Source organism: Apodemus sylvaticus, chromosome 4 (assembly GCF_947179515.1).
Source record: "Apodemus sylvaticus chromosome 4, mApoSyl1.1, whole genome shotgun sequence".
Taxonomy (NCBI): Eukaryota; Metazoa; Chordata; class Mammalia; order Rodentia; family Muridae; genus Apodemus; species Apodemus sylvaticus.
The window spans coordinates 18,259,064-18,331,152 of NC_067475.1; the positions used below are offsets into that span (position 1 = coordinate 18,259,064).

General features: G+C 39.4%; 2 protein-coding genes across 2 annotated transcripts in view; both read right to left on the bottom strand.

The window, feature by feature from the left end:
- Positions 1-38,256: 38,256 nt before the first annotated feature.
- On the bottom strand, positions 38,257-46,110 carry LOC127682066 (guanylate-binding protein 1-like). Its single transcript, XM_052178484.1, has 9 exons — positions 45,921-46,110; positions 43,651-43,778; positions 42,834-42,943; positions 42,403-42,599; positions 41,321-41,563; positions 40,272-40,552; positions 39,336-39,548; positions 38,573-38,675; positions 38,257-38,366 (listed from the first exon to the last, which is right to left on the bottom strand). The coding sequence occupies exons 1-9, from the start codon at positions 46,108-46,110 to the stop codon at positions 38,257-38,259; spliced, it is 1,575 nt and encodes a 524-aa protein (XP_052034444.1).
- A 19,925-nt stretch (positions 46,111-66,035) lies between these two features.
- The window catches only part of LOC127682490 (guanylate-binding protein 1-like), a 9,028-nt gene continuing 2,974 nt past the window's right edge, over positions 66,036-72,089 (bottom strand). The window contains exons 3-10 of the mRNA XM_052178824.1: positions 72,041-72,089; positions 71,608-71,804; positions 69,690-69,938; positions 68,641-68,921; positions 67,863-68,075; positions 67,111-67,213; positions 66,704-66,897; positions 66,036-66,128 (exon numbers count right to left, since the gene is read on the bottom strand). The exon at positions 72,041-72,089 is cut by the window's right edge and continues 61 nt beyond it. Of these exons, the coding sequence (XP_052034784.1) occupies positions 66,036-66,128; positions 66,704-66,897; positions 67,111-67,213; positions 67,863-68,075; positions 68,641-68,921; positions 69,690-69,938; positions 71,608-71,804; positions 72,041-72,089 (1,379 nt within the window). The remainder of the gene's footprint in view (positions 66,129-66,703; positions 66,898-67,110; positions 67,214-67,862; positions 68,076-68,640; positions 68,922-69,689; positions 69,939-71,607; positions 71,805-72,040) is intronic.

Here is a 72,089-nt window from a genome sequence, read left to right on the forward strand (position 1 = left end):
AAACTCAGGGTTGAAATCAAATATGTAGAAAAAAAGAACTATACAAAGAATCAACCAAATCAGAAGTTTGTTCTTTGAAAAAACCAACAAGATAGGTAAGCCCTTAGCCAAACTAATGAGAGGGCACAGAGACAGTACCCAAATCAACAAAATCAGAAATGAAAAGATAAGAACAGATGCTGAGGAAAACCAAAAAAAAAAAAAAAAAAAAGAAAAAGAAAAAAGAAAAAGAAAAAAAATCATCAGATCCTACTACAAAAGCCTATACTCAACAAAAGTGGAAAATCTAGATGAAATGGACAATTTTCTAAACAGATATCAGGTAACAAAGTTAAATGAGGATCAGATAAATGATCTAAACAATCCTATAACACCTAAAGAAATAAAAGAAGTCATTAATAATACCCCCCCCCCCCAAAAAAAAACCCAGGACCAGATGGGTTCAATGCAGAATTCTATCAGACCTTAAAAGAAGATCTAATACCAATACTCTTCAAACTATTCCACAAAATAGAAACCGATAGAAAACTACACAATTTATCTTATGAAGCTAAAATTGCTCTGATATCTAAACCATGCAAAGACTCAACAAAGAAAAAGAATTTTAGACCAATTTCCCTTCTGAATATCAAAACAAATATAATCAATAGAATTCTTGCCAACCAAATCCAAGAACACATCAAAATGATCATTCACCACGATTAAGTAGGCTTCATTCCAGGGATGCAAGGATGGTTCAATATACTGAAATCCATCAATGTAATCCCTACATAAACAAACTCAAAGGAAAAAAACTACATGATCATTTCATTAGATGCCAAAAGATCATATGACAAAATCCAACATCTCTTAATGAGAAAAGTCTTGGAAATATCAGAGAGTTCAAGGCCCATACTAAAACATAGTAAAAGCAATATACAGCAAACCAATAGCCAACATCAAACTCAATGGAGAGAAACTTGAAGCAATACCACTGAAATCATGGACAAGGCTGTCCACTCTCTCCCTACCTACTCAACATAGTTCTCGAAGTCGTAGTCAGAGCAATTAGGCAACAAAAGGAAGTCAAAGGGATTCAAATTTGAAAGGAAGAAGTCAAAGTATCACTATTTGCAGATGCTATGAAAGTATACTTAAGTAACCTCAAAAAATCCACCAAAGAACCCTAAACCTGTAAACCACTTCAGCAAAGTGGCTGGATATAAAATTAACTCAAGCTAATCAATAACCTTCCTATACTCCAAGGATAAACTGGCTGAGAAATAAATTAGGGAAATGACACCTTTCACAATAGCCACAAACTATATAAAGTATCTTGGTGTGACTCTAACCAAACAAGTGAAAGATCTGTACGACAGGAACTTCAAAGTCTCTGAAGAAAGAAATTGAAGGAGATCTCAGAAGATGGAAAGATCTCCCCTGTTCATGGAGTGGCAGGGATAATATAATAAAAATGGCCATCTAGCCTAAAGCAATCTACAGAGTCAATGCAATCCCCATCAAAATTCCAACTCAGCTAGCTCTTCATAGAGTTAGAAAGATCAATTTCCAAATTTATCTGGAATAATACAAAACCCAGAATAGCAAATACTATTCTCAACAATAAAAGAACTTCTGTCGGAATCACCATCCCTCAACTCAAGTTCTACTATAGAGCAATAGTGATAAAAACTATGATTTTAGTACAGAGACAGGCAGGAAGATCAATGGAATAGAATTGAAGACCCAGAAATGAACCCACACACCTATGGTCACTTGATCTTTGACAAAGGAGCTAAAACCATCCAGTGGAAAAAAAGACAGCATTTTCCACAAATGGTGCTGGGTAAACTGGCAGTCAACATTTAGAAGAATGCAAATTAATCCATTCTTATCTTCCTGTACAAAGCTCAAGTCCAAGTGGATAAAGGACCACCACATAAAACCAGATACACTGAATCTAATAGAAGAGAAAGTGGGGAAGAACCTGGAGCACATGGGCACAAGGGAAAATGTCCTGAATAGAACACCAAGAGCTTCTGCTCTAAGGTCAAGAATTGAAAAAATGGGACCTCATAAAATTGCAAAGCTTCTGTAAGTCAATGACACTGTCATCAGGGCAAAATTGCAAACAACAGATTATGAAAAGATCTTTACCAATCCTCCATCTGATAGAGGGCTAATATGCAAGATATACAAAGAAATCAAGAAGTTAGACTCCAGAAAACTAAATAACCCTATTAAAACTGGGGTAGAGCTAAACAAAGAATTCTCAACTGAAGAATACAGGATGGCTGTAAAACGCCTAAAGACATGTTCAACATCCTTAATCATCAGGGACATGCAAATTAAAACAACCTGAAATTCTACTTCACACCAGTCAGAATGGCTAAAATCAAAAACTCAGGTATCAGCAGGTGTTGGCAAGAATGTGGAGAAAGAGGAACACTCCTCCACTGCTGGTGGGATTGCAAGCTGGTAAAACCACCCTGGAAATCATTTTGGTGGTTCCTCAGAAAATTGAACATAGCACTACTGGAGGACCCAGCTATACCGCTCCTGGACATAGACCCAGAAGATGCTCCAACATGTAATAAGGACACATGCTCCACTATGTTCATAGCATCCCTATTTATACTAGTCAGAAGCTGGAAAGAACCCAGATGTCCCTCAACAGAGGAACGGATACAGAAAGTATGGTATATTTACACAATGGAGTACTACTCAGCTATTAAAAATAATGAATTTATGAAATTCTTAGGCAAATGGGTGGAACTAGAACATATCATCCTGTGTGAGGTAACCCAATCACAAAAGAATACACATGATATGCACTTGCTGATAAGGGGATATTAGCCCCAAATCTCAGAATACCCAAGATACAACTCACAAACCACATGAAGCTCCAGAAGAAGGAAGACTAAATTTTGGATACTTTGATCCTTATTGCAGAGTGGATCAAAATACATATGGCTCACAGCCATCCAACAGACTGTGCATAAGGTCCCCAATAGAGCTGCTAGGGAAAGGACCCAAGGAGTTGAAGAGGTTTGCAGCCCTGCAGAAGGAACAATAATATGAACCATCTAGTACCCCCAGAGATTCCAGGGACTAAACCACCAACCAAAGAGTACACATGGAGGGACCCATGGCTCCAGCAACATATGTAGAAGATGACCATTTCAGACATCAATGAGAGTAGAGGCCATTGGTCCTATGAAGGCTCAATTCCCCACAATAGTGGAATGTAAGTCAGGAAGTTGGGGGTGGAGGGCAGTGAGCAGTGGGAGGGGGGATGGGATAGGGGATTTTCAGAGGGGTAATATGGAAAGGGGATACCATTTAAAATGTAAAAAACCTAGCAAATATCTAATAAAAATAGAAAGAAATACAGGAGAACACAGCTAAACATCTAGAAGCCCTTAAAGAAGAAATACTACAGTCCCTTAAAGAATTACAGGAAAAACAATCAAATAGGCAAAGGAAATGAACAAAACCATCCAGGATCTAAAAACGGAACTAGAAACAATAAAGAAATCACAAAGGGAGACAAACCTGGACATAGAAATCCTAGAAAAGAGATCAGGAGTCAAAAATGCAAGCATCACCAACAGAATACAAGATATAGAAGAAAGAATCTCAGGTGCAGAAGATATCATAGAAACTATTGACACAACAGTTAAAGAAAATATAAAATGCAAAAAAGAAACAAAATATAATTTACCTTTGGATCCAAACAATTCACATGTACATCCTGTAATTTATTATTATTATTATTATTATTATTATTATTATTATTATTATTATTTACCAGAACCAGTTCTCTCTCAGCCTAAGGTTCTTATCACCTTGTAAGGTTTGAAATACATTACTTAGCTCTTGAGTAGTTAATCTGATTATAGATCATAGTTAATATCTCCTAGAATATTTGAAAAATTAAGAGTTTGTTGTTGGAAACCAGAGATCTTGGCTCAATGCCCCCAGCTGAGCTGTTTGCACAGATTTGAGAGCAAAACATCCTGTGGATTAGCTTGATTCCTGCCTTCCCGCCTGGTGTGGCATGGACTTCGCAGGAACCTGACCTATGGCTATAATTGTTTTGTCCTGGTCCCTTACCTGGACTCTAGTATATATATGGCTGGTCTCTCAGTAAAGCTTTGGCATTCTCCTTACAGAATGACCCGTGTCGGTGTTTTCTGTTAATCCCCCAGGCCTATGCCTGATACCTGGTACCATGGCAGTGCAGGCGCTAGCAAATGGAGGTCCCACTGAGATCAGGAAAGAGAGGAGCACCTGACGGGATCATTCCAAGAAAGGCCGGCCGGCAAAGAGAGAGGAACACATTGGGAAAAATAAGGTACTGGAAAAAAGTGAAGGCAAATTGTCAGCAGACTAGAACTGCATCAGGCGAGAGGAATAGGGCATACAATAAAATAAAATAAAATAAAATAAAATAAAATAAAATAAAATAAAATAAAATAAAATAAAATAAAATAAAATAAAATAAAATAAATAAAATAAAATAAAATAAAATAAAATAAAAAAAAAAGGGTAAAAGCCAAACAAAACAAAATTGGATTTTAGAAACATGAGAGAGAAAGAGAAAGAGAGAAGGAAAATGGATTTCAAAACTCTCTTAGGGACAAGGGAAAACATGGAGACATCCTGTTTCCTCTATGGACCCTACTGGAGATATTATTAGTACTGGTTACAAGTGCTCTTTCCTCTCTATGTATTGTCTTTGGTGTACCAATTTGTCCACATGTGTCTGTCCTTGTTTCATTGTTTGAATGATTGTCCTATGTTTCATATTGAAAAAAAATGGTAAAAACTTTATTTCATGTTGAAAAGAAAAATTGGTAAAAACTTTATCTACCGGAGGGCCATCTCTTGATCCAATCTCAGTTTACACAGCAGAGACTGATTTAAGCTGCCCTGCATTTAGCTAGGAGTCAAGCACAGCTAGAGAAAAGCTGCTTTTAAAAGGGCCAGCAGCTTCTCAAGTTCTAGGGCAAGTAGGCTGATGGTTATTTCTCCTATTGGGTACAAAGTGCTTTTTCTCTTGAAATTGCAGCTAGAAAAAAGTTTTGTTTAAATTTATAAGATTAGTGTAGTTGCTTCATTTTTGTTTCTGATTGGTATTAAAGGTATAAGTATGCTTTGCATGTCTTGACTATAGAGTATTGGCTTATAAGTTATTGGGCATGATTAAAAATTATTACATTGGTAACAAAAAGTTATTTTAAAACTGGTAACTTGGGGTTGGAGTTATATTAAACAGCATGACCCAACCCAGAAAAAACAGGCCTCTAAGATACTTCTAAATCGGCATAATATTTTATGTAATTCTTATCCTAGAAATTAGACTTATAAGGGATAAGATTTAAAACAATGTCTTTTTAATGAGGTATTGTAAGTTGTACTGTCATGCATTCAAACATAGGAACTTGCAGACCAACTTTATGATTTCAAGAATGATAAAAGTTAAAAAACAGCTGTGGCTGGTATAGGCCTGTTGCCACTTTTTCACAAGCTTTGTTGTATACAGTGTTAGAAGCAAAATTTAACCACTCAAGATTGAAAATGAGAGTTCCAGGAGCAATGTGTTCAGTTAGCCAGAATAAACACAAATGCAGGATTCCCTCAGAGAAATGTGGAGATGTTAACAGGGACTGGACCCTATGCTGGGCTTCATAATCAGATTCAGTATGATCCTGCTGAATATGCTCCAATTTCATCTGCTGCCATTAGGGCTTGGGAAGCTTTACCTAATAAAGCAGCTGGGGATCAATTGTCTAAGGTAACTCAAGGGCCTTTTGAACCTCTTTAAGAGTTTGTGGATAGATTGTTACAACTTGCTGGAAAATTGGAGATGCAGATACAGCAATGCCTATAGTAAAACAATTGGCCTTTGAAAATGCAAAAAAAATATTGTAAAGAAGCTATTAGACCCCATAGAACAAAAAGTTTGAATGATTATATTAGAATCTGCAAAGAAATTGATGGTAGTTATGTCATGGGGCAGGTTATGGCAGCTGCCATGCAAAAAGTTTCCAATGGAAATAAAACTTGTTTTGGATGTGGATTACCGGGACATTTTTAAAGAGAATTTCCTAAAAATAGAGGGACTTCAGGTCCGGAATTATGTCCTCGCTGTCGCAAAGGACACCATTGGAGTAATGAGTACAGATCTAAACAAGATGCAAAAGGCCGTCCCTGCTATCCTCCGGGAAATGGGGGAAGGGGCCCGCTCCGGGGCCCTCAAACCAGAGTGTATGGAGCCATGAGTACCCCTGCCATAACCTCTACACCAATTCGTCTTGTTCCTCAATCCAACCCTTTCATGTCCAAGACCTTGTCAGAGGTATCCCAGGAAGTGCAGGATTGAACCTCTGCTCATCCACCAGAGCAGTATTGATGCCTCAAATGAATCCTCAGGCCCTAGGCACTGGAGTCTACAAACTTCTACCATCTGGAAGCCTTGGCCTTCTTTTAGGATGCAGTAGTGCCTTAAGGAAAGGAATAAGGATTTTTACTGGGAAAATTGATGGTGATTATACTGGAGAAATTAAAATTATGGTGTCTATAGAAAGAGAGGTTGTGGCTATTCCCCAAGGAGATTGAATTGCTCAGTCCTCCTACCAAAATTCCACGCTAATAATGCTATATTCAAGACTTCTAGGGGGAATCAAGCATTTGGCTCCACAGGAGCAGGTGCCTTTTGGGTATCATCCTTAGATACACGCCCTACACTTACTCTATGGATTGATGGAAAGCCTTTGAAGGGATTATTGGATACTGGAGCAGATACTATGGTAATTTCAAAAGCCTTTTGGCCAAAGAATTGGCTTCTAGATGTATCTCAATCTACTTTACAGGGTATAGGAACAGCCACTGCTCCACTTAGGAGGAGCAAGGTGTTAAAGTGGAAGGATGAGGAAGGCCATGAAGGATGGTTTCAACCCTTTATTTTAGATCATTTACCTATTAATCTTTGGGGAAGAGATGTCCTCATGAAAATGGGGGCCATAATTACCACTCAACCAATACAAAATATGTTGGATAAACAAGGTTATATTCCTGGAAAAGGCTTGGGGAAATATTTACAAGGAAAACCTTTAAGTGTGAGTGAAGAATCACTAGTACTTAAACATCCAAAAGATAAAACTGGATTGGGAAATTTATCTTAAGGGTCCCTGGTATGCCTCCTATTCTCAAACCTTTACCAATCACATGGAAGTCAAATGAACCTGTATGGATTGAACAGTTTCTCTAAGGAGAAATTGGAGGCAGCTCATCACCTCGTACAAGAACAACTTCTGGCAGGACATATTGTTCCATCTACATCCCCTTGGAATACTCCTATTTTTGTTATTAAGAAAAAATCATGCAAATGGAGGCTCTTACAAGATCTCAGGGAAATTAATAAAACCATGATCCCTATGGGTCCTACGCAACCAGTGTTGCCTTCTCCTGTTGCTATTCCTAATGATTGGCACCTGTTAGTTATAGACTTGAAAGACTGTTTTTTTTTTTTTTTTTAATAGTCCCATTGTATCCCAAGGATTGTAGGCGTTTTGATTTTAGTATTCCCTCTATTAATTTCAGAGAGCCTGCACATCGCTACCATTGGATAGTGTTGCCTCAAGGAATGACTAATAGCCCCATTATGTGTCAAGTGTATGTGGCAACAGCTCTACAACCCTTAAGGAAAATGTTTTCTCAGATGTACATCATTCATTTCATGGATGATATTCTTTTGACAGCTAGAGAGAAGATACTTCTTGAAGCTTATGCTGATCTTCAATATGACTTAAGGCAAGCTGGATTGATTATTGAGCCTGAAAAGGTGCAAAAGGAATATCCATATTAATATTTAGGCCATGAACTCTTACAAAAAGGAATTCGTCCACAAAAATTGAAAATTAGATTGAATACCTTAACATTGAATGATTTCCAGAAATTATTAGGTGATATAAATTGGTTACGGCATCACTGAGGCTTAGTACAGGGCAGGTAAAGTCCCCTTTTGATATACTAAAGGAGGATGCTTTACTCAACTCTCCTAGGAAATAAAGGAAGCTAGGGAATGCTTAGAATTAGTGCAAAGAGCCCTTGAGGGAGCTCATCTAAATTATATAGATTATTCTAAAAAAATATTGTTTTTGGCTTTTGCCTCTAATCACTCTCCCACGGGTGATTTTTGGCAGGAGGGACCCATATTATGGGTACATTTGCAAGCTTCACCTTCCAAAATTGTATTGTCTTATCCATAGGCAGTGGTGTCCTTACTGTTTAAGGCATATAAAATAAGTTTGCAAACATTTAGCAAGGAACCTGATGTTATGATTACTCCTTATAATAAGGTACAGCTTCAAATATTATCACAAGGTTTTGCTGACTGGGCCTTAATTAGACGTGTTACCACTTGTTATTTTGATGATCATTATCCAGATAATAAGTTGTGTCAATTTTTAAAAACTCATCCAGTAGTCTTTCCAAAGATTGTTTCCTCTTACCCTTTGGATTGTGCTTACTGATGGATCATCCAATGGGAGAACTGCTGCTATTTTTGGGAATGAAGTGAAAGTTATAAAAATTCCTAATTGTTATGCACAATTAGCAGAATTAAAGGCTGTCCAATTAGCCTTGAGTTTACTCCCTAATAAATCATGTAATATTTATACAGATTAGTATGTATGTTTCCCAAATTATAGAACCATTAGAAACTGCAGCTTATGTGTCACCTGTTCCCTCTATTTATTCTTGCCTTTTGGAGGTAAAGGCTCTTCTATGGCAGTGCAAACAACCAGTATTTGTGGACCACATATGAGGCCATTCATTGTTACCTGGTCCCCTGGCACAGGGCAATCGTAAAGCTGATTTTTATATTCAATCTCCATTGGCTGCATTGAATTTGGCCACCAACTATGATAAAGCCTGGAATATGCATAATAAGTTTCATCTTAATGCAAATTCTTTGAAGTTTCACTGTGATCTTACTAGAGAACAAGCTGTGCAAATTGTTACTCAGTGCCCTCATTGTGCTCAATTCATTTCACCCCCCAATTTGGGAGTGAATCCCAGACGTCTTAAAGCAAAGGATATTTGGCAAATGGATGTGACTCATGTCCCATCTTTTGGGAAACTACAATTTGTTCATGTATCTATAGATACCTTTTCTGGTATGATTTTTGCATCTGCACATAGTGGTGAAAAGGTAAAAGATGTAAAATATCATTGTTTACAAGCTTTTGCTTGCATGGGAGTCCCAAATCAGTTAAAAACTAATAATGGTCCAGCATATACCAGCAGATCCTTTGAAAAATTTTGTGCGGACTTTCATATTATTCATAAAACAGGGATTCCATATAATCCACAAGGGCAAGCTATAGTGGAGAGAGCTAATCTTACTTTAAAAAAATTATCTTAAAAAATAAAGGGGGAATTTGCCTCTCCATATGCTAGATTGTTCTTTGTTCTTTATACTTTAAATTTTTAATTAATAGAGATAAGCTTTCTGCTGCAGACAGACATTGGAAAGGTGTGAAGAAGTCAGAGGGTTTAGTAAAATGTAAAGAGTTATCTTCAGGAGTTTGGAGAGGTCCTGGTCCAGTGTTGGTTTGTAATTTTCCTAAAGATGAAGAAAGTCCTATCTGGGTTCCTGAGCACTGTGTACGTTCTGTCATTATGAACACTGGTACAGATAGAAACTCACTGGAGCTTTGTGGAAAATCCACCAGTTCTGATGCCAGTGGGGATAAGAAGTACTGTGTGACCAGTTGTGTACTCTACTAAAAGGACTACAGAGAAAGTTGCAGCTAAATTAAAAATAGAACAGAGTAATATTACCTTACATCTTATGTTAGAGAATAGTTTATGCTAGATAGAACTTCATTTCTTGACTCCTGTCTTGTGCTTTGCAATGATTCCTTGAATACTAAACCATATGTTTTAGTCACATTCTTCTGTAGTTTGAAAAGTCTCTAATGAACAGAAAGAAGACAAGAAGAAATTGAATTGTTCTAGCAGATTGTGTGTATTGACAAACTACTGAGAGTATGAAGATGCTGCTGTGGTTGAAGAGTTCCTGGAATTGTGCCTATGCCTCTAAATAATGAAGGGAGATTCCTTGTCACCTTTTATTATCATCAGAGAGACTTTGACATTATTGCCACCCCTGATTAAAAAAGTTCTGGGTCCATGGCACTGAGGTTTTTGGCTTGTGAAGCTGCCACATTGGTATTGTTCCTTCTAAACCATATGTGCAAAAAACAAAACCAGTCCAGAGCAGTAACTGAACAAGTGCTTATGTCTTTGGCACAGGATATACATCTGCTCAAATTTGGCTCAGCCTGTATCGAGAATAGTTAGTCTATGACGGGCAACTCCTTTGCAGTCCACGCTAACCTAAGACAGGGGCTCTGGGACTGGCAGAGATTCCCTGAGATGGGTAATTGGAGTTGGATGGAAGGTGTCCTAAGACAGATGCTATTCATTCTTAAAAAATAAAAAGGGGGGAGCTGTTGGGAACCAGACAGCTCAATGCCCCCAGCTGAGCTGTTTGCACAGGTTTCTTGAGAGCAAAACATTCAGTGGCTTAGCTTGATTCCTGCCTTCCCACCCTGTGTGGTATGGACTTCCCAAGTGCCTGACCTATGGCTATAATCGTTTTTTCCTGTTCCCTTCCCTGGCCTCTACTATATATATTGCTGGTCTCTCAGTAAAGCTTTGGCATTCTCATTACACAATGTAACATGTCTATGTTTCTATAAAACTATCATATATCTATATAATATTATTATTATAGATAATTGATAGAATCTCCTCCTTGTATTTTTTAAAGAGCTGTTTGAAATCCCCAAACAAGGCAAAATTACCTTTACTTTATCAAATATTGTTTCTAAGTTATCTGCATATGAGTCAGTCAGTAAGATATCATTCATATAATGGTAATTTATAGCTTGAGGAAACTATTTACAAAGTATTTCTAGTAACTGTTTAGAAAATATTGGCAAAGGTATGACTGTTTAACATTCCTGTGGTAACACTTTCCAATGGCATTTATTTATTGGATAACTATTATAAGTAGGTACTAAGAGAGCAACCTTTTCTTTATCATGGTCATACATGGATGCTTGTGAAAAAGCAATCTTTTAAATCAATTAGTATCAAATGCCATGGCATAGGTAATAAAGAATGCAATGGGATTCTATATTCTAAAGAACTTATTGGGTGAATCATCTTATTTATGGCTCTCTATTTTATTTGTCATCTTCCATTTTCCTGATTTCTTTTTTACAACAAACCAAGGGGAATTCCACGGGTTTATGGATACTTCAATGTGTTAAGCATTTACCTTCTCCTGTACCAGGTGTTTTAAAACCTTTAATGTTTCTTTTGTCACAGACCATTGATGCACCCAAACAAGTTTGTCAGTTAACCATTTTTTTATTGGATATATTTTTTATTTACATTTCAAATGATTTCCCCTTTTCTGGCCCCCCACTCCCCAAAAGTCACATAAGCCCCCTTTTCTCCCCCTGTTCTCCCATCCACCCCTTCCCACTTCCCTGTTCTGGTTTTGCCCTATACTGCTACACTGAGTCTTTCCAGAACCAGGGGCCACTCCACCATTCTTCTTGTACCTCATTTGATGTGTGAATTATGTTTTGGGTATTCCAATTTTCTAGGATAATATCCACTTATTAGTGAGTGTATATGATGATTGATCTTTTGAGACTGGGTTACCTCACTTAGTATGATGTTCTCCAGCTCCATCCATTTGTCTAAGAATTTCATGAATTCATTGTTTCTATTGGTTGAATAGTACTCCATTGTGTATATATATACCACATTTTTTGCATCCATTTTTCTGTTGAGGGATATCTGGGTTCTTTCCAACTTCTGGCTATTATAAATAAATAGGGCTGCTATGAACATAGTGGAGCATGTATCCTTATTACCTGCTGGGGAATCCTCTGGGTATATGCCCAGGAGTGCTATAGCAGGATCCTCCAGAAGTCATGTGCCCAATTTTCTGAGGAACTGCCAGACTGATTTCCAGAGTGGTTGTACAAATTTGCAACCCCACCAGCAGTGGAGGAGTGTTCTTTCTCCACAGCCTCGCCAACACCTGCTGTCTCCTGAATTTTTAATCTTAGCCATTCTGACTGGTGTAAGGTGAAATCTCAGGGTTGTTTTGATTTGCATTTCCCTAATGACTAATGAAGTTGAGCATTTTTTAAGATGCTTCTCATCCATTCGAAGTTCTTCAGGTGAAAATTCTTTGTTTAGCTCTGTACCCCATTTTTTAATAGGGTTATTTGGTTTTCTGGGGTCTAACTTCTTCAGTTCTTTGTGTATATTGAATATTAGCCCTCTATCTGATGTAGGGTTGGTAAAGATCTTTTCCCAATTTGTTGGTTGCCGATTAGTCCTTTTGATGGTGTCCTTTGCTTTACAGAAACTTTGTAATTTTATGAGGTCCCATTTGCCAATTCTTGATCTTAGAGCATACACTATTGGTATTCTGTTCAGGAACTTTCCCCCTGTACCGATGTCCTCAAGGGTCTTCCCCAGTTTCTTTTCCATTAGATTCAGAGTATCTGGCTTTATGTGGAGGTCCTTGATCCATTTGGAGTTGAGCTTAGTACAAGGAGATGAGGATGGATCAATTCGCATTCTTCTGCATGCTGACCTCCTGTTGAACCAGCACCATTTGTTGAAAAGGCTATCTTTTTTCCATTGGATGTTTTCAGCTCCTTTGTTGAGGATCAAGTGGCCATAGGTGTGTGGGTTCATTTCTGGATCTTCAATCCTATTCCATTGATCTGCCTGCCTGTCACTGTACCAATACCTTGCAGTTTTTAACACTATTGCTCTGTAATATTGCTTGAGGTCAGGGATAATGATTCCCCCAGAATTTCTTTTGTTGTTGAGAATAGTTTTAGCTATCTTGAGATAAGACCTCAAAAAAAAAAAAAAAAAAAAGGAAAAATCTCCCATGCTCATGGATCGGCAGGATTAATATAGTTAAAATGGTCCATTAACCATTTTAAAGGTAGGGTGGTTGGTATCTTTGAAAGATCAACACTTGTCATGTTCTGCCAATGTACAACCTGAAAATTCTGTGACTGTTCTTTTGTTATTCCAGATGAATTTGAGAATTGCTCTTTCTAACTCTTATGAAGAACTGAGTTGGGATTTTGATGGGTATTGCATTGAATCTGTATATTGCTTTTGGCAAAATGGTCAACTCAAGCAAATCAGTAGCCTTCCTATACTAAAAGGATAAGCAGGCTAAGAAAGAAATGAGGGAAATGACACCCTTCACAATAGCCACAAACAGTATAAAGTACCTTGGGGTGACTCTTACCAAACAAGTGAAAGATCTGTATGACAAGAACTTCAAGAAGGAAATGGAAGAAGACCTCAAAAAGTGGAAAAGTCTCCCATGCTCATGGATTGGCAGGATTAATATAGTTAAAATGGTCAGTTACCATTTTAAAGGTAGGGTGGTTGGTATCTTTGAAAGATCAACACTTGTCATGTCCTGCCAATGTACAACCTGAAAATTCTGTGACTGTTCTTAATAATACATTGTAGGCATAATATTATTGTGCACTATAGAAAAATTATCCTTGTATTATTGAAACGTTGCTTTTCTGTGCCCCCATATCTGGTTGCAATCCATATTCTAAGAATCGCCTGTTTCAATGTTGTGAAAACATTGCTACCCAATTATTTCATAATTGGTCAATAAAGGTAGCTGGTCCGTCAATGACTGAGCATGGAAGAGAAAAGGCTGCAATTCTTCCCAATTTAGGGAGGAGCAGGAGACAGAGAAAGTAGAGTACATTTGCCATGGGGACAGAGTCTATGAGAAAAAACCCTGGATACCAGAAAGCCAGATAAGTATTAATATGCATGTATCATAGGGATCTTGATTCCCAAGGTAGGAAGATTATTTTAGAAGATTAAAAAGGAGTAATGCTGTTCAATTGTTGTATCCTTAAACTTTGTTAAATAAATATAACAGTTCATTTTCAATTATTTGGGAGCTAACCGGTTAAGAGGAAAATAGAAACACATCTACAAAAACGACACTAAAGATACCTTTTTTCCCCTTAGAATCATTCTTTATTTTATGCCTTATTTTATGGTTATGGTTATGAGATTGGGAATGTTAATCTGTGTTTCCCATTACTGCAACAAATCACATCTTCATAAACTCATGGCTATATCACTCACGAATAATTTAATTTTCCTACTTGTCCTACTGGCCCTTTACATTTGCTCTACCTTGCACTTTGTTTTACTTGAGATAAAGTTTCATTCTTCTAGAAACTGAATATGTACCATCTGAAAAGATTGATTGTTTCAATATTTTGGTGAAATTATTGTTATACCTTCTCTGGTTCCTACTATATTTTCAATTTTAATTTATATTTATGTATATTTTTACATCTGCTCTGATGTCTACTAAATATTCTATTTCAATGCAATTTATGTATGTTTTTAGCTTTGGTATCTGATCATTTATAGCACTTTGCCAAAATACTTGTGGTTTTGGTCTCTCCTTAAATTTTGTTCTACTTACTGAACCTTTTATGTCTTTGATTATATGAAGATCAGTGTTGTTTTTAAGAATAGGCATTAATCTTTTAATCACTCTTTGACTGAGCTTTTCTGATGATGACAGGGGTTGATAGAAAAAATTTTGATATAGGGGTCTACAAAAGGCCTCTTAGGGCTTTTACCAATGACCAAGAGTTACCTTACCTGTCCCTTGTTAATTTTGCAATCATTAGTCCAATGCCAGCCTTGGTCACACCTGCACACTCCAGAAGCCTGGGACCTTCATTTTGGATTATCTCTAGAAAATAGATCAGTTTTTAAATAATGTCTTGCCTACAATCCCCTTTCAAATGACCTTGCTTACAACAGTGAAAATATCTGCCATTTTTATTTTACTTGAGACTTTTAGAAACTACTTCTTTCAGAGTAGCATCATAAACATGAGATCTAATATACGCTGTATTTCTAATCCATTTATCCATTGGAGCTGATCTTGTTGTTAAAGGTATTATCACTCTCTTGAATTCTGAATTAGCATGTTCAAAATCCAAAGATTTGGTTAATATTTTAATGATTTCTATATCAGATAATATTCTAATACAGTTGAAGTTAATCTTTGCAAAAATTCAGTGTAGGCTTCTTTGGCGCCTTGAATAATTTTAGTAAATGACTCAAACTTCTTTTTTGATTCAACTTTATCTCAAGCATTGAAGGGACCTACATGACAAAGTGCCAAATTATAATAATTAATTTCAAGCTTCCTTGTTACCTCAGCAACAGATCTTAGGAAATATTACTTTTGGATAGAATATTGTTATTCTATGGTCTTAGCTTCTTCTTTTCGCCATGTTTGCCATTGTAACTGAGGCCAGCTTTCAATATTTCTATTGAAATATTGAAATATTTCAAGTCTTAGGGGATAATTCTGTTCTGCATAATTTATTATTTGCTTCACATAGGGTAAATACATACCAAAAGAAACAATTACTTTTTAAAATCTCCTCAAATCTAACATGTCTGTAGGATTCCATTTAATTTGTTTATGACCTTGGGGGTGCCTATTGTCTGTGGGTAGGTCTTATATAGTTATTTATATAACTGGATAAACTAAGGTTAGTTTTCTAACAACTCAAGGCTGCTTCTCTTCAGTTTCATTATGCAGTGGCATGGGAGGTTCTTGTCTAAATAAATTCCTGTCTGTCAAAGTATTTTTCTTATTTTAATTTATAAATCTTCCTAAGGCTTATCTAAATTTCTCTGTGCTTGAATATTTTTCTTATTTTCATTGATGTCTTTCTAAGGCTTATATCTTATCAATCCACTATTTATATATTTCTTGTATCACTAAAACTTTTTTCTTTGAGCAAATTGGCTATTAAGGATGAAATATGAAATACTAAAATGATAATAATCATAATTGATATTGAACCAATTTCAGTTATGTCGTTTAGCTTTCAAATTTCTGCTTCTATTTTCAAGCCATTTAAAGTAACACTGTACAGTCTCCTAGTGCCTTGTACTGTGTGGTATTTCCGCCCCATCCTTAACTCTCTCCTTGAGTATTTTCCAGGTGACTTACTTATGGCTTCACAGATTGTCTGCAGCTAGAGTAGTTTCTGTCTGTGGGGTTGTGCCACAAGTTGGGGTGAGAAATGTTGTTTTTAAAACAAAATCCTAATCATTCAATTTTTCTAAATGTAGATTCAGGGTCCAGATGCTGGGGTGAATGCTTACTAGCTCAGAGAGGCAAAGAAAGCACCCAGTTGACCTTCCTTCTCAACTGATGCCCCAGAAGTAAAGAGTCTATTCTCCTTCTCCTCACTGTCTTAAACACCCTTCCATCTGAATATCCCTCCTTTCTACTTCCTGTGCTTCTCTATATTCATCCTCCTGACTTGCTCTCACTCTATGTTTTTTCCTTCTGCTCATTCATTGTCAATTGGTTGCTAGCTTTGCCTCTTCACCTATGGTTGATTTTATTTAATCTTGTTTTCAATAAACAGAAAGCTCTTGAATTAAAGGTATATTCTAGGGCTACATGACCTGTTAGAAACAGGATGTAGTGGTTTGAATGTGCTTGGCCCAGGGTTTGGCCTTTTTGGAGGAATTGTGCCACTGTGTAGGCTGGTTTTGAGGGTTCCTAGTGCTCAAGTGTGGAAGAGTCATTTTTTTCCTGTCTGCTTTCAGATAAAGATGTAAAACTCTCAGTTCCTCCAGTACTATGTCTGCTTGGATATTGCCATGTTTCCTGCCATGATGATAATGAACTGAACCTATGAAACTGTAAGCCAGCCCCAATGAAATGTTTTCTTTTTTAAGAGCTGTCTTGGTCATGGTGTGAAGTAGAAATTTTTTGTTTCTATGGGGACTCAGTTGTGTCATGTGATCTTTTTTCTGGAAACTGTCTGAGAGAATGTTTTTGCTGAAGCAGACACATGGGAGGATGTTTTGCTGAGAACAGTCACATTGTGTATTTTTTCAAAGAAGGGCATGTGGTGTTCTCCTAGTGTAGACTTTTGAGAGAACATGTGATATTTGGAAAGGATATAAAGACAGCCCAACAGTGGATGAGACAGTATGGACTTGGTTCACCTTGCCATTCTTTCTGGTCATCACTTGTCATGACTTTATAGACAGAAATGCACCAAAGTGGTATTCTGTCAGACGCCGACCAATTGGCAGAGACTCCTGGTTTCTTCTGACTTGAACTGCTAGTGCTGGTTCATGAATAGTGTTTGCAAGTGGATTGAGCTGACACTGCTGATATATGTAAACTGAACTGCTGATATCCTGACAATGCAGATTGGATTTGCTCCAAAGAACTATTTGTAAACAGGCCTACATCCTCCTTTGCCATATTAACCTTTATACTACTTCTGGTGGGTAGTAGGCTAAAAGGGAGGTTAACATATTTAAGAATTCTTATTAAAATAGATTTTTTAAAAAATATAAGCTTTCAATGACGTCTCTTCATAGCAATAAAACTGTAACTAAGACATAGATTTTTCCAGTAAATATCACAATCTTAAGGTGTACCGTATGCTAAAACATCCTGTAACATTAATTAGATGAATCAAAAGGGACTTTTTGTTAGGGCCTAGGAATTGCCTAGGTGAATTGTAAAGGACCAGATAAAATTTTAAGGCCTAGGTAACCGTTACCTGGCCAGGCTGTCATTTTGTGCAGTTAATGATGTCATAAGAAAACTTTCCTACATGTTGTTACTGCTGTTACTATGAAACTTTTTCATGCTCAAATTGATTGCATATTCTGTTATATTCTGTACTCTTGGAAACCAATCACAATATGTTACTTAGAACTGTTCTGTGTTCAGATCCAAGCAACAATAAGCTTGGATCTAAACCAACCACCCAGATGCACTTCCTGTACCTATGTATGAACATGATATGTGATCTTATAAGCTGCCTCTAGGATGGACTCCAACATAAAAGAGACACTTGGACCTATTTAGAATAAGACTTCCATTTTGAGTAATGTTTGAGTAAGTTTATGTTCCCAAGATTATTTGGAGAATGGACATCCTACTTGGCATAAAGAGACATGTAACTGGGCAACTGACATTGTCTTACTTAGAGTTTCATTTGCTGTGACGAGACACCATGACCAAGGCAATTCTTAAAAAGGACATTTAATTGTCCCTGGCTTATAGTTTTGGAGGTTCAGTCCATTATCATGATGGTGGGAAGCATGACAGTATCTAGGCAGGTATGGCACTGGAGGAGATGAGAGTTTTACCTTTTCTTCCTATAGCAAACAGGAGATCAAATCTCTCAGACAGGTAGAAGGAAGGTCTCAAAACCAACCCCCAGAGTGATGCACTTCCTCCTCCAAGGCTACACTTACTTCAACAAGGACACACCTCCTAATAGTGCCACTCCCTGCATGTTCAAACCATTACAGACATTCTGGTTGGCAAGTAAGGAAATGAATGCTAGATAAGTCCCATCCTAGTTGACAAGCTAGGACATGAATGTAAGTCAAATCCCCTCCCACAGTTGAATACCCAAACTAGTGGTAGCAAGATAAATGTACAATGAAGACATGTTCCTAAGGAAATCCTCCACCTAAATCCAGATTGGTGGCATAATTTGGCAGAAATGTTTGTAGATCTCAGGCTTTAAAAGCCCTGTAGGATGTCAATTTAATGTCATGGTTCTGTTCCCGAATCTGGACCATGGCCCCAATTAATTAGTCTTGGGGTATATGCTCAATAAACTATCCATGTCTGATTGAGATTAATGCTTTTGTGGTTTGTGAGACAACTCCTGGTCCACAATATCCAAACAAACCACTCAAACACTGATTTCAGTCAAACACAGCTTAATTATTGAATGCACAACCCAAGACTGATCAATCAAAGATACAGTATAGACTTGGAAGCTGAACTGTAAACCCTAGTTTTCATCCTGAAATCCACTAATATCTGTGTTAAATTATTCCATCAATCAGGATTTAGAGATAGGGCATTTCCTTGGGAACATATATTTGTTATACCTTTATCCTGTTCTCATTGGTTGGGGTATTCGACTGTGATGGGGGACTTGCTTTGCCTGACATTGATATCTTAACTTGCCAACCAGGATGTACATGTCTCTTTCTGGCAAGTAGTATGTCAATTCCCAGGGAGGTCTTAGGAACTTAAAATTATTTGGCCCCAACTGAAAATGGAAATCTTATTCCAAATGGCTTCTCTTCTGTTGGGGCAGATGTCTCTCTTTATGTTGGGGTCCATCACAGGGGTAGCTTATTATGCACAGGTTTAGGAAGTGCTTCTGGGGCACTGGTTCATGTCTAAGCTTATTGTGGCTAATTATACAAAGTAATTCTAAATGATTTTTTAAAATTGTTGTCCTGTGATTGGTTTCAAAGAACACCAAAACACAGACTATAAGAAAATATGCAATCAACTAGGCCATGAGAAAATTTCCTTATAACAGCACATGAGAAAGTTGCTTTGTAACACTAGTAATAGCACAAAATGACTGACTAGACAAGCAACAGTCACGTATGGCTTAACACTTTTGATTTCTAAACTTTAATACTTTGATTGCTAGACCTTAGTAGTCATTCTCAGAGGGAAGAAGTGATCAAATAAGGTAATAGATCTTGGGGCTAGTTTTAGGAATCCAATCTTAAGGTTTTTAGAAAGGCAGAGGGAATGAGGGAAAAGGGCAAGGCATGCCTGAGCTATGTTTGCTATGGTTGGGCCTGCCAGAGTCCTTTCAAGTATATTCTGAGATTTGTGCATGAGTTGTTCTGCCAATTTCTGTTCTTAAATTAATTTTCAACTTAGAGATCCTGTATGTGTTGTTAGATTCTTAATATTTCACTTTTTTTCTAGTTATTGTTTTGTAAATTTTGCTTTCTGGTTGTTCATTGCTTAGAAACAGAAGTAGCTGACATTTGCATTTTGTTGCTTGAGATGGTCAGGTATGTGTATAGGTGTGTGTGTGTGTGTGTGTATGTGTGTGTGTGTGTAAAATGTGTGATGTATGTGTTTCCTGTGAGCATGTGTATATGTGCATATTAAGGCAGAGCTCAACACTAAGTATCTATTTCTTGATTGCTAGCCTCCTTATTTTTTGAGACAGACTTTCTTACTGAATCTGGATTCACAGATTCGATTAGACTTTCTGGACAGCAAGCCATAAGACCATCTCTACTCCAATTTCCCTAGTGTTTTTGTTACAGATGTGTGTTTCCTTGCCCCACTTGTATGTGGGTATTGGGTACCCAAACTAGTGTCCTTATGCTTTCATGACAGGCACTTTACAAACTTAATCATCTCCTCAGTCCTGTGATTGTCCATACCATCAACTTGACAGAATCCAGAATCTCTAGAGATACAAGCATCTGGATATGGTATTTTCTAGATTAAGTTAGTTGATGTGTTTAAACACTCCCTGAGTGTGTGTCTTAGTTAGGGTTATACTGGTGTGAAGATATACCATTACTATCACAACTCTTATAAAGGAAGACATCTAATTGGGGCTAGCTTAGAGTTTCAGAAGTTTAGACCATTATCATCATGATGGGGAAACATGGCAGCATGTGGACAGACATGGTCATGGATATAGAGCTGAAAGATCTACATCTTAATCCAAAAGCATCAAAGAGAAACTGTGAGCCACACTGGGCATATATTGAGCACAGTAGACTTCAAAGCCTGCCTCCACCACTGCTGAGAACCAGCCTTGGTGAGGGCAGAGCCTGGAGAAGGGCAGATGCAGGTGCAGTGAAGATAAGGAAGACTCAGACACTGGCCATCATTTGTTTCATGGGAGATGGGGCAGAGAGGAGGCACATTTCAGTATGGCTTCTTGTATTATGACAACTTGTGTCTCTTACAGTTTCTTCTTTATTTATAAGGAAGAAAACCATTTCCTCAGAAATTCATTCATTAATTATACAGCCTTTAAAATTACATTTTCTCCTAAATCTTTCTCGATTACATAAGAAAGAAAAACAAAGCAAGCAAACAGAAATTTTATGAGAACTAAAAATTAACATTATGGTAAAATCAATTTTCTTTAAACTCAATATCTTCTTCCTTAGGATTGGTCCGGTATAGCCTTGTGGTTAGAAAATTTCTAGACAGAATGACTGTTTGAATTTGATTTAGTTTTAGTTTGCCATAAGATTAAGAGATCAAAAGTTATTTTCTGAGAAACCCTGTCTCAAAAAAACAAAAAACAAAAAACAAAAAAAGTTATTTTCTATTACCTGTTATATCAAATATGGCCTGCTACAAAGTTCAATATTTAATTGAACTTATTTAATTATTTAATTATTCCTTTCCTTCCTTTATATTTAGCATAATACCATTGTTCTTTTTCTTTGATTCTTAAAGTAATGTGCAACCCTTTGCTTAAGCAAAGGCAGTTTATCATAAAAGTTCTGGTCTGACAAGTCTGTTCAGGAAATCTGCAGTTCACTGAGCCAAGAAGCCTTCCTCTGTGTCTCTGTCATGAACCCTTATTCCAATACAATTCCTATCTTTATTACAATTCTGTAAGGAGTAGAACATCAGGATTCTTAAACCTGCTTACTTTTGTGTTCAGGAAGGTATCAAGACCTGTCATTAACTGTATGATGATTTCTTCCTTTTCATAGAAGTTTCTTGTTTCTAAAACTAAACATAAAAACCTAGCAGTTTGATTAGTTTGTCTGCTTCAAGAATTTTCCTACATTTTTAGTTAATATTTTTCTCAAATCCTCTACCTCACTCTTACTAAAAATATTTATTAGTGATCTAAATGTCTGTGCAAGTAATAAATTCTTAAGACTCTGTTCTTTCCCAGAGTGCTTCCACTAATTTCATTTTTTTATTTATTTTTATTTATTTATTGATATATTTATTTGCATTTCAAATGATTTCCCCTTTTCTGGACCCCCACTCCCCGAAAGTCCCATCAGTCCCCTTCCCTTCCCCTGTTTTCCCACCCAACCCTTCCCACTTCCCTGTTCTGATTTTGCTCTATACTGCTTCACTGAGTCTTTTCAGAACAAGGGGCCACTCCTCCGTTCTTCTTGTACTTCATTTGATGTGTGGATTATGTTTTGGGTATTCCAGTTTTCTAGGTTAATATCCAATTATTAGTGAGTGCATACCATGATTCATCTTTTGAGTCTGGGTTATCTCACTTAGTATGATATTCTCCAGCTCCATCCATTTGCCTAAGAATTTCATGAATTCATTGTTTCTAATGGCTGAATAGTACTCCATTGTGTATATATACCACATTTTTTGCATCCACTCTTCTGTTGAGGGATATCTGGGTTCTTTCCAACTTCTGGCAATTATAAATAGGGCTGCTATGAACATAGTGGAACATGCATCCTTATTACATGCTGGGGAATCTTTTGGGTATATGCCCAGGAGTGGTATAGCAGGATCTTCTAGAAGTGAGGTGCCCAGTTTTCGGAGGAACCGCCAGACTGATTTCCAGAGTGGTTGTACCAATTTGCAACCCCACCAGCAGTGGAGGAGTGTTTCTCTTTCTCCACATCCTCGCCAACACCTGCTGTCTCCTGAATTTTTAATCTTAGCCATTCTGACTGGTGTAAGGTGAAATCTCAGGGTTGTTTTGTTTTGCATTTCCCTAATGACTAATGAAGTTGAGCATTTTTTAAGGTGTTTCTCTGCCATCCAAAGTTCTTCACGTGAGAATTCTTTGTTTAACTCTGTACCCCATTTTTAATAGGGTTGTTTGGTTTTCTGGAGTCTAACTTCTTCAGTTCTTTATATATATTGGATATTAGCCCTCTATCTGATGTTGGATTGGTGAAGATCTTTTCCCATTTTGTTGGTTGCCGATTTGTCCTTTTGATTGTGTCCTTTGCCGTACAGAAACTTTGTAATTTTATGAGTTCCCATTTGTCAATTCTTGATCTTAGAGCATATGCTATTGGTGTTCTGTTCAGAAACTTTCTCCCTGTACCGATGTCCTCAAGGGTCTTTCCCAGTTTCTTTTCTATTAGTTTCAGTGTCTGGCTTTATGTGGAGGTCCTTGATCCATTTGGATTTGAGCTTAGTACAAGGAGACAAGGATGGATCAATTGGCATTCTTCTGCATGCTGACCTCCAGTTGAACCAGCACCATTTGTTGAAAAGGCTATCTTTTTTCCATTGGATGTTTTCTGCCTCTTTGTGGAGAATCAAGTGGCCATAGGTGTGTGGGTTCATTTCTGGATCTTCAATCTTGTTCCATTGATCTGCCTGCCTGTCACTGTGCCAATACCATGCAGTTTTTAACATTATTGCTCTGTAGTATTGCTTGAGGTCAGGGATACTGATTCCCCCAGAATTTCTTTTGTTGCTGAGAATAGTTTTAGCTATCCTGGGTTTTTTGTTATTCCAGATGAATTTGAGAATTGCTCTTTCTAACTCTGTGAAGAATTCAGTTGGGATTTTGATGGGTATTGCATTGAATCTGTATATTGCTTTTGGCAAAATGGCCATTTTAACTATATTGATCCTGCTGATCCATGAGCATGGGAGGTTTTCCCATTTTTGAGGTCTTCTTCCATTTCCTTCTTCAGAGTCTTGAAGTTCTTGTCATACAGATCTTTCACATATTTGGTAAGAGTCACCTCAAGGTACTTTATACTGTTTGTGGCTATTGTGAAGGGGTTCATTTCCCTAATTTCTTTTTCAGCCTGCTTATCCTTTGAGTATAGGAAGGCCACTGATTTGCTTGAGTTGATTTTATAACCTGCTACTTTGCTGAAGTTGTTTATCAGCTGTAGGAGTTCTCTAGTGGAGTTTTTTGGGTCACTTAGGTAGACTATCATGTCATCTGCAAATAATGAAAGTTTGACTTCTTCCTTTCCAATTTGTATCCCTTTGACCTCCTTATGTTGTCGAATTGCCCGAGCTAGTACCTCAAGTACAATATTGAAAAGATAAGGAGAAAGGGGGCAGCCCTGTCTAGTCCCTGATTTTAGTGGGATTGCTTCAAGTTTCTCTCCATTTAGTTTGATGCTCGCTACCGGTTTGCTGTATATTGCTTTAACGATGTTTAGGTATGGGCCTTGACTTCCTGTTCTTTCCAAGACTTTAAGCATGAAAGGATGCTGAATTTTGTCAAATGCTTTTTCAGCATCCAATGAAATGACCTTGTGATTTTTTTCTTTGAGTTTGTTTATGTAGTGGATTGCATTGATGGATTTCCGTATATTGAACCAACCCTGCATTCCTGGGATAAAACCTACTTGATCATGGTGGATGATCGTTTTGATGTGTTCTTGTATTCGGTTGGCAAGAATTTTATTGAGTATTTTTGCATTGATGTTCATAAGGGAGATTGGTCTGAAGTTTTCTTTCTTTGTTGGATCTTTGTGTGGTTTTGGTATCAGCGTAATTGTGGCTTCGTAGAAGGAATTGGGTAGTGTTCCTTCTGTTTCTATTTTGTGGAATAGTTTGAAGAGTATTGGTGTTAACTCTTCTTTGAAGGTCTGATAGAATTCTGCACTGAAACCATCTGGTCCTGTCCTTTTTTTGGTTGGAAGACTTTCTATGACCCCTTCTATTTCTTTAGGGTTTATGGGACTTTTAGATGATCTATTTGGTCCTGATTTAATTTTGGTATTTGATATCTGCCTAGGAAATTGTCCATTTCCTCCAGATTCTCCAGTTGTGTTGAGTATAGGCTTTTGTAGTAGGATCTGATGATTTTTTGAATTTCCTCACTTTCTGTTGTAATATCTCCCTTTTCGTTTCTAATTTTGTTAATTTGGATACTTTCTCTGTGCCCTTTGGTCAGTCTGGCTAAGAGTTTATCTATCTTGTTGATTTTCTCAAAGAATCAGCTCCTGGACTCGTTGATTCTTTGTACGGTTCTTCTTGTTTCCACTTGATTGATTTCTGCCCTGAGTTTGATGATTTTCTGTCTTCTACTCCTCTTGGGTGAAATAGCTTCTTTTTGTTCCCGGGCTTTCAGGTATGTCATTAAGCTGCTGGTATATGCTTTCTCCATTTTCTTTTTGGAGGCACTCAGGGCTATGAGTTTTCCTCTTAGCACTGCTTTCATTGTGTCCCAAAGATTTGGGTATGTTGTGCCTTCATTTTCATTAAATTCTAAAAAGTCTCTGATTTCTTTCTTTATTTCTTCTTTGGCCAAGGTGTCATTGAGTAGAGTATTGTTCAGCCTCCATGTGTATGTGGGCTTTCTGTTGTTTTTGTTGCTATTGAAAACCACTCTTACACCATAGTGATCTAATAGGAGTTATGGGATTAGTTCGATCTTCTTGTATTTGTTGAGGTCTGTCTTGTGACCAATTATATGGTTGATTTTGGAGAAGGTACCATGAGGTGCTGAGAAAAAGGTATATTCTTTTGCTTTAGGATGAAATGTTCTATAAATATCAGTCAAATCCATTTGGTCCAAAGCTTCAATTAGTTTTACCGTGTCCCTGTTTAGTTTCTGTTTTCCTGATCGGTCTATTGAGGAGAGTGGAGTGTTGAAGTCCCCCACAATTATTGTGTTAGGAGCAATGTGTGCTTTGAGCTTTAGTAAAGTTTCTTTTACGAATGAGGATGCCCTTGCATTTGGAGCATAGATGTTCCGAATTGAAAGTTCTTCTTGGTGGATTTTTCCTTTGACCTGCAAGAAGTGTCCCTCAGTGTCTCTTTTGATGACTTTAAGTTGAAAGTCAATTTTATCTGATATTAGAATGGCTACTCCGGCTCGTTTCCCGAGACCATTGGCTTGTAAAATTGTCTTCCAGCCTTTTACTCTAAGGTAGTTTTTGCCTTTGACACTGTGGTGTGTTTCCTGTATGCAGCAAAATGTGGGGTCCTGTTTACTTATCCAGTCTGCTAGTCTATGTCTTTTTATTGGGGAATTGAGTCCATTGATGTTAAGAGTTATTAAGGAATAGAGATTATTACTTCCTGTCATTTTTGATGTTATTTTTATATTTGAGTGATTATCTTCTTTTGGGTTTGATGAAGGAAGGTTACTATCTTACTTTTTCCAGGGTGTAGTTTCCCTCCTTGTATTGGAGTTTTTCTCCTATTATTCTTTGTAGAGCTGGGTTTGTGGAAAGATATTGTGTAAATTTGGTTTTGTCATGGAATGTCTGGGTTTCTCCATCTATTGTGATTGAGAGTTTTGCTGGGTATAGTAGTCTTGGCTGACATTTGTGTTCTCTTAGAGTCTGCATGAGATCTGCCCAGGATCTTCTAGCTTCCATGGTCTCTGGTGAGAAGTCTGGTGTGATTCTGATAGGTCTTCCTTTATATGTTACTTGGCCTTTTTCTCTTACTGCCTTTAATATTCTTTCTTTGTTTGGGCATTTGGGGTTTTAATTATTATGTGGTGAGAGTTCTTTCTGCTCAGATCCAGTCTGTTTGGAGTTCTGTAGGCTTCTTGTATATTCATAGGCATCTCTCTCTTTAAGTTGGGAAAGTTTTCTTCCATAATTTTGTTAAAGATATTTGCTGGCTCTTCCTATTGTAAATCTTCACGCTCATCTATACCTATAATCCTTAGGTTTGGTCTTCTCATTGTATCCTGTATTTCCTGGATGTTCTGGGATACAAGCTTTTTGCATTTTGCATTTCTTTGACTGTTGAGTCAATGGTTTCTATGGTATCTTCGGCATCTGAAATACTTTCTTCCATCTCTTGTGTTCTGTTGTTTATATTTGCATCTATGTCCCCTGACTTCTTCTCAAGGTTTTCCATATCCAAAGTTATCTCCCTTTGTGATTTCTTAGTTGTTTCTACTTCTGTTTTTAGATCCAGGATGGTTTTGCTCAGTTCCATCATTTGTTTGTTTGTGTTTTCCTGTAATTTTTTAAGAGATTTTTTTGTTTCCTCTTTCATGACTTCTGCCTCTTGACTCAAGTTCTCCTGCATTTCTTTAAGGTTTTTTTTTTTTCCTTTCTTCTTTATTGGCTTCTATCTCTTGAGCCTTATTCTCCTGCATTTCTTTAAGTGATTTTTCTGTTTCCATTATACAGGTTTCTAGCTTATTCATGTTCCCCTGTATTTCTTTAAGAGATTCATTTATGTCCTATTTGTGTTCTTCTAGCAGCATCATGATCAGTGATTTTAAATCCAAATCTTGTTTCTCTGGTGTGTTGGTATAACCAGGATTTGCTGATGTTGGAGAGTTTGGTTCAGATGCTGCCATATTGCCTAGATTTCTGTTAGTAGCGTTCCTGTGTTTGCCCTTTGCCATCTTGTTCTCTGGAGTTAGTTGGTCTTGTCCCTGGCTGGTGTTTGGGCCTCCTGAGGGGCTCTGGGGCTATTACTGCAACACTATATGGCTGGGTTACCCCTGTAGCTGATTGCTGATGTGCTGTCTTCCTCTTGGGTGTCCTTGCAGCTCTAGTGTGCTTTGCCCCAGATTGTGTCTGTGAACCAGATGGAGCCTCTTTGCACCTTCAGTGAATGCTGATGGTGTATGCTGCCGGGACCTTTTCTGCGTGCTGATCACTCTGCTGGGCAGCCGATCCCCCAACTGGGCTGGTGCACACAAGGCTAGCCTGGCCACCCAGGCCCTGGATCCAGGCAAAAGCCTAGGAGGCCAAGGTCCTAGCAAAGTTCCCCTCGGGCTATGACTGCCAGTTGGGTCCGCCAGGTGACCAGGATGGCGAGCATGTGTGCTCGTGCTCCCTTAAAGCACTGGGAGAGTCTGCTGGGCTAACAACCTCCTGGGCGGGTTGACACACAGATGGCCCACCAAGCCGCCCAGTTTTTGGGGCCAGTGCAGGGCCTGTTGGGTCCTAGACCCCCGCTTTGTTAGCCTCAGGCTATGCCTGTTAGCCGGCTCTGCCTGCCAGAGCTCTCTGGCGTCCTGTAAGCAAAATGGCGGTGCGTGCCGGCCCAGGCAAAAAAAACCTCCTGGCTGGGTTGGAACCCCGATGGCCCCCCGAACAGCCCAGGGCCTGGGTGCAGGCCAACGCCCGTCGGGCTCAGACCCCCGCGATGTTGGCCTTGGGTTATGTTTGTGTACCTCAGTCTGTCTGATCTCTCTGGAGTCTGAAACCAAGATGGAACTCTGCCTCTCCTGACTGGTGGGAGGCAGAGTTCTGATGTGGCTTCCGTGCTGTCAAAAGCACTGCAAATCCGCAGCTGCTTGCAGCCCGGCTGGCCAGTGAAGGTCAGTGGTCATGGGCACAGGGCCTAACTGGACCCTGTGTCGCCTTGGTTCCACTGCTGATGGCCCTTCAGCTGTACCAGCCACTGCTGTACTACCGCCACTGCCGCCGCAAGTCGACCACTAATTTCATTTTTGTTTACACCAGCTTTTTGTTATCCTATTTCTAGCTTTTGAAGAAACACTTTTTTCTTTTACATATTCAAACTGCATGTATTTACTTATCTTATTATTATTTTATTTATTCATAATCCAGTGATCTCCTCCCCCCTTCCTGGTCCCTGCCATAGTTCCTCATTTGATTCCTCCTCCCTCCCTGTCTCCATGAGGATGCTCCCCCTTGACCAGGGCACCCTACTCCCCAGGGCCTCAAATCTCTTGAGGGTCAGGTGGGTGTCTTCTTGGAGAGAGACATTTAACTGTGAGAAATATGACTGTAGCAAAAAATGATGTAGCAAATTTCTACCAAGGACAGTGAAGGGTCAGTCCAGGTCATCTAAGCACTGGAACTTTGTCACGCAGCACCTTCAGGATGCTTGTAGTCAGTCACACTCTCAACAATGTTTAAAAGTTCAAATTGCAAAGTCTTGAGAGACCAAATTTTTGGGGTTCAGATTCTATCTTAGAAAACCTGACCTTAGTTTAAAGTCAAGTAAACTAACAGGCTAATATCTAGATTCTGGCTTCAGTTTTCAAGTTACCCCCAAACAAAATCTGAGCCTATCTCCAGTTTCTAGGCTACTCCCAACATGACCTGCATCTCCAAGTTATTATCTCCTAAGGATCTAACATTTAGCACCAGTTTCTAGGTGCAACAAATCTGCACCTCCAGGTTACAAGCCTACCCCCTGCCCAACAACCACCAATTAGAAGGCAAGCAGAAGTTAAGTTTATGGCTTGGCTCCCGGCACCAGCCAATTATGCTAAAGGTCTCAGTAGATGCTTGTCAGGCTGGAAACATGCACCCCTCACCTGTGCTTTCTATAAAACTTTGTCTCCATGAAAGTTCAGAACATTTTCTCCACTGGACTCATCCCATGGGTCTGCGGTGAGTTAAGCCCAAGCTCAAACTTCAATAAAGACCCTGGTATGATTGCATCAGATTGGCTAATCATTGGTCTGTCAGGGTTCATGAACACTTCCTTGGTACTACGGTCTCCTCTGAGATTCATGCAATCTCTTAAATGTAACCCCCTATAAAATTAAAAAAAATTATTTCATACTTCCAACATTCAGTGGCACAGCATATACATTATCAATCCAAAACAGAGGAAAGGGAGCATATTGAGGAAATTGTGGACCAAAGCAAGACCAAAAACCAGTTGGCCAAACTCCAAACTCTGCATCTCGATGTTTGATGTCAAAGCATGCTTCAGCTCTCCAAACCCTTTCAATTTTGTTGACTGCAGCCTACTTCTTTGTCTTGAGCTGCGTTGTATGGTGGTTTGAATAGATATTTTCCTCATTGACTCATGTGCTGGAATACTTGGCCATAAGGTGTGGCATTATTAAGAGGTATGGCTTTGTTGGAGTAGATATGGCTTTGTTGGAAGAGGTGTATCACTGTGGAGGTAGGCTTTGAGGTGTCCTATGCTCGCTCTATCTAAGCCCAATGTGGTACATAATCTCCTGCTGTATACAGATCAAAATGCAGAAATCTTAGCTGCTTCTCCAGCATCAAGTCTGCCGGCATTCTCCTGTTTCCCACCATGATGGTGATAATGGACTAAACCTCTGAAACTTTAATTTAGCCCCAAAAGTTTTTCTTGATAAGAGTTGCCATGGGTGTAATATCTCTCGTAGGAATAAACCCCTAACTAAGACAGATGTTTCTACCAGAAACTGAGTTTTTGCTCTGGTAGGCCTGATCATAGTTTTAATTTGAAGAATGTGAAAATTGAAACTTTGGATTAGAAAAGAAGTTGAAAGCTTTAGTGGAGCTTGATGAGACACCCTAGAAGGAACATGGAAGGCAGTGGTGCTGAGGATGATTTGAAATATGGCGGCCTGCTTCAATAGCTTTCAGGGGAGAAAAATTTTAGTATGTGACATAGAAACTTTTCTTGTCATATTTTTGCTAAGAAGGTGGCTGTTTTTTGCCCTTATCCCAAATATTTGCTGAAGGCTAAAGCAAATAGTTCTGAGTTAACTGCACTGATCAAGGAAATATCAAAACAGCTGAGTATGGACTGTGGAAACTTTCTGTCCTGTGTTTATTAGTATTGTCTCTTATGAAGAGTGTTTTGATGAAAAGGAACAAGCTGAGCAAGGAGAAATAGAAAGTGTATCGTTAAAAGAGAAAAAGGGCACCAGGAAGTAGAATGGACCTAAATCCCGTGTTCAATGAGATAATCACATTAAAGATATTAAGCTGAATAAAGGGAGTAGTGGCCTTGAGAAGATTCCACCCAGATAAACATCTATCTTGTGAAAAGGACTTAAAGAACACTCTAGATCCAGATGGGTTGTACATGCTTTTTATCCAAGCACACAGAAGACAGAGGCAGGCAGATATCCAGGTTTAAGATCAGCCTGGTCTAGAGTAGGTTACAGGACAGAGAGGAAGGAGAAGGAGAGCCAATTTTAGGCAGTGAAGGAAACCACTGAAAACAGAAAGCTGGTGTTGATATAATAGGGTAAGGGGGTCATGCTTCAGCCCAAGCAAGCAGAAGAACTTGGCACCTTCAGTAACATGGTTCTGGCTTTAGAGTCAAAGATACAAGAAAGAGGTTATGTAATCTCCCTCCAAGACTAAGGATAGTCAGTGAGGTCCTGTGTGTGGCAGAGATGTCCCTGCTTGGATCCCCAAACAGGCCACTGTGTGAAGCTGTGAAGGTACAGCCTGTATTACCTTTGAAACTACAAGATGTTAGAGACATCAGAGGCATGGGATACTGGCCAAGGATAGCTGCTTATAGGGAATGCAGCCAGGCCAAGAGAAAGAATTGTGTTGCAGTCAGCAAAGTTGGTGAACATGCAGTTTGAGTTTATGCAGCTGGTATTCAGTCTTTCTTTGGTCCAGTGTTTTCTCACTATATGCCATTCTCTATGCTTCAGAAGAGTAATATATATCCTGTGTCATTATATGTTGGAAGTATGTGATCTGTATTTTTATTTTATAAGGCATTAAAGAGTCTGCTTGAGTCTCATGAGAGACTTTGAACTTTGCACTTTTAAACATTGTTGAGACTATGATAGACAATTTGAGACTTTTGTATTTCGACTAAATGTATTTTGCACTATGTTATGGCTCCAAGTCACTTGGGGCCAGAGTGTGGATTGTGATTTGAATAGGAGTGTTCCCCACAGCCTCATGTGTTCCAATGTTTGGCCACAGGGAATGGCATTAGTAGGAGGTGTGGTCTTGCTGGAGAAAATGTGTCACTATTGGGAAGGGCTTGAGATCTAATATGCTCAAGATATGCCCAGTGGGATATACAGTCTCCTGCTGCCTGAAGATCAAGATGTAGACCTCTCAGCTGCTTCTCTAGCACCACATCTGCCTGCATGCCGCCATGTTTCTCAACGTGAGTATAATGGACTAAATCTCTAAAAGTGTAAGATAGTCCCAACATTTTCCTTTATAAGAGTTGCTGTGTGTCTTTCAAAGCAATAAGACTCTAAGATAGGCTGGTTCTGCTCTCTGGATGAAGATTTGTTTGGTATACCATGGCTTTAGCAGCTCTAACATCTTGAGGTCTCCAAAGTAATACAGGTTTCACCTTCCCAGCTTCACAGCATAGGCCTTCTCCATGCAGGGACACCTATGCCACACATTTGTTCTCAAGGCCTTTCCTTAGTCTCAGAGAGAGATTGTATAACCCCTTTATTGTATTGTTCACTCTACAGCCAGAAGCATGTGGCTGGAGCTACCAAGTTCCCCTGCTTGTTGGGGCTGGAGCATGGCCCTCTTGTTCAATTATATTCTTTTTGTTTGTTATAATTTTTATTTTTGTTTTTTTATTATATTCAGCACAATATATACTTTTATACCAATCATAAAAATGATGGGCAAGCTATTAAATGAACATAAAAAGATAAAGTATTTTTGTTTGTTTGTTTCTTTCTTTTGTTTTGTTTTTTAATAGTTCTTAAAAATCTTGGCTCTTACTGTGGTACAATCTCAAAATAAGAACAACTTTTAGATATTGTTCTTTGTAATAAGGTTCATTGTAATTAGACTGTACTTCAATGCTACTCACATCCCCAAAGGATTTTACCTCCTTAGTAGCTAAGAATTTACAGTTCTGCTGCACCAAGGAATGAATTGTAGGCGCAATTATTTGGATACAGATTTCCTGGTATGGTCAAAGCTATTTGACTTGAGTGATAATCATCATTCTCAGACCAAAGATAAACCATTTATATTCATTTAAGAAATGGTGTATGTGTTAAGATGATCTATCCATGAAGTCATTCATTAACTGATTCAATGAACAATGGTTCTACTTGGAGGGTGGCACAGACATTATGTGAGGGTAAGACTCTGGTACATTGGCTGTGATGACTTTGAAAAACATTCATCTCAGAAAAAGAGTAACTTATATGTAATTTTCTTCAAAATTGATACAATAATTATAAATATCAAGCAAAACATTCAGTCTTACTCCTTATTTTCTCTTACAAGCCCCCTCCAAAATTAATTATAAGCTCTTGTGAAAACCATAGTATAGTATAAAAACATCAAATACACAATCCTACTTATTGAGGAGGCTAACATAGAAGCATGATTTCAAGACCATTATATGATACACAGGAAGACACTGTCACATACAGACAAGCAGAAAGCGTATATGGATTGAACAATATTGGACATATTCCTCCAAATACCAAATTAGAGAGACCACTGGGTAACAACCAACAAATTTCTAATTCTTCATATTTTTGAATTTCAATTGATTAGGATATTTTGGTAATATTAATATTAAGGAAAAGTGATTTTTGTTGTTAGAGGTAGACTTATGTTTCTGTGGGTTTGTTGTAAGATGACTTACTTGATTTTTCTCAGCTGTAGTTTCCCTCCTTGTGTTGACATTTTCCATCTATTATACTCTGTAGGGCTGGATTTGTGGGAGGAAATTGTGTGAATTTGGTTTTGTCATGGAATATCTTGTTTTTTCTGTCTATGGTAATTGAGAGTTTTGCTGGTATAGTAGCCTGGGCTGGCATTTGGGTTCTCTTAGGGTCTGTATGAGGTCTTTCCAGGATCTTCTAGGTTTCATAGTCTCTGGTGAAATGTTTGTTATAATTCTGATGTGCCTGCCTTTGTATGTTACTTGACCTTTTTCCCTTATTGGTTTTACTATTCTTTCTTTGTTTAGTGCATTTGGTGTTTTGATTATTATGTGACAGGAGAAATTTCTTTTCTGGTCCAGTCTATTGGGAGTTTTGTAAGCTTCTTGTATGTTCATGGGCATCTCTTTCTTTAGGTTAGGGAAGTTTTCTTCTATAATTTTGTTGAAAATATTAATTGCAATGTTGGGAATCTTTGCACTCTTCTATACATATTATCCTAAGGTTTAATCTTCTCATTGTGTCCTGAATTTCCTGGATGTTTGGGTTAGGAACTTTTTGCATTTTTGTATTTTCTTTGACTTACACCTATGGCCACTTGATCCTTGACAAAGGGACCTGAAAACATCCAGTGGAGAAAAGATAGCCTTTTCAACAAATGGTGACCTCATAAAATTACAAAGTTTCTGTAAGGCAAAGGACACCATTAAAAGGCCAAATTGGCAACCAACAAATTGGGAAAAGATCTTCACCAACCCTACATCCGATAGAGGGGTAATATCCAATATATACAAAGATCTCAAGAATTACATCCCATAAAACCAAATAACCCTATTAAAATTGGGGTACAGAGTTAAACAAAGAATTTTTCACCGGAAGAACTCCGGATGGCTGAGAAGCATCTTAAAAAATGCTCAACATCATTAGTCATTTGGGAAATGCAAATCAAAACAACCCTGAGATTTTACCTCACACCAGTCAGAATGGCTAAGGTTAAAAACTCAGGAGACTGGAGGTGTTGTCGAGGATGTAGAGAAAGAGGAACACTCCTCCACTGCTGGTGGGGTTGCAAATTGGTACAACTACTCTGGAAATCAGTGTGGCAATTCTTCAGAAAAGTGGGCATGTCACTTCTGGAGAATCCTGCTATATCACTCCTGGGCATATACCCTGAGGATTCCCCAGCATGTAATAAGGGTACAGGCTCCACTATGTTCATAGCAACCCTATTTATAATATCCAGAAGCTGGAAAGAACCCGGGTATCCCTCAACAGAGGAATGGATACAAAAAATGTGGTATATACACATAATGGAGTACTATTTAGCCATTAGAAACAATGAATTCATGAACTTCTTAGACAAATGGATGGAGCTGGAGAACATCATACTAAGGGAGGTAACCCAGTCTCAACAGATAAATCATGGTATGCACTCAGTAACATGTGAATATTAGCCTAGAAAATTGGAATACCCAAGACATAATCCACACATCAAATGATGTTCAAGAAGAACGAAGGAGTGGCCCCTGGTTCTGGTAGCAGTATAGGGCAATACCAGAACAGGGAAGTGTGAAGGGGTGGATGGGGGGATAGGGAGAGGGAAGAGGGCTTATGGGACTTTTGAGGAGTGGGGGTCCAGAAAAGGGGAAATCATTTGAAATGTAAATAAAAAATATATTAAATAAATATTAAAAAAAGAAACTTCAAACTCTTTGAAGGTTTACTGTAAACTATTAGTGACTATGTATTCTGATTAGGAAGTTTGATGGCATCTGTAAATTGATCCTTTGTATCTATTACATGAGAAACATTGTACCTGATTGATTTTGCATTTCCTTGTACCTAATGGTTATAATTGTGCCTGCTTCACTGGATACATCTTTTGAAATGGTAATACCATCTCTTCGCGTATAAAATTCCTTCCTTTAGAACTCCCAAATACATTCAGATTTAATCACCTCTCTGGGTGTGGTTGTTTCTGTCTGTCATCTCAGCCAAACCTGTGCCTTTTCCTGAGATCCAAAAGTTTCCCCCTCAGATCTGAAAGCTGCCGGCTGGGATGGTCCGTGACATAATTGTTCAGGATTTTTATGTAGCGGTTTGTGGAACTCAGCACTTTGTTTTGTATTCTTAAGCTCTGTGTGTAGTGAATATGTTTTTGCTCCACTATTTATTCTTTGGATAAATTTGGCCTGATACAAGTAAGTTATTCCAAGTACATTCCTGGATTTTGTTGGCTAATATCTTATCATGGAGTTTTGCATTTGAGCTCATGAAGGATCTCTGGGTTTCTCTGATTTGTAATTTTTTTTGGACCAATTTTAATATCAAGATGATGCCATTCTTATAGAATGAATTCTCTTGTTTATCATTTTTTCTTTACATATACAGTAAGAGAACACTTTCTGGATCTGGAGAATCAGCTTTTGGTTTTTTTCTAACTTCTAAAGAGCTTGTAATTCAAGTGAACTCTTTATCAAACAAGAGTTTGATAGCTAATAATGTTAAAATTGAACTCGACAAGATCTGGGATTACTGAGGCCACAGCACTGAGGCATACTCCTGAGGAAGTTTCTAGATTGTTAGTTTAGGTAGGTGCAATGGCATACACCAATTGTGGACAGTTTCAAGCTGAAGTTCCTTGCTGAATAGAAAGGATAAATTGACTGGGCTGCTAACACTCCTCTCTCTCCATCTCCTCACTGAGAATGTAATATAACCAAGTTCCTTGCCCTTCTGCCACCTTAATATTCCATGCCATGATAAACCCTTCCTTCCTCAAGTTGCTTTGGCTGGTATCTTGATGCAACAGCCATAGAAGTAATGAAACCCTGAGTGTAGTGCTGAGTGCTTTCCTTGAGAAGCTTGCTGATTTATCTGAACTGTCACTGTCACTGTCATTCACACTCACATGTCAGAATGCTTATTTTAAAAATGGTCTTCATTTATCAGAAATTGATTCTCTATTTTCATTGCATATTTTCATTATACATGGTGCTGTGTTGTAAAAGGATATCTTTATAAGCACGTCTTATATCTTTAGTACACCCCCTTTAGTACACCTACTTTTCTCCTCATACCTCTCTTCATTTAGTCCCTTTCATTTCATTAAATAGTTGCACTATGAATTTTTATTATATGTACATATATAATTTTATGTGTCTATATGCAGCTAGAAGCTATATATTAAAGAAAACAAATACTTGCACTTCTGAGAATGATTTAATTTGCTCAATATGATTATCTGTTGTCTTCCAATATACACCATGATTCTGTTCTCAATTGCTCTCCACCTTGTTTTGAGAAAGGGTCTTCAGAGAAACCAGATCATATCTGTTGCCTAGGCTGGCTGGCTAGTCAGCCCATGAATCCTGCTGTCTATCCTTACTCCACCTTCAGGGCTAGGGTTACAGGTGTAAAACACAATGTGTGTTTAGTTATGTGAATGCAAGGATCTGAATTTAGGTCCTAATGATTGCAAAGCATCTTACACACTGAACACCCTGCTCCCTAAAAGTTCTCAGTCCTTTTAAAAGATGTGAACCACTTGCCTCCTCCTTTGGCAGTTGGAATATAGTTTATGTATGACTATAACCATATGAGTATATATATATATATATATATATATATATATATATATATATATATACATACTCAAAAGTACTAAGACTTGGTCAAAATATGGGAACAAGAGCTTTTATTCTGCTTAGGGAAAAAAATCAAAAGGATTTCAAATACGAAAGATTAGTGTGAGTTTATAGTTCCAGATAAATCACTAAAGTATTTTTGATATCTAACAGACTACCTGTCTTCCTTTAAACTCCATCTTTCAAGTTACTGCCCTACACTGTGCTTAAACATCAGGTTACTATGAAAGCCAGTGTCTACTGTTAAATTTGGAAACGTCCCATTACAATTTTAATCTGTGTGAACTGAAACAATTCCATTCCCAGCCCATCTGTCTGTGACTTGGCTCATTGTCATGCTGACGGTTCTCCCATCTTCTTGTGGATATTATGTATTGGGACCCTAAGTCTCCATGCAGTCAATCCTACAACTTTACATTGTAGAAAATGATGCTGGCTACTCCTGTCCTTCAGTCCTTCCACACTCTAGGATAACTTGGTTTCTAATCATGTACCAAGATTTAAGAAAGAACTCAGGGTCCATTGTCTCCTGGATACAATTATTTGGAAAAGTGACTTTTTTTTCTGAGCAGTTTGTTGGTCTCTCTACTATGGTGGAGACTCAGTGATGCCCTCTGTACACAATCTTAAGGAAGATAGACATGATTTCAACAATCACATTTTCTGTCTTTCCTGACTTTTAGTTTTCTGATGCAAGAACCAATTATTATCAACTAGGGTGCTTCTTGTTCCCAATTCTACATGCTGTTCAGGTATGCTTTGAGTGGCAGGACAGAGCTGTTTATCCAGCCTTTAGCTTATGACACATTTGCGATTGATTTCCTCCTGGAGATTCTTGTTCTGTTCTTGAAGTCTTTCACACTCCTGCTTTATTTTCTTCTCTTCCTAAAAAGTGACAAGAGGAGAAAATTAACAGTTTCACTGAGTCAATCCCTGTGTTCTATGCAGGTTCCATACGAGTTAGTTTTTATTATTTAATTTCTTAACATTTCCTCTAACCCTAATTTTTATTATAATTATAATCGGCCTTTTTTTAATGAGTAAATTATAGTGATTAGGGGTCAATTTAGCTAAGAATCTGTTCCATTGGGGGACTAAATCAACTGTCTAATTTAGTTCCAAGCTGTGTAGTTTAGTTCTAATTTAGTGGCTCGCAAACACCTATAACTCTAGCTCCAGGACATCTGACTCCTTCTTTGGGCCTTTATAGATACTACATGCATACAAACAAACCACAGACACACACACACACACACACACACACACACACACACACACACAATTTTTTAATAACAAGAACATAGAAGGTGCTGCAACTGTAATACCTGAATTTTCTGCTCCATGGCTCTCCTCTGCTCCTCCCTCAGCTCCTTTTCTCGGTTCATCTTCTCAGTCAACTCTTTTGTTTACTCCTCATGCTTCTGCTTTATCTCTGTAATCGCCTGCTCATTCTTATTTCTCATTTCCTCCAGCAGTTTTGAGGTATTCTCTTTAGCTTCGGCTTTCACGCGCTCCACTGTGAAGGAAAAGAAAACAGAAGGTTAATTGCTGTTCCTCTAAGACTTCACTGTTCCTGCTGACTTCATTGTGACACCCAGGCCTGATGCCAGGCAGTAAGATGCAGCTTTGTTCTTTTAGTTCTAGTTTAGGGTCCCCGGATTACAGGTTTTTGAAACTTTTAATATATTTTGAGGACATATTTTCCTTTAACTTCTGTCTCACCTTCTGTTGTCTTTTCTTTTTCTGTCAGACTCTGGTCTATCTGTAGAATTGCAGCTTCTATATCCTCCTTTGACTTCAGGAATTTCCTCAGAGCTTCTTCAGCCTTTGAGTACAGGGAACATAAAATTAACAGTAAGAATGACTGTAAGCTTTTGTACCTTCCTTCCTACTGAACTTCCCTCCAGTGACATCAAATACAGAAGCAAACCCACAGTCTAGGCTGGATCTCAGTAAGGAATGTTTGTTATTGGAGGCCTCTGTTAGAAATTAAAGGTTATCTTTTTAGACTAAGGGTTCTAATTTTGGAGTTAATGGTGCTGTGGTCATAGATGTGTAAGTCTGATGAAGACAAAATCCCTCATGGAGAACAAAGACATCAGAGGGAATGAGGAGGAAGGAAGTGTGGGGCTGGGAGAGATGACGGGTGCAGAGACATGGCACCATAATATTTAAAGATAATGTGAAGCCCAAACTGATGAATTATAAGTTTTATTTAAGGGGTTGTCATTGAGTACTTTGAAACATAAAGAGTATAGCCAAAACAGTGGGTGGCAGTCACACTGGTGGCTAAGGTGGTCAGTTTGAGCTCAATTGTTTGTTAAGTGAGTGCACTGTCTCTGATGGGTGAGCAGGGAATATCCAATAGAACAACTTTCAGGTATGGGATACACAAACAGCATACGCCTGGAGTTCCGCAGTGATGCTTGGGGACACTGCACTCTGATTGTAAGCAATTTCCCAGGACATACATAAGCTTGGTTACCTGCACCCCCTTCCCAGTTTGCTCATAGAACTTTTTTTTCAATTCCTCTATCTTCTGGAGAAAAAGTCTGTAACCCATTGGTTTGTAATAAAGACCCTGTTTCACATCTTCATATAGTGGGCTGAAAATATCCTGAAGCAGAGCTGAACAGCGATCTGAGGACTTCTCTTGATTCTTCGTAATGAATTCCCGTTGCTTTCTTTCTAATTCCATCTTAGATAAAATACATATAAAGAAAAAAGTAATAAGAATAAGGAAGCCAGAGTTTAGACTTTTGGGGAGCATTCCTTAAAAGTAAAACAAACACAAAACACTAAACAATCCCAAAACAAAGCACAGAAAAGTATATGAACGCTGACTATAACTAGATAAATCTCTTCCTCTGACACCAGATTTTAAGGACATCATACTTGCTCCTTGACAGTGAAGTTTACAGCAGACATTTACACCTTTAGATGTTAAACTAGTTTTTCAGACTGGGCTAAAGATGACACAAGGAGTAAACATTGGTCAATATTAATTTGTTATTGGTTTGAATATCACATTAGTCTGCTGACAAGGGTGTGCAATGTGATCAGGTCCACTAGTTCTCTGTTATTTATTCATCAAAAGGGGATATCAGGCAGGTGGAGAAGACCAGACTGAAGCTAAGAATACCTGAAGCCTGCTTCCTTTGCCCAGCACTGGCCTATAGTGGATCTAATAAAGTGTGTTGAGGCATTGAAAAAAAAAAGGGGGGATATCACTAGCTTATTCACAACAGGAAAAAATTTCAAATTTTTTCAATTTTTTTGAGTGTATTGCAGTCAATTTTTATTTATTGTGATCATTAGTAGATATCTGTTACTACTTAGAAATCTAGTCCCAGTTGCCTAAACACAAACACCCATTTGACTTTTCAAAATGTAACCTCAGGAAACTTGAGAAAAAAAATACCTCTAATTTTGTTCGGAACACTTGCTTAACATCTTTATAGGAATTTTCCATGAAGATCTTGATGGCCTCTCTCTCACAGGTCCTGTGCAGGTCCAGCAGCTCCTGGAGCGTCTCTGTGGGCAGCTGCACCCTCTGGCTCATCTGCTGGTCATAGTGGTCAATGGCCTTTTGCAGTGCAGCTGAGTTCTCTGTTTCTGCCAAAACCAGGACAGCATTCTCCACGCAGGGGAGAGACCCATTGATGATGGAGTTCACATATATTGTCACCAAACTGCTCAGTCCTACAATCAGGAAGCAGGTAACAGTATTTGCTATAGATGGATGGAGACAAGTCTATTCTGTGAAAGTCTAGATATGTCAGTCATTGATGCCATAAAGCATCAGTGTCCTTAGCATCATTTAGAAAAATGACAAATGGAAGCATCCCAGCCTCTGTCTCACACTGTTGAAATTAGACATTCCTCTTAGCAAGATCCTCTCATGAGGTGTCTGCAACCCCAAATGCTAAGAATGCTGGATGGAGATCACATGGGCCTGTGTCTATGGAATGTTTGCATCCATTTCAACATAAGTACCATGAGAACAGGCTCCATGCCTCCATCATGGCTGTCTGTGTCACCAACGCTGTCCATAGTAAGTATTTCATTCCCATTTGGGAACAAAACATGGTCACAAACTCTCTGTCAGGTTGATAAGAATAAATAACACCACCAAGAGAGCATTCTGTGTGCGGTAACTTGACAATGACCAGCTCCATGTGCACTTCATTAACCTTCCTTTAAAATTTAAGAGCCATACTTGTTTAGTGACTATCTTATTGGTCTAATTAGGTACAGTGTGCCCAGGTAAGTTGAAAGGTTTTTCAACTTTCTTTTATCTTTTTTTAACAAGAAAATCTGATAGACAAATTGATTATAAATGATGGTATCACCTACAGTTTAGCATTACATTGGTGATAGATTAATGCTTCTTCACAGCTGAAGTAGGTCATTGCTGTCTCCTAATACTATGTCCTATACAGTGAGAAGACAGACTGTGAAAGGACTCACGTGGTCCATTGACCTTGAGGCCTCCTGAAATCATTTTCACCTTGGAAGACCTGAACACATAGGAACAGAACTCTGCCACTTGTTCCACGAAGTCAGAGTCCAGGTCTTGATCCTGCATCGATTCCAGCTGCCCAAGCTTCTTCCCTGGTGCTGGGCGCTCAAATACAAAGCATTTCCTCCTTGGGAAGAATTTATGGATACAGATCCGAGGCAGATTGAATTCTTTTTCTTTTTGGCCAGTACCTAGATGGATTGAAAACAGGATTTTCAGCCAGGATATGTGAGCTGGGTATATGTTTTAAATTTCATCATATGAACATTTGAAATGCTGAAACCCTCAAAACTTAGGCAAGAGGATTGTAAGTTGAGGCCAGACTGGATCATATAGTGAGATCCTTAGAACACAAAACAAGAAGACAGAATGGGAACATGTTGGGGTTGGGTGGTATTTTCTGCTTTAAGAATTTTCCCTTTTTTGTAAAAGGCATTATCAATGCTGTGTTAGTCTTATCAGGATAGGTGGTTTGTAAAGATTCAACCCACTTACAGTAGGTGGACTATTCACACAGACCACAAGCAAACCTATGAGTACAGCATCATTTGATTTCCATAGTCTACTGGCAACCTGTAATGTCTGGGGTCCACACTGACAACCCATCATGTCTGGGGGTCACACTATTCCAACAGTTGTATGATGTAACACTTCATTCTAGTTTTTCTCAAATATAGCTTCATTCTGAAGCAGAATAGTCAAATTAATCTCTGTAAAGAAAACTGTGAAAGACAAATAAGAGAAAATGCTTAATTCAATTTGCCAAATCATACATTAAACACTAATTTCTACGTGTAGTCAGCTAGAAGGAATAAGTACTCTAGGTATGAGAAAATTGTAGATGGAAGCTGAACTCTTAGTTTTTTCTTTTCTTTTCTTTTCTTTTCTTTTCTTTTCTTTTCTTTTCTTTTCTTTTCTTTTCTTTCTTTTCTTTCCTTTCCTTTCCTTTTCTTTCTCTTCTCTTCTCTTTTCTTCTCTTCTCTTCTTTTCTTTCTTTTTTATCCTCATTTACCAGTTGTAAGTTTCTTACCTTGGAGAGGCCTCAGGGAATTCTCTAGGTATTCGTCTGCTGAGAGAGCTTGTCCATTTATTTTCAGCTCAAGAGAGAAGTCTCTCAGAGTCCACACAAAATCTGGAAAGAGGCTCACATATTCATCTGAGTCATCCAAATCATGAGGGTCTGGGGAGCATCTTGTTCTGATTCTGTTTGTCAGCTCTGTCACATAGCTGATCAACTAATTAAGCAAAGCCACTGAAACAACTGCAGAACCAACCAAAGCTCCAGATTCCCCATGCCCCAATAATTCCATATCTTCCCAAACCTGGATAAAAGCTTCATTTACCTCATCTCTCTAACTTTATTATGAATACTTACTGCTACATATATATGTTACTATCATTTTATATTGAATTAAGAAAAATCTAGATCATGAAGGTAGTTCTGAACCTCAGAAAGGATACTGCAGCTGGTCCATAGCCTGCTGGTTAATGGCTCCCATGCTGTTATAGACAAAGGTACTGCTTAGTAGTATAGCCAGTGCAAAGATCCAGCAGTCATTCTGGTTGTCACCCTGGAAGTCACCACACATATAGGTTGAGAGTATGTCTTGTTCTTATGTCATGTTCCAAATCAGCAGTAGTAAAGGATGCACACTTCATGGGAGGGCATATTAGTCTTAAAAATTGTAACCTTGCAACCTATGCAAGGCACAAAACCAAACAACAGAAACAACAATAAACCTGCAGAGGCTGTCCAGAGCACTTGCAGGGGTTATATTCTCTTAGGTTGTGGATTCATTTGTGATGATTCACATGAGGGCTGGTTATCATTTTTTGTGTGTATTTTAATACTGCAGATTACCATTTTGCTGTTATACAATCCAGTCTTGTGACAACTTTTCTCTTTTTTGTTGGCTAAATATGATCATATGTCATGTAAGTATGAATAAATAGGAGGTAATGATGATGTTATAATTCTTATTGAAAAACTACAAGGCTTACAGCCTGAGTTCAATTCCCAGAACCCACATAGTGGAAAAGAGAACCAATCTACATGTAACCTCCACATGTACACTGTTGCTCATGCAACATGACACTTGTGATGAACTCACCCACACACTTACATGTGCATATCCATGCACACGCAGGTGTGTGCACATATATATATATATATACACATATACAGAAAAATAATAATAACAGATTTAAAAACATCATAGACAACAGCATAGAGTATTCAGAGACTAAGGCCGGATTACAAATTGAACCCCATTCTTACTTTCTCCACGTCTCCCAGGCCTTCCGTGTCAAGCAGAACTAGGGTATGGTCAGGTTTCTGTGGATGAGGCACACACCACATCCAGATGCCCTTGGTTTGAGACTGCACAGTGGAGCCCAGGGAGAAGCCTGCAAAGCAGAGAGGAATTAGACACTATCAGGGCTTCCAGAAAATGGTAATAAAGTTAGCATAATGGAAGTGGAAAGTGGTTAAGTGTGCTTGCTGGTCTTGGAGAAGAACACAGTTCAGTTCTCAGCATCTACAGAGCAGCTGACAGCTGTAGAATTCAAGTTTCAGGGAGCCTAATGCTACTGTCTAACAGCATTGAGTACCAGGCATATTTTTAGTATAAGACAGAATATTTACACATGTAAATTTAAAACAAACAAATCTTTCTTGAAAAAAAAATCAACACAAGAAAGTTAGGAAAATTAGCTGAAACTAAAACTAGTACTGATTTCACACTCACAGATATAACATATACTCATTTTCTGATATGTAGAATACAAAAGCCACAAGGCCTCCAGGCTTGCACTACTGTTCCAAAATGAATGCACAGCAAGGTCAGTCTTTCACAAGGAGCCCCTGAACTTGATGTGTGTGAGGCTGTGATGGTAAAGCAGATGTAAGTATGGATACTCTAGGTTGTTAGAGATGCTAGGACAGAGGGATGCCCACTGAGGAAAACTGGAATCAGTGAGTGCACCTGAGTCTAGAGAGATCTTTGTCCCTTTAAAGAGCAGGATTCTAGAGGCAGGGTCTGCAAGATGAGAGTATATAGAGAAGACCACCACATATCCTGTACACTATACATTGGGCTACAGTTCTTGGGGTTTTCCCTGCTGGGGTTCAGTCTTGTCATGGAGTGTTCTTCCCTTCCCATCCTCCTGAACACTGGAAATGGGAATGTTTATTCTGTGATGTCGCATATCACATGTTTTTTTGAGTCTGAGAAAAGACTTTGGGCTTTTTTTTTTACACTAATATAACTATAAAACTATAGGGACTTTTGAAGATGGAGCCATTGTATTTATGGTCCTGGATTAGAATACTATGGATTGCATATAAAATATTCACCACAGGACCATGTATTTGAACCTTGGTCCCCAGTTAGTGCCACTGTTTTGGGTGAGATGGATGTATTAGGAGGCAGGATTTGCCTGGTAGTGGGAAGGCCTTGGAATGTTAATACTAGGCTTGGTTGTGGCCCTGTGCTGTCTGCTTTCTGGTCCGCCATGATAAAAATATCCACACATTCCTACCAGTACACATTGAGCCACAAAGCCCTTTCTCCCCTGCTGTGGTGGACTGTTATCTCCAGAACTGTGAGCAGAGTAAACCCTTCTTCCTTACATTGCTTCTGTCAGGCATTTGATCAGTGGTGAGACTAACACTACCTGAAAGCCGAGGCTCAGAGAGGTGTCTATAGCCATCTTCATGTCAGCATCGTTCAGAGTACTCAATGGTTGTGTCCACAGGTGAATGGATAAGACAATGTTAAGGATACCTGACCACTGGGCCCTGAAAAGGGAAGACTGTTTTGCTGTCCTGTTCCCACAGTGACAAGGCTTGGAGGTTTCATGCTAAGTGAGAGAACACATAATGAAAATACCCATATTTTGTGTGAGTCCACATATGTGACACTGCTAGGACAGAGCCATAGACACAGCATGGGGAATAACTAATGGATGGGATGGACAACGGGCTAGTACTAGAGATGGATTGGGAGATACACGGTGTATTAGCTTATTTAATGCCACAGATCTGGATACTTAAATTATAAGGATGACTCTTACATAATTTATGATAATAGAAAAGTTAACATGTCCTATGGATATACTTTTAAGCATTAAAAACCCATTGTTCCTACATGAATATTTTATCAATGCCTTTAAGCTAATTAACATGTAAATTAAATTATCCTTATTATTCCCATTCTGCATCCAGAGAAGCAACTCTTTTTGGTTTTAGAAGGGAAACTAGGAGCCAGATGTGATGATGCAGACATAAGCAGCACTGAGGGAGCTGAGACAGGAGGATCAGGGGCTTGGGCTCAGCCTGATTACATACTGAGCTAGATAACTGCTTGGTCTATGTAGCATGTCCTTGCCTCAAAAATGACAGCAAACAGAAAGAGCAGCCCTGGCAACAACACAAAGGATCACAAGGGACAGCAGTGAGTGGAAGATTAAATTCTTCACACTCTCATTCAGGAAGCAGACAACATGTGCGTGCCTGGAGTACAGCACAGCTTTGTTGGTGACACTCACCTGTGTTCTTCCCTGCCAGCTTGTTCATCAGGTAGGATTTGCCTGTGCGGTAGAGGCCCACAATGGCCACCACCACCACTGGCTGCTGGATAGCAGACAGGATGCTCAGGGCTTCCTGGTTGGCTCTCAGTTGCCCTTCCACATTCTCAATGAGGCAGACAGGGCCTGGCATGTTGTTCTTTGAGGCCATGGCGAGGGTCTGTCCCCTGTGTATAGATGGAGAGATAAGATGTACTAGAAATGATCCTTTTCACTCAGAAGGTAGAGTTATGAAACTCTGAATCAATAGCACATTGTTGTTTACATCAGAGACATAGCTGAGAGAGAACATTATTGTTTTATAATCTTATAAAATATATGTCAATATTTTTCTTTATAATGTAACAGTGACATTTTATTTCTCTCATGATGGAAATATTCCCTAAGATATTCAGCATTGGTTACTTTTTATATTGAAGATTTTATGATAGATAGTAAATTTGAGAACAAAGTACATCTTAGAGAGATTAATTTATGATTCAGCTTCATATAATCAGTTGCATATTCATTTATTAAAATTAAAATGAATAAAGAGATTCAGGAACTAATGTTTGACATAAACTTTTGTGACAATTTCTAGAGATTTAAAATATATTCATTCTACCTTCCTAAGTTGTTATTCTTATGTCATGGGCACAAGTATAATTTTTCTTGCCATTCCAGATAAAATACCAACATGAAACTACATAAAGTAATTTTTGCACAATTTATGACTATATGTGCCAGTGACACTTCCAGGGACACGGTGTCATAAGAGCAGCTCCTTGGAGCTTCAGCAGCTAATCAACAGAGTTCAAATCCCGAGAGCATCTTCATTCCCCAATAAAAACACTTAAAAAACACTTTAATAAAAACACTTGAAGTAAGCAACTATGATGTAAACAGCAAGAGATCAGGGCTCTGGTGCAGACTGCTGGAAAGGATGATTGATATTATTTCCTTCTCTGCCACATTGACCCCAGTAGAACCTGTGTGACAAGTTCCACAGACTGAGGCATTAGAATTCAAAAGAAGGAGATCTCCTGGAACCAGTTGTGGAACTCTGCCAGAGAAACCATATTCATATTGAGCCTGTAGTTCTCATGGCAATTTTTCTATTTTGTTCTCTTTCATTCCTTTTCTTACCTACAGGTTCCTGGTAGCCCAGACCATAATCTTAAGCAAGAATAATGGGTACAAAACCACCCCTTGAGACGGGTCACTAACATGACCTTATCTCCAGGGAAACCAACGCTTTACTTTTCAAATCATTTACAAAATTATGATAGATAAAAACTTTCCCAACAATAAAATTTCATATGGCTACATATATGTCATCAGAGGTGGGTTTTAGTATATGGTAAAGAAAGCCTTAATTAGAAAGAATTAAAATAGCTTAAATTTATGCGTTGAAAATTAAGTAAAAAAATCAGGCATTAGATGTTAAGTAATAATTAACCATAGGGACTGGAAAGCTCAGCAGTTAAGAGCACTGACCATAAAGATTTATTAACCTGTTCTTGGGAATATGCCACTATTGGACAACCGCCCAATTGAACATATTCTTTTAGAATTGTTAGATTTTGATGATGGCGTTACCTGTTCTGTTTGTGATTCACTGAATATGTAGTTTCAGAGTAACAATGCTTAGATGATTTTTGTATTTTACTGTACCAAATGATTCTTGTTTGTTTTACTGGACATGGTTTCTAAGAGTTGTGTCATATTTGGTTTAATGTATAAAATCCCCTGCTTGAGAGCTGCAAAATATACTCAGATTCAAACTGCCTCTGTATTTATTTCTGTTTGTCACTGCCGAATCCTTACCCACCTGGACTTTGAGGACCCTCATCCCAGGGACCCCTATACCCAGCTGGGGTGGTCCACGGCACTTCTCTTCTCCCTTTGGTGTTCTGTTTTGTTTTCCCTTTGATAGAGAAGACAGAGGAGAAACGCAGAGAGGAGGAAGAGAGACACTAGGAGTGTGAGGGATAGGAGATGACCAGGAAGAACAAACTCATTAAACAAGACTATGGTGAGTAAGAATGGAGCCTGAACCCAGATTCTGCTTTCTAGAAGGCAGGAACAATTGCCTGAGAACCTGGAGTTGGGGGCCTAGATAAGCGGACTTTGTCATTAGTTTTGTCTGCAGGGGATTTTATAGAGAAAGTCTGTCACTACAGTGTTTGAGTCCTGCAGGGTAAAGTCAAGTAGTAAGTGGGCAGAAGGAAGGAGCCAATCTTGTGACTGAAGGAGGAAATTCACTTGGCAGCCAGGCTCAGATGTGTGGTGGTAACTACCCTGTTCTTCCTTCTTCACTCTGGGATTCAGCTGTGAACTGAGGCTCCCAGAAAAATAGCCACAACTGTGTCAATGAACCTACAAGGGAAGTGATCAGAATTTGTGTGTTTGTGGAGAGCTGCAATGTTGCAAAATCTGGTGTCAAGTTTTTCTGGCTGTCCTTAGCTGGCTTCATATCTATTTCTTCTATCAGAAGGCCTGTAGCAAATTCCCACATGTTACCTACCCCACGTACTGCCCCATGATGCCACCTATGTCTTTTGAAAGTACCTTGATCCCTGACTTTTTCTTTCTTTCTGTTGCTACAGAAATGTCAAGAAACCTGTCTAGTTGGGACATGGTAAGCTGAGTTCCTGGGCCATCGGTCACTCATTCTCAGCTCTACAGCAGACCTTAGCTATTATTTCCTGTTTGTTTCCAGATCAACACAGTGTTTCTTTGCGTTGTCCTTCACAGAGGCAGGGCTGTTAACCCTGCATCTCATTCTGTTTGCCCTCAAGGACAGCCCCCTCAGGAGGAGCAGGGCTGAGTCAGTTCAGCTCCATCCCTGACCATAGTCATTTAACTGTGCCCATCAGCAGAGACAGTGTGATCACAGAGAAAGACCATCCCAGCACATTTCTCATCCCTGGTTAAGACATACATCTCCTGTTCACTAAGTCAAAGCAAGTGCAACAGTGATCTTTGGCTGCCTTGTCACCACCACCCAGGGGCCCATCAGGGGCTGTGTTCTAACCTGTGCCAGGTAGCCATTTTTTCTAGTCACTGCAGCAGTTCTAAAAAGAATGAATTAACCTTCAAGGATATCATCTCATTCCCATCCAGGCTTCTGGCCCCATGTTTCCAGGATTGATTTCACCAGTACCAGCAAAACTCGGGGCCCCTTCCTCATGCTCTTGCTGCTCAGTGACCATGGACGTGATCAGCAACATGCCTTATATTTCCTCCTGCAATCCCGTGAGACTTTTAGATTTCCATAAGAGAGAAAATATTGAAAAGCACTGCAATTTCCACACAATGTGAAGCACACTTCTTATACTTAGCATTCAGGGTTCAGAGGCAAACAGTTCTGAGGTTTAAGGCCAATTTGTCTACAGGATAAGTTCCAAGACAGTCAGGGTTACCAGAAAATCATTGTATTGACAAAGTATAAATGGAAACAAAGAAAGGAAGGAAGGAAGGAAGGAAGGAAGGAAGGAAGGAAGGAAGGAAAGCATGTAAACATTTGAAGTGTGTGGAAAGACTGAGAAATTGAAAAGACTTTGAGCATGAAGGTGAATCAACAATGGAGCAAAGACTTCAGATAGCTATGACAGTGGCATGTTTTGTCAGAATTTCCCAAGCACAGCCTTCCATATGTATTGCAAAGAGATTAAAACCCATTTGGTGTTTAAAAACATATCTATGTCATATAGAATAGATATACAATTTTTCAGGTTTGGAGCTGTTTAAAAAAGCATAGATCTGGAAAATAGGTATGATCTTCTTAAAGTCTGCTTTCTGAAAATAACGTTAACAGGCCTCCAGAACTTAGCACAACTGACTCCATAATGGAATTGCCATTCAGGCCAAAATACATCAGGGAGACAGGATCACTAGCCAAATTGAAAAAAAAAAAAAAGACCTAATACATCCAAGTTCAAAGCTCTGTGAAAGCTACTAAATGTGCTACACTTCCTTTCTGGCTTCTATATTTCTGTTTCTGCCTTAGTGCTCTTGTTAAGTGAAGTATGATAAACCAGAACATGAATTTTGTGTTTACAAGTTCACTCTGAGACAGGCTTAAACTACACTGGGATCCTGAACATCAAGTGTACTCTGCTAATAAAGACTTCCTATTGCCTTAAACCCATGTCTAAGCTGTCTTCTCTGATGGGTACCAAACAGCATTTCAACATGTCACATTTTTGCCCTGTTTGTCAGTCAGTTCTGTTACCCTGTATACCTGTTTCCCTGAATTGACCAATGGCTGTCTTTTGTGTGAGACTTCAGGGACTAAGACCTATAGACCCACCTGATGGGGACCATAATCTCTTTGGCTCTTCCACAATACCCAGAGAAACAAAAAAGCAAAACACCCAGAGCCCCACTCTGATTATTCTAATTTTTATTACTGATTCTACTGATTCCCTGATTCTACTTGTCCCTTGTAGAGAGCCTTATTAAGGTGCCATGCCACCTGGCAAGAATTTGACATTGACTAATGTGAATTCCCTCTCCCAGCCTTTCAGCAGGAACTCCTGTGTTAGCCATAAACCCCTCCACCTAGGGGAAATGCTCAGACCAAGGTGAAGCCTATTGTTCTTCAAGGAGCTGCAGTTTCCTGAGAAACACTAGCCACCTGGGGAACAACTGAACCTGTTCTTTCTGCTGAGAAGCTTCCAGCCTTTCAGGGAAGGGTGTTCCCCTGTCTATATATTTGGAGTGCATCATTAAACTTTGAGACCTTGAACAGCAATGTTTTCTTGGTCTTCATCTCTTTTTGCCGGCTTCCAATACATCCCCAGCTTCCCTTCCAGGTAACCCATTTGATGTAACTGCAGGCACTTACTTTCCCCTGTGAAGTCAGAGAGGAGGTAAGCCTCCTACCCAGGGCACCCTGCCACAAAATTGGAATGCACACCAGGAGGTAAAAATAGTCCCCAGGATCCCTGCCTACTCTAAGCAACCCCAGGTTAAAAAGGGAGGGAGGGGACTCACACCTTCCTCTTTCATAACTTTTGTGTTTGTTTGTTTTTCAACCAATGATATTCCTATTTGGAAAATTAAAAATTCACTGCTCACTGGGGGACAAAGGAAAAGTGCCTGGGACTGATCAAGGGTAGAGTTGCCTGACATTGTGGCCTGGACAGGAAGTGTTTTCCTGTCTGTATAACACTGACCAAAACAAATGGAAACCCCTTCATTAGGTTCTTGTAGCAGAATTAAATACAGCTGTCACCCAGTAGGCTTCATATATTTGAAGAGAAGTAATAAAAATTAGATTAATAAAGGCAAAAACGAGGTCCAAGTTGCTGGATGGAGCCCAAAAGTTGTTGAACAACAGAGATCTGATCTGGACAGGAAAGACACTGACTCCTGTGCTGGTGAGGTGAAGACACAATTAGCCATCAACCCTGGAAACACAGATGGGAAGTGCAATGCTCAAGGCGTGGTATGGAGACAAAGGCACCATGGTACCCTGCCAGTTACCCTGTGCCCCATCTTCCTTCCTGGGGAGAACACTGAGGGCACTGATTCTCATGGGTCTGATTCCTCCAGAGAATCCCATGTGTACACTGCCTTGGACAGGAAAGATGATGTACTCTGTATTCTCCTACTGCATAGGTGAGTCAATCCATCTTTGCTTTAAGTGGATTCAGAGGGAGATTACCATGGACAACTTACAAGAACCAGATTGCACCAAAGAGTGAACAATTTCTCTGACCCTATTTGCTGAGATTCCAAATGCTGCCCTCTTGCCCTCCCTGGAAATCTGATGATTTCCAGGAAATTAGATTATAAATGCACACCAAGGGATTACCACAGGAGTTGCAGTCCTTGGGCTGCAGAATAGCAGGTAAGAGCTGTTGGTATCAGAAGCTTCCTATCTTGCCTACCAGTTAAGAGGGGCAAAAGGAGTCAGTCTCAGAGCAGGGTTGCAGCCACCCTTCCCACACCAATTTGGAAGACTAAGAGACAGGTTTGATAGTACTTGATGTAGCTAGGCATTGCTGCTTCTGGATAGCAGTGTTTTCAGGACAAAGGAAGAAGCTTTACTAAACACCTAATCTGTCCTGAGACCAAAGAAAAGACATTTCATGCTATAAGTTCTGAGTTCAGCTCCAGCTCTAGCACTTCCAGATGTTTCAAAGCAGTTTTATCCTATTGTCTATGAAACAAAAAACATGACAAAATGGTGTTTTAATCCAAATTTTGGTCCATGGAAATGACCTGTGACATATATATCTAAATGAGTAGAGAGTGTAGTCACAAGTAGTCTACCTTTTAAGAACTGTGGCATGTACTGTGAGTCTATTGTGAACCAAAGAAAGAAAAATTAAAGGAATGAAACAAGGAAAGAAAACAAAGAAAACACAACAAAACCAAAAAACAAAATAACAACAAAACAACCTCTCCCCATTCACTGAACAGGACCTAATACTCACAGCACTCCCGGACTGAGGTGAAGCTCTTCTCCAGGGAACACCAGAATGCTAGATGTCTAATGCCTCTCTTATAGTCTTCTAAGATAGTATATAAGATAGACCTAACACCCAGTCTATTTATTGGCTCTGTGAACCTGTCTCAGATCCTACTCTATGACCACACCCCAGTCCAGTTTAAGAAACACACCCCCTTCCATTATGCTATTTACTGATCTCATGCCAACTTACTGGTGTTCAAGTATGATTGTCCAAAGTTGAAATGTGAATCCAGGTTTGTGAGAGCTATAGCAGTTTTAACCCAAATCATTTGAGCCCAAGCCAGGTCTCTCAGCTCAAAGGGATGAACTGATCAATCTGCCCCAGGTGCTCATATGGGGAAAAGGAAAGTGCAGCAGCAGATTCTGGACACTGCCTATGCTCTCAGGACATCTCAGAACCACTCATGCCCATGGCATGAGCGATAAAGAAACAGGGCTTCTCACCACTGGGGAAAGAGCTATTAAACAGAGATCACCTTGTCTCCCCCAGAGGCTTTCCAGCGTCCCCTACAAATTGCTAGCCTTCACTGCCAAGAACTTCAGAAAGAAACTCTTCTGAGGCAAGAGTTAACCAGGCTGCTGACCTGGATGCCTGAAAAAGGGCCCCATTACCAGTGGGGCCTATTGATGTGTTGAGGATGATCATTGACATAGCATTGCCTGAGAAAGATTCCATGGCACAACCAAGAAGAAATAGATGATGTAAAAGAACAAATGGACACGTCAAGTGCTCAGTTTGATGTAGAGAGAATGAACCTTCTCCTAGAAACAGTTGGCAGCATTCGGCTAACTGACCTTTGCCAGGCTATTCATCTGGGGTTCATAAAACTTTCTGGTTGCTCACATCAAGGTATGTTATACCTAGACTGAACAGCCTGACTCAGGATGTCTCACTCTTGATTTGGACTTCCCCCAGTAAAAGTGTGTGGCAATGGCCTGGCTTTTATAACCATAACCTCACAATTAATACCTAACAGTTTAGACATAAATTAATTAAATACTTAATTGTGCTTGTAAACCTCAAAGGACTCCACAGGTATGAACATAGTAGGACGTTAAAAGAAACTCCAACAAATGTTCATTTGAGTACAGCAAAAGATGGGTAGACCTCCTTCATTTGTTTTGTTTTGGGTATTCTGTACCCCTTTACCCCTTATGAGATTATGTTTAGGAGATCACCTCCACTGCTTCCCAGGCTCAGAGAAGAGCAGTGGGTAGAGAACTCTCTAAAAATTTCATTCTCAAGTAGCTATAGGCCCTCCAGGTTTCCATGAAGGCTAACTTTTGGACTATGGAAGATACCCAGATGACTTTAAAGTCCACCAGAAATCTCTCCTTATTGTAGCCCGGTGATACTTTCCGGGTCAAGCAGGGATCCAAATAGGCACTGGAGTGAACTGGAAAGGAATGCATTGGTAATTCACTCCAACCCTCCTGCTGGGAAGTAAGCCGACAGTACACTATGGATCCACCACATCCAGATCAATAGAGCAGAGACCAGGGATGGTGACTGACAAAGACTGTTTCCAGGCTATGGACTATAGCATGGAATCTTCCATCAGGTACCAGGCTCCTCCATGGTTTACTGTTCCACCTCCTCATGAACCTTTTGCTTGGAATGACAGAGATGGGGATGGTCTAGCTAATGTGACAGAGATGGGGATGGTCCAGCTAATGTGACAGAGATGGGAATGGTCCAGTGTGACCACAGACCAGCAACCTATGTTCCCCCTGACTGTGATCACTGTTGCTCACTTTAAGTGTCTGACCGTCCTTACTGAAAAAGGAAATGATGTGGGAAGTCAGCTATGGGGATAAAAATTCAGACTCTGCAATTCAGTGCATGGTGGGCCACTTAGTTGTTAAGGGCAAGGGAGTTTCCACTGCAAAATTTGGGGATGTGAAATAGAGGCTTTCTAAAAATACATGGATGAATTTGCAGAAAGAAATCCCTCTACCAAAAAATGCATAATAGGAAACATAACCAAATGGCCACAAAATTAAAATTTTTGAAAATTCTGGAAGAAAGAATCTGGCCTTGGGAAAACCAGAGAAATCAAACTCAATGCCACAAGATGGACCTTGGGGTAGATTTTATCATTCACAGCCAGAACTCGGCCAGCATGGCTGGTTATGTTTAGATACCTGGATCTCATTCTACACACAGATAGGAAGTAAGCAGACTGTCAGTCAGCCCATTGACTGACAAAACTCTGGCAGCCCAAATTAACATTAGAAATGTTAATGACTTAGCCACTTGCCCTTATTCTGATGCCTGCTGTTCTCCTTTAGAGGTTAATTCATCTGGATTAACCTTTAGAGGTTAATTCATCTGGATAAAAGCAATACTATGGAGCCCTCAAGAATGGTTGGTGGTAATGTGCTAATGCTTTGACTAAATGTTTCTCTTCTGATACTTCCCAAACTAAGAAGGCAGGCGAATCAGGCTCTTACAAAGGACCAGAGTTTGGAACTCAGCAACCATGGAGAGCAATTCTAAACTGTTTGCAACTCTAGTTCTAGGGAATCTGAAATTCCCTTCTTTCTTTTGCAGGTACCTGCATATAGACACTAACACACGAGCAAATAAAATAAAATCTGGAACAAAAAACACAGGCAACACTTTCAGGCTAGATTTACTTTTCTACAAAGTGCAGAAAATAACACATATAGAAGAAACACCTAACAAAACCTACAGTGATTGAGCACACGTGCCATTTAACAGGCATTAACCAAATGTGGGCTTTGTTGAGGTTTGAAGTTAGCGACTTTAATGTGTGCTTCCTGAGGACCCCTCACCAGCTTACAATTAAGAAAGTTAACACCCAGCACACAAGGTATAGGAAGGAAGGAAATTTTCACTGTAATTTAAGACCATGTTTGAGAAAGGAGTAAAGCCCTGTTGAAGGCCATATATGCTCATCCCCTAAGCCTGGGCCACTTGAATCATCTGCATACACAATTCCAGGAGACTTTACAGCACAGGGTAACTGGGCTGCAGTTCTAGTTTCCCAGCTGGTGTGAGGCTTTACTCTGTAATGGGTTTTTTTTTCCTCTCCTGTGTCCCAATAATCTCTTAGTGTTTCTGTCCAGCTAGATGTTCAAACAGGCCTCAAACTCATATTCCTCTGGTTTTGGGTGCTACCATCTCTGCCATGAGTTTCTGGACATCCAGGCTGTTTCCCTGTCTTCTTTCACTTTCAGTCTTGTGTTCCCACCAAGCCTGCTCAGTCAGTCAACAGGTTCTCCAGGGCAGGAGTGAGGATTAAAAATAAAAAAGTAAGTCTTCTTTGAAGGTCTGATAGAATTCTGCACTGAAACCATCTGGTCCTGTACTCTTTTTGGTTGGAAGGCTATCTATGACCCCTTCTATTTCTTTAGGGGTTATGGGTCTGTTTAGATGGTCTATTTGATCCTTGTTTAATTTTGGTAATTGGTATCTGTCTAAGAAAATGTCCATTTCCTCCAGATTCTCCAGTTGTGTTGAGTACAGGTTTTTGTAGTAGGATCTGATGATTTTTTGAATTTCCTCGGTTTCTGTTGTAATATCTCCGTTTTCATTGCTAATTTTGTTAATTTGGATACTTTTTCTGTGCCCTTTGGTTAGTCTGGCTAAGGGTTTATCTATCTTGTTGATTTTTTCAAAGAACCAGCTTTTGGTTTTGTTGATTCTTTGTATGGTTCTCTTGGTTTCTACTTGATTGATTTCAGCCCTGAGTTTGATGATTTCCTGTCTTCTTCTCCTCCTGGGTGAATTAGCTTCTTTTTGATCCAGGGCTTTCAATTGTTGCATTAATCTTCTAGGGTTTGCTCTCTCGAATTTCTTTTTGCAGGCACTCAAAGCTATGAGTTTTCCTCTTAGCACTGCTTTCATTGTGTCCCATCGATTTGTGTATGTTGTGCCTTCATTTTCATTAAATTCTAAGAAATCTTTGAATTCTTTCTTTATTTCTTCCTTGACCAAGGTATCATTGAGTAGAGTATTGTTCAGTTTCCATGTGTATGTGGACTTTCTGTTGTTTTTATTGTTATTAAAGACCACTTTTACTCCATAGTGATCTGATAGGAGGCATGGGATTATTTCAATCTTCTTATATTTGTTGAGTTCTGTCTTGTAACCAACTATATGATCTATTTTGGAGAAGGTACCATGAGGTGCTGAGAAAAAGGTATACTCTTTTGCTTTGGGATAAAAGTTCTATATATATCTGTTAAATCCAATTAGTCCAAAAGCTTCAATTAGTTTCACTGTCTCCATGTTTAGTTTCTGTTTTCCTGATCGGTCCATTGGTGAGAGTGGAGTGTTGAAGTCACCCACAATTATTGTGTTAGGTGCAATGTGTGCTTTGAGCTTTAGTAAAGTTTCTTTTATGAATGAGGGCGCCCTTGTATTTGGGGCATAGATGTTCAGGATTGAGAGTTCTTCTTGTTAGATTTTTCCTTTGACCAGCAAGAAGTGACCTTCCATGTCTTTTTTGATGACATTAGGTTGAAAGTCAATTTTATCTGATATTAGAATGGCAACTCCGGCTTGTTTCCTGGGACCATTTGCTTGTAGAATTGTCTTCCATCCTTTTACTCTAAGGTAGTTTTTGTCTTTGACACTGAGGTGTGTTTCCTGTATGCAGCAAAATGTAGGGTCCTATTTACATATCCAGTCTGTTAGTCTATGTCTTTTTATTGGGGAATTGAGTCCATTGATGTTAAGATATATTAAGGAGTAGTGGTTATTGCTTCCTATCATTTTTGATTTTAATTTTATACATGTGTGGTTATCTTCTTTGGGTTTGATGAAAGAAGCTTAATATCTTGCTTTTTCCAGAGTATAGTTTCCCTTGTTGTAATGGTGTTTTTCCCCTATTATCCTTTGTAGGGCTGGGTTTGTGGAAAGATACTGTGTAAATTTGGTTTTGTCATGGAATATCTTGGTTTCTCCATCTATAGTAATTGAGAGTTTCACTGGGTACAGTAGTCTTGGCTGGCATTTGTGTTCTCTTAGAGTCTGCATGACCTCCACCCAGGATCTTCTAGCTTTCATGGTCTCTGGTGAGAAATCTGGTGTAATTTTGATAGATCTTCCTTTATATGTTACTTGCCCTTTTTCTCTTACTGCCCTAAGTATTCTTTCTTTGTTTAGTACATTTGGGGTTTTGATTATTATGTGACAGGAGGTATTTCTGTTCTGGTCCAGTCTGTTTGGAGTTCTGTAGGCTTCTTGTATATTCATAGGCATCTCTCTCTCTTTAGGTTAGGGAAGTTTTCTTCCATAATTTTGTTGAAGATATTTGCTGGCCCTTTAAGTTGTAAATCTTCACTCTCATCAATGCCTATAATCCTTAGATTTGGCTTTTTCTTTGTTTCCTGGATTTCCTGGATGTTTTGGGTTACAAGCTTTTTGCATTTTGCATTTTCTTTAACTGTTGAGTCCATGGTTTCTATTGTATCTTCGCTATCTGAGATTCTTTCTTCTATCTCTTGTATTCTGTTGTTGATATTTGCGTCTATGGTCCCTGATTTCTTCCCAAGGTTTTCTATCTCCAAAGTTGTCTCCCTTTGTGCTTTCTTAGTTGTTTCTACTTCTGTTTTTAGATCCTGGAAGTTTTTGCTCAGTTCCGTCATTTGCTTGTGTTTTCCTCTAATTTTTTAAGAGATTTTTGTGTTTCCTCTTTCATGACTTCTGCCTGTTGATCAAAGTTCTCCTGTATTTCTTTAAGTGATTTTTAAGTGATTTTTGTGTTTCCTCCTTATTGGCTTTTGTATTTTCCTGAATTTCTTTCAATGATTTTTGTGTTTCCCTTGTAAGGGCTTCTAATTTTTGATCCATTTTCTCCTGAATTTCTTTAAGTATATCCTTCATGTGTTCCTGTACCAGCATCCTGACCAGTGATTTTAAATCCAAATCTTGTTTTTCTGGTGTGTTGGGGTATCCAGGACTTGCTATTGTTGGAGAATTGGCTTCAGATGCTGCCATAATGCCTTTGTTTCTGTTAGTAACGTTCCTACCTTTGCCTTTAGCCATCTAGTTCTCCCAGGTGTTAGATGGTCTTATTGTCACTGGCTGGTGCTTCAACCTACTCTGGATCTTTAAGGTTATTTCTGCAACACTGAATGACTGGGTTTCCTCTGGCACAGATTACTGATATGTTGCCTCTTTTGTACCTTTGGAGCCCTGCTCAGTCTTGCCTCAAGCAATGTTATACTTAGGTTGTCAAGGTCAACCAGGTGTTCTCTGTCTGCTCTATTATAGAGCAAAGATGGTGTGGTGGGGGTCACTCCCTCTGTTGACTCTCTCATAGGACACAGGTCCCTCGACAGACTGGCTTGCAGATGAACCTATGTGCTCAGTTCCTGAGTGCAGGCAGACCCCTGGAGATTTGCACCCCCAGAGATCTAAAGCTCAGGGTGATCCAGTACCTAGTGATGCTTTTCTGTCCTGGCAGGCAGCGAATATGGCCACAGGGAATCTCTTCCTCTGCTGCTCTCTGGGCATGACACAGGTCCCAAGCCTGGCAGGCTGGCAGACAAACCTCCTATGTGCTCAGTTCTTTGGTGCAGGCAGACCCCTGGCGGTTTGCACCACCAGAGATCTAAACCTCAGGATGATACAGTACCTAGTGACCCTTTTCTGTCCCAGCAGGCAGCCCATTGCAATTCTTAAAAGGGGGTTTGGTGCTCAGTGAATTGACTTCAAAGACCGGATTATCAGCCAGGCTGTAGGAATCCTCCTGAAGAGAGAAAAGGAAGATGTCAGGGCAAACTGCTACTTGAAAACTATGGGCCCATCTTAAATAGCTAGGAAGTAAGAGAGTATAGCAAATTGCCAGGTGAGATTTTCTGCTTCTAAATTTACAGAGAGTTCCGTTATTTCCAGGAGACATTTCTTTTTTTGCCTCTGTCTGTAAAATATCATTTTTTACAGACTTTACTGGGCCACTGTGGCACATTATACATACATTAGGTTTATAAGTGGTATATAATTTTATTTTTGATTTACTTTTTAATTGTTTTATATATATGGGTGTTTTGCCTGCAGGTTTGTTGGTATGCCACACTCTTAATTTCTAATCAAATTAAAATAGTCCCCATATTGAAGATTATGACAATGAGCCTTTTAGAAAGGCTCTGTTTTGCAGTTCCACTTTTTGCGATGGAAATTCTCTTGCTCTTAACAACAATTAGGAAGCCTAGCCAAATGTCAATGCACAGAATGGTAAAACCCACATTTTTTTTTTATCTCAAAAGATAAATTACTGTAACTTTCCTTTTTCCATTACAACCAAAGATCTTTAAAAAGGAAGTATCAGTGAATGAAGGTGAAGATGAATATGGGTTGCTGGTCTGTTGTCATATTAGCTAAATCTATTGCTAGTATCTGTCTTCCTCTATTCCTAAGCTCTGGAGTTGGGCAACAACCCTGTACTCATACCAGTTATAAGACTCAGGAAATGGAATGGCAGGAAGTAGGAGAGCCTGGAGAACAATGGAATCTTAATGTTCATGGGTCCATAGTTTTGAGACAGTTAATTTGGCAGCCACCTGTATGGCTTTTGCTCTCCTGACCTGGTGTGGTACATTCCATGATATAATATGAGCTGCCTTTACAGCTGTAGGAATGGGGAGAATCACCTTGTAGGACCCTGAGGAAGTTGATTCCAGTGCTGTTTTGGCTACTTGCTTGACTCATATAGTATCATCAGGTTCTAATAAGGGTAAACTGCTGATGCATTGGAAGGTCAGCTAGGTATCAATGACAGCACAACAAATAGCCTTTAGGAAAATTGGGGGACTGTAGTGACTTGAGCATTGAATGGTTAGAGAGTTCCACCAACTGCTGGTCTCTGAGCCTGGGGAGCATTGGGGGAGATCTTCCAAACATAATCCCATATTGAGTAAGTCCCTCCTTGTAATAAAATATAGCAGGCCTAAAACCAAACAAATTAAGGAGGTCTATCCACCCTTTGCTTGACTTCAATGAACATTTTGTTAGTTTCTTTAGATGTCCTTTTTATTTTATCTACCTGTCAAGAACTCTGAGGTCCACATGTACAATGAGGTTTTTAATCTATGCCCAAAGTTTGAGATATTGAGAGATTTTGATTATGAAATCCAGGCCTTAGTTGTACCCTATTGTTGTGGTGGGGGAGACAATAAGAAGCTCTGCTCTTTGGAGGAGCTTTTTAAGCTACAATTTGAGCAGTTTCAGTCCTGGTGCAGAATGCTTCGACCATCCTGGGAAAGGACTGTATAAAAACTAGTAGAAATGGCAGGCCAGAGGTGAGTAAAATAAGTATTTACAGTATTTACAATGGTATGGGCCTCTTTTTGAGATTCCTTCCTAGAAAAGAGCTCTGTGTTTTGAATTTACTTGAGCACAACCCTGGCATCTTGCTGAGACATCCTGTGTCAGGCTGTTCAGTCTGAGTAACATACCTTTGTCTGAGCAATTCGGAAAGTTTTATGAACCCCGGATGAATAGCCTGGCAAAGGTCAGTTAGCAAAGTGCTGCGAACTGTTTCTGGGGGAAGGATCTTTCCTTCTGCATCAAACTGAGGGTTTGAGATGTCATTTTTTTTTCTCTTTCATCTTCTATTTCTTCTTGGTAGTGTCATGGAATCTCTCTCAGGCAATGCTATGTGAATGATCATCCTCAACATGTCAATAGGCCACACTGGTCTTAGGCCCTTAGTCAGGCAGCCAGGTCAGCAGCCTGGTTGACTCTTGCTTCAGGGGAGTTTCTCTCTGATGTTCTTGGCAGAGAAGGCTAGCAATTTGTAGGGGAAGCCAATAGCTTCTGGGGGAGACAAGGTGATCTCTGTTTAACGTCCCTTTCCCCAGTGGCAAGAAGCCCTGTTTCTCTATTGCTTATGCCTTGTGCATACATGGTCCTAAGAGCATAGGCAGTGTCCAGAATCTGCTGCTGCACTTTCCTTTTCCCCATCTGAGAGCCTGGGGCAGATTCATCAGTTCAGCCTTTTGAGTTGAGAGACCTGGCTTGGGCTCAAATGGTTTTGGTTAAAGTGCCTTCTACAGCTCTCACAAGCCTGGTTTCATCTTTCAACTTTGGGCAGTTCTGCTTGAGCACCAGCAAACTGGCATCAGGTAAGAAGATAGAAGGATTGAGGGCACTGTGATTCTTAAACTGGACTTGGGAGTCTAGCCAGGCAACAGTCACCTATGTGTTAACACTTTTGATTTCTTGACTTTAATACTTTGATTGCTAGACCTTAGTAGTCATTCTTGGAGGGAGGAAGTGGCCAAATAAGGTAATAGACCTTGGGGCTAGCTTTAGAAATCCAATCTAAGGTTTTTAGAAAGGCAGAGGGAATGAGGGTAAAAGGGCTCAAGGCCTCACCGAGCCATGTTTGCTATGTTTGGGCCTGCCAGAGTTCCTTCAAGTATATTCAAGTATAAGACATTTGTGCATGAGTTCTGCCAATTTCTGTTCTTAGATTGGTTTTCAACCTATCTATCCTGTATATCCTGTATATGTTGTTAGATTCTAAATGTTTCACATTTTTCCAGTTATTGTTTTGTAAATTTTGCTTTCTGGTTGTTCATTGCTTCTATACAGAAATAGTTGACATTTGCATTTTGGTTATTGCAAACAAATAATGATCAGAACTATCACAATATTCAGGCCCTGATACCAATTTCTGTCTTAGTTAGGGTTTTACTGAGGTGAACAGACACCATGGTCACCACAACTCTTACAGAGGAAGACATTTAATTGGTATTGGCTTACAGTTTCAGAGTTTGAGTCCATTATTGTCATAGGGATCATGCAGGCAGACATAGTGCTGGAGATTACAATGAGTGTTCTACATTTTGATCCACAGTTAGCAAGGACAGACTGTGTATCACACTAGGCATATTTTGAACAAAGAAGACCCCAAAGCCTTCCTGTACAGGGCCATCTTTTCTCCAATAATGTCACTGGCACTCCAGCAAAGTTGCACTTCCTAATAGTGCTACTCACTGTGGCCAAGCATTTAAACATGTAGTTTATGATGGGGAGCTGTTCCTACTCAAACCATCAGTGTGTTCAGCACCATCCACAGGCTGGGGTACCAAGTTGCAGAAGAAGCAAAAGCTAACTGAGTACCAGCATTCATCTCTCTGTGCTTCTTGAGTGTAGACACAGCACAACATAACCAGCTGTATTTGTAAACTTTTCCTAACAATCATTAGAAACTGAACTACTAATGAGAGCCAAAGTAAACAACTCACCCATCTATCTTTCTCCTTACAGACTTTCACTATGCAACTTTGTCTCGTCTAGAAATTGCTATGTAGACCACACTGTCTTCAGACTCAGAGATCTACATGCCTTTGCATTCCAAGTGCTGGGATTAAAGTTTTTTGCCAATGTGCTCAGCTAAGCCTTTCTTTTAAAAAGTTGCTTCTGTTAAGTATTTTGCTGCAGCAACAAGAAAAACACATATAGACCTTGTGTTTTATGGCCTTAGGAAACTCACTGATTAGTTGTAAGAATAGTTTTGTAGATTCCCTTGGATTTTCACATAGGATCATATTGTCTGAAAACAAAGATATTTTCATTTTATCTTTTCTGATCCATATACCTTTTGGGATCTTTTCTTGTGATATAGAAGTAAGAGATCCAGTGTCATGTTGAGTATCAGTGGTGAGAATGGCACCCCTGGGATTTTTTTCCTAGGTCAGAGGTGAAAATATTTAGTTTCTCAGTAAGTGTGATTCTGTGTGGGCTTTTTTATAGCTGCCCTTTATTGCCTCACACAGTTGACATCTGGTTGGGTGTGGTGGTGCATACCTACAATCCCACCATTATAGTCAAAGCATTGGTGAAAATTTTTTTTTAATTTTTTTTATTCGATATAATTTATTTACATTTCAAATGATTTCCCCTTTTCTAGCCCCCCCCCTCCCCGAAAGTCCCGTAAGCCCCCTTCTCTTCCCCTGTCCTCCCTCCCACCCCTTCCCAGTTCCCCGTTCTGGTTTTGCCGAATACTGTTTCACTGAGTCTTTCCAGAACCAGGGACCGCTCCTCCTTTCTTCTTGTATCTCATTTGATGTGTGGATTATGTTTTGGGTATTCCAGTTTTCTAGGTTAATAGCCACTTATTAGTGAGTGCATACCATGATTCACCTTTTGAGTCTGGGTTAGCATTGGTGAAAATTTAATGATAGCCTGGGCTATGTAAAAACACATATGAAAACCAAAACCAAAATAACAGACAATGATAATCCCACACCCCACACCAATGATAGCAAAGAGGAGACAACTCCCAAAGCTGTGGGGATTGTTTTATTGTTCAGGATTTTTATGTTGCTGTTTGTGGATCTCAGCATTTTGTTTTGTATTCTTAAACTTTCAGTCTAGTGAATAACATGTTTTTTCTCCAGCATTTATTCATTGGATAAATTTGGCTTGATATAAGTAAGTTATTTTAGTACATTCCTGGATTTTGTTGCTTAATATTTTGTCATGGAGCTTTGCATTTAAGTTCATGAAGGATGTTGGTGAAGGTTTCTCTGATTTGTACCTTTTTTTGGGACCAATTTTAATATTAAGATGATGCTGTTCTTATAGAATTAATTAGGAAATGATTTCTCTTATCATTTTTTTTTTACATGTATAGTAAGAGAACACTTTTGGAATCTGGAGAATTAGCTTTTGTTTTTTGTCTAATTTCTAAAGAGCTTGTAATTCAAGTGAACTCTTTACCAAACATGAGTTTGACAGCTAATAATGTTAAAATTCAACTTGACAAGATCTCGGATCACTGAGGCAACAACAATGAGACATGTGCCTGAGGAAGTTTCTAGATTGTTAGTGGAGGTGTGTGGGAGGATCTACACCAACTGTGGACAGACAGCTTCACAAGCTAAAGTTTCTGGCTGATTAGAAAGGAGAAATCGACTGGACAGCTAATACCCATCTCTCTCCATCTCCTCACTGAGAATGCAATGTGACCAGGTTCCTCACCCTTCTGCCACCTTGAAATTCTGTACTTTAACAAACCCCTCCTTCCTCACTTTGCTTTTGCTGGTATCTTGTTACAACAACCATGGAAGTAATGAAACCATGAGTGTAGTGCTGAGTGCTTTCCTTGAGAAACTTACTGATTTATCTGAACTGTCACTGTCACTGTCATTCACATTCACTTGTCAGAATGCTTATTTTAAAAATGGTCTTCATTGGTCAGAAATTGTTTTTATATTTTTCATTGTGTATAGTCATCATACATGGTACATGTTATAAAAGGATATCTTTATATAAGCACATCTTGTATCTTTAGTACACCCCCTTTCTCCTACCTTTCTCTTCATGCCTCCCTTCCTTCAGTCCCTTCTGTTTCCTTTGATAGTTGCACTATGACTTTTTGTTATATATACATAGATACCTTTACACGTCTATATGCATCTAGAAGCTTTATATTAAAGAAAACACTCATTTGTCCTTCTGAGACTGATTTAATTTGCTTAATATGATTATCTGTGGTCATATCAGCTTCCAGTGGACACCATGATTCTGTTCTCAGTTGCTCTCCGCCTTGTTTTGAGAAAGGGTCTTCAGAGAAACCAGATCATATCTGTTGCCTCAGCTGGCTGGCTAGTCAGCCACGAATCGTGCTGTCTATCCCTACTCCACCTTCAGGGCTAGGGTTACAGGTGTAAAATACAATGTGTGTTTAGTTATGTGAATGCAAGGATCTGAATTTAGGTCCTAATGATTGCAAAGCATTTTGACCACTGAACCCTGCCCCTAAAAGTTCCCAGTCCTTTTACAAGATGTTAACCACTTGCCTTGCCCCTTTGGCAATATAGTTTATATATACTGAAAAGTGCTAAGACTTGGTCAAAACATGGGAACAAGAGCCTTTATTCTGCCTACAAAAAAAATCAAATGGATTTCAAATACATAATAGGGAAAATTAGTATGAGTTTATGGTTCTAGATAAATCACTAATGTACTTTTGATATTTAAGAGATTGCCCATCATCCTTTAAAGTCCATCTTTCAAGTTTCTGCTCTGCACTGTGCTTAAGTGTCATGTTACTATGGAAACCAGTATCAACTGTTAAATTTGGAAATGCCCCATTACAGGTTTAATCTATGTGAACTGAAACAATTCCATCTCCAGTCCATCCATTTGTGACTCAGCTCCTTGTCATACTAATGGTTTCTCCCATATTCTTGTACATATTATATTTTGGGGTCCTAAGTCTCCATGCAGTCAATCCTACAACTTTACATCGTTGAAAATAATGCTGGCTACTCCTGTCCTTCAGGTCTACCACACTCCCGGATAACTTGGTTTCTAATCATGCCCCAAGACTTCAGAATGTGCTCAGAGTCCATTTGTCTCCTGGAGACAATTATTTGGAAAAGTGACTTTTTTTCTGAGCAGTTTGTTGGTCTCTCTACCATGGTAGAGAGTCAGTGATGCCCTCTGTACACAATCTTAAGCAAGATAGACATGATTTCAACAGTTGTGTTGTGTGTCTTTCCTGACTTTTAGTTTTCTGATGCAAGAACCAATTATTATCAACTAGGGTTCTTCTTGTTCCAAATTCTATATGCTGTTCAGCTCTGCTTTGAGTGGCTGGACAGAGCTGTTTACCAGGCCTTTAGCTTATGACACATTTGTGACTTGCTTTTTCCCGGAGATCCTCATTCTCTATTTGAAGTCTTTCACACTCCTCCTTTATTTTCTTCTCTTCCTAAAAAATGACAAGAGGAGAAAATGAACCATTGCACTGAGTTGATCCCTGTGTTCAATGCAGGTTCCATACTAGTTAGTTTTTATTAATTTGTTAACATTTCCTCTAACCTTAATTTTTATTATAATTTTAATCTGTTTTTGTTTCTGAGTAAATTTTTGTGTTTAGGGGTCCATTTAGCTAAGAACCAATTCCATTGGTTGACTAAATCAATTGTCTTTCAGTTCCAAGCATCCAGGTCTGTGGATCACAAACACCTATAACTCTTAAGTTCAGAGTATCTGACTCCTTCGTTGGGCCTGTATAGATATGAAATGCATACAAGCAACTACACACACACACACACACACACACACACACACACACACACACCTCATACCACACACCACACACACACCACTCACATACCACATACACCACACCCACACCATACACACCCACACCACACACAGCCACAGACATACACACACACACACACACACACACACACACACACACACACACAGACACACACACACACACACACTTTTCTTTTTTTAATGAAGGAAACATAGAAGGTGCTGCAATTGTAATACCAAAATTTTGTGCTCCATGGCTTTCCTTTGCTCCTCCTTCAGCTGCTCCTGTTCCCTTTCCATCTTCTCACTCAGCTGTTTCATGCGCTCCTGGTAAATCTGCTCTTTCTGTTCCATCAACTGCTCATTCTTCTGCCGCATTTCCTCCAGCAGTTTTGAGGCACGCTCTGCAGCTTCAATTTTCACACGTTCCACTGTGAAGGAAAGCAAGAAAGAAGGTCAAATGCTGCTCTGCCCTTCCTCTAAGACTTCACTGTTCCTGCTGACTTCATAGTGACACCCAGGCCTGATGTCAGTCAGTAAGATACAGCTTTGTTCTTTTAGTTCTAGTTTAGGGTCCCAGGATTACAGGAATTTAAACTTTTCATGGCTTTTGAGGGCACATTGTCCCTTAACTTGTGCCTTACCTTCAATCGCCCTTTCTTTTTCTGTCAGACTCTGGTCAGCCTGTAGAATTGCATCTGTTATACCCTCCTTTGTCTGCAAGAATTCCTTGAGAGCTTCTTCAGCCTTTGAATAGAGGGAGCATAAAGTTTACAGGAAGAATGACTGCCAGCGTTTGTACCTCCCTCCCTACTGACCTTCCCTCCAATGATACCAACCACAGAAGCAAACACACAGTCTAGGCTGGACCTCAGTAAGGAATGTCTGTTGTTGGAAGCCTCTCTAGAAAACAAAGACTGTCATTTTAGACCGAGGGCTCTAATTTTGGAGTTAATGGTGCTGTGGTCATAGATGTGTAAGTTTACTGAAGACATAATCCCTCATGGAGAACAAAGAGATCAGAGTACATGAGTGGAAAGAAGTGTGGGGCTGGGAGAGATGATGGGCAGAGAGACATGGGACGATATTATTTAAAGACAATGTGAAGCCCAAACTGATGAATTATAAGTTTTGTTTAAGGGATTGTCATTGAGTACTTTGTAACATAAAGAGTCTACCTAAAATAGTGGGGGACAGACACACTGGTGGCCAAGGTGATATGTTTGAGCTCATTTCTTGAGTTCACTGTCTCTGATGGGTGAGCAGAAATATCCAGTATGACAACCTTCAGGTATGGGATACACAAACAGCATACGCCTGGAGTTCCCCAGTGATGCTTGGGGACACTGCAGTCTGATGATAAGCAATTTCCCAGGACATACATAATCTTGGTTACCTGAACCCCCTTCCCAGGTTCTTCATAGTACTTTTTCTTCAACTCCTGTATCTTCTGGTTAAAAAGACTGTAACCCCTTGGTTTGTGATAAACACCCTGCTTTACATCTTCTTCTAGTCTGCTGAAAATATCCCGAAGCAGAGACAAACAGTGATCTGAGGACACCTCTTGATTCTTCTTACAGAATTCCCTTCGCTTTCTTTCTAATTCCATCTTTAATAAAATATATATAAAGAAAAAAATAATAAGGAAGCCAGAGTTTAGACTTTTTGGGAGCATTCCTTATAAGTAAAACAAACACAAAACACAAAACAAACCCGAAAACAAAACAAAAGTATGGGAGCACTGCTTATAACTAGATAGATCTCTTCCTCTGATGCCTTGCTCCTTGCCAGTGAAGTTCAGAGAAGAGATTTACACCTTTAGATGTTAAACTACCTTTTCAGATTGGACTAAAGATTACACAAGGAATAAACATGGCTCAATGTTAATTTGTTATTGTCTTGAGTATCGAATCAGTCTGATGACAAGGGCATGCAATGTGATCAGGTAAACTAGTTCTCTGTTATTTATTTATTAAATGGGGATATTACTAGCTTATTCATGACAGGAGAAATGTTTCAAAGCTTTGACTCTACTGCAATCAATTTTTATTTATTGTAATTATTAGTAGGTATCTGTTACTACTTTGAAATCTAGTCCCCGTTGCCTAATCACTAACAGCCATTTGACTTGCTTTTCAAAATCTACATTCAGGAAACTTGAGAAAAAAAATTACCTCTAATTTTGTTAGGAACACTTGATTAACATCTTTGAAGGAAATTTCCATGAAGATCTTGATGGCTTCTTTCTCACAGGTCCTGTGCAGGTCCAGCAGCTCCTGGAGCGTCTCTGTGGGCAGCTGCACCCTCTGGCTCATCTGCTGGTCATAGTGGTCAATGGCCTTTTGCAGTGCAGCTGAGTTCTCTGTTTCTGCCAAAACCAGGACAGCATTCTCCACGCAGGGGAGAGACCCATTGATGATGGAGTTCACATATGTTGTCACCAAACTGCTCAGTCCTACAATCAGGAAGCAGGTAACAGTATTTGCTATAGATGGATGGAGACAAGTCTATTCTGTGAAAGTCTAGATATGTCAGTCATTGATGCCATAAAGCATCAGTGTCCTTAGCATCGTTTAGAAGAATGACAAATGGATGCATCCCAGCCTCTGTCTCACACTGATGGAATTAGACTTTCCTCTGAGCAAGATCCTCTCTTGAGGTGTCTGCAACCCCAAATGCTAAGAATGCTGGATGGAGATCACATGGGCCTGTGTCTATGGAATGTTTGCATCCATTTCAACATAAGCACCATGAGAACAGGCTCCATGCCTCCATCATGGCTGTCTGTGTCACCAACGCTGTCCATAGTAAGCATTTCATTCCCATTTGGGAATAAAACATGGTCACAAACTCTCTATCAGGTTGATTAGAATAAATAACACCACCAAGAGAGCATTCTGTGTGCGGTAACTTGACAATGACCAGCTCCATGTGCACTTCATTAACCTTCCTTTTGAATTTAAGAGCCATACTTGTTCAGTGACTATCTTATTGGTCTAATTAGGCACAGTGTGCCCAGGTGAGTTGAAAGGTTTTTCAACTTTCTTTTATCTTTTTTTAAGAAGAAAATCTGATAGACAAATTGATTATAAATGATGGTATCACCTACAGTTTAGCATTATATTGGTGATAGATTAATGCTTCTTCACAGCTGAAGTAGGTCATTGCTGTCTCCTAATACTGTGGCCTATATAGTGAGAAGACAGACTGTGAAAGGACTCACGTGGTCCATTGACCTTGAGGCCTCCTGAAATCGTTTTCACCTTGGAAGACCTGAACACATAAGAACAGAACTCTGCCACTTGTTCCACGAAGTCAGAGTCCAGGTCTTGATCCTGCATCGATTCCAGCTGCCCAAGCTTCTTCCCTGGTGCTGGGCGCTCAAAGACAAAGCATTTCTTCGTTGGGAAGAACTTACGGATACAGATCCGAGGCAGGTTTAAATCAATTTGTTTTTCATTTTGACCAGTACCTAGATGGAGTGAAAACAGGATTTTCAGCCAGGATGTGTGAGCTGGGTATATGTTTTAAATTTCATCATGTGAGCATTTGAGATGGTGAACCGCTCAAAACTTAGGCAGGAGGATTATAAGTTGAGGCCAGCCTGGATCCTGAAAATACAAAACAAGAAGAGAGAATGGGAATGTGTGGGAGTTGGGCAGTGTTTTCTGCTTTATGAACCAAGATGTCCCTCAACAGAGGAATGGATACAAGAAACTGTGGTATATACACACAATGGATTCATGAAGTTCTTAGGCAAATGGATGGAACTAGAAAGTGTCATCCTGAGTAAGGTAACCCTATCACAAAAGAACTCACATGGTATGCACTCAGTAATAAGCGGATCCTAGTCCAAAAGCTCAAAATAAACAATTTACAATTCACCCAGCACAGGAAGTCCAAGAAGAAGGAGGACTTAAGTGAGGGTGCTACAGTTCCTCTGAGAAAGGAAACATAAGACTCACAGGAACAATAAGGGAGGCAATGTGTGGAGCAGAGTCTGAAGTAAAGGCTACCCAGAGACTGCCCTACCTGGGGATTCATCCTATAAATAGTCACCAAACCCCTTCACTATGACAAGAAGCATGTACCAAAAGGACTATGCCATGGCTGTCTCCAGAGGGGCCCTGCCAGAGCCCTACAAATATAGAGGCAGAAACTAGCAACCAACTATTGGACTAGGCTTGGGGTCCCCAACGGAGGATCTGGAGGGTGGTCTGGAGGAGCTGAAGGGGTTCACAGCCCCATGGGAAGAACAATGACTTCGGACACCCAGATACCCCAAGACTCTCAGGGACTGACCCATCAACTAAGGAGTACACATAGTTCCAGCCAAAAATGTGGCAGCGGAATGCCTTGTTGGGCATCAGTGTGAGGAGTGGTCTTTGGTCAGGTAAAGGCTCAATAGAGGCCCCAACAAAGGGAAACGGATGGGGGTGGGGTGTGGGTAGAGGTGGGAGTGTGTTGGGTAGAGGGGCATATACATGGAGTCAGGGGGGTGGGAGGAGGGGGTAAGGAACCTTTGGGGAGGGGGGCTTTTGGGAGGGGGGAAATTGGGAAAGGTTTTACCATTGGCAATGTAAATGAAGAAGATACTCAAAACAAAAACGAAAACAACAAAAAAAAAGAAATTTCATTTTTTTTTTTTTTGTAAAAGACATTAACAATGCTGTGTTAGTCTTATCAGGATAGGTGGTTTCTAAGGATTCAACCCACTTACAGTAGGTGGACTGTTCATGCAGACCACATGCAAACCCATGAGTACAATATCATTTGATTTTTGTAGTCTACTGGCAACCCATAATGTCTGGGGTCCACACTGACAACCCATCATGTCTAGGGGCCGCACTATTCCAACAGTTGTATGATGTAACACTTCATTCTAGTTTTTCTCAAATATAGCTTCATTCTTAAGCAGAATAGTCAAATTAATTTCTGTAAAGGGAACTGTGAAAGACAAATAAATAAGAGAAAATGCTTAACTCAATCTGCCAAATCATACATTAAACACTAATTTCTACATGTGGTCAGCTAGAAGGAATAAATACTCCAGGTATGAGAAAATTATAGATAGAAGCTGAATTATCAGTTTTGATTTGTTTTGTCTTTTCATCCTTATTTCCCAGGTGTAAGTCTCTTACCTTGAAGAAGTCTCAGGGAATTCTCTAGGTATTCATCTGCTGAGATAGCTTGCCCATTTATTTTCAGCTCAAGAGAGAAGTCTCTCAGAGCCCACACAAAGTCTGGAAAGAAGCTCACATATTCATCCGAGTCCTCCAACTCCTGATGGTTAGGAGAACATCTTGTTCTGATTCTGTCTGTCAGCTCTGTCACATAGCTGATCAGCTAATTACGGAAAGTCACTGAAACAACTGTAGAACCAACCAAAGCTCCAGATTCCCCATGCCACAATAATTCCACATTTTCCCAAACCTTGATAAAATGATTCATTTGTCTCATCCCTAAGTTAATTTTGAATACTTCCTGCTACATATATGTGAGCTACTATCATTTTGTGTTAAATTAAGAAAAATCTAGAGTCATGAAGGGAGGTCTGAACCTCAGAAAGGATACTGCAGCTGGTCCATGGCCTGCTGGTTGATGACTCCCATGCTGTTGTAGA

What these genes read in the sequence shown, in the direction of transcription:
- LOC127682066 (XM_052178484.1), bottom strand. Translation starts at nt 46,110, where the DNA reads ATGGCCTCAAAGAACAACATGCCAGGCCCTGTCTGCCTCATTGAGAAT. An exon ending in GCTGGCAGGGAAGAACACAG is followed by an intron (nt 43,779 to 45,920) that starts GTGAGTGTCACC and finishes TCTGCTTTGCAG; the next exon opens with GCTTCTCCCTGGGCTCCACT. An exon ending in AAACTGGGAAGGGGGTGCAG is followed by an intron (nt 38,676 to 39,335) that starts GTAACCAAGCTT and finishes CTGTACTCAAAG; the next exon opens with GCTGAAGAAGCTCTGAGGAA.